The following is a 55,538-nucleotide window of genomic DNA, read 5'->3' as shown; positions in this document are numbered from 1 at the left end:
CCCACCACACCCAACACCCAACACATATATCCTCCATCATCGTTGTTTTTAATAGTAGTAGTAAAGAGAGGACGTCACCTTCAGTAAAGTCATTGTTGAGATGACATCACGTTGGGTGAAGTCATTGTTCAGAATGTCAAGTTTAGTTACGTCATTGATGAGAGGTCGCCCGTTTAGCGATGTCATTGTTGAGAGGATATCGCGTTTAGTGAAGTCATTGCTGAGAGGAAATCACGTTTAGAGAAGTCATTGTTGAGAGGACATCACGTTTAGAGAAGTTATTGTTGAGAGGATGACATGCTTAGTGAAGTTTCTCTATGTTTGTAAATGTATATGATTTATAAAATACAAACCCAGTCCTGTCTATCGTTTCAGACGCGGGTAGATAATAATCGAAATCATTTTAACTGAAAGCCACTATTCAGCATCAAATTCCACAGCTGAAAGCGCACGACATTATTAGCCCAGGCAAAGGATCAGTGTGCATTCCACAATGGCATTCTCAGTTCCCTGGGGGGTATAAAACCCAAGGATACTGTAAGGCGCTAGATATGCTTTGCATTCTCAATACCATCTCAAACGGATACCATTCGCTGACGGGTTAACAATGACAAACTGCGACCTAGAGGACACAAGTCTGTTTTTTATACATATAATGGCATTCCAAAAAAGAGAGCTTTATACATACGTTGATTTATTTATGGGCGAATATTATTTCAGATATAAACAAAGGTTAACTGTTCACTTGTTCATTGTTGTCATTTCAACAAAAATAAACTGAACCTTCGAAGGTGTGGTAACATGACTACAGGGCCTAGGAGTGCGGAGTTGCATTATTCATGTCATGATCAAACTTGAGGAAGTTTAAATTTGTGAGGCCTGATGGTTCATTTGAATCCCAGATTCCCTACGGTTGTGATTCTTGGTCTATGAGAAAGAGACATCCCGTGCATTCCGGGGTAGAATTGGTCTTCAGCAACTCATGCTTGTCATAAGAGGCGACTAACGGAATCCGGTGGTCAGTCTCGCTGACTTGGTTGATGCATATGATCGTACCCCAATCAGGTAGATTGATGCTCATGATGTCAATCACTGGATTGTCTGGACCAGACTCCATTAGTTACAGACCAACGTCATATTGTTGGAATATTGCTGAGTGTGGCGTTAAACAACAAACAAACTAATCAGAAACACTCAAAATCGCACCGGTGTGGATTCATTGTTTGAATTGGATCCCAATATCCTATAATTGTCGTTAAATCTGATGAAATAGATCGGGTGGTTAAATTTAGTGGTCAGTGACCTGTATTGTCGCATGTGACTGTACGCTGACCACGTGGAACAGTGCTCACACCAGTCACTTGTGTTTCTGGTCCAGAGTCGATCATGTACAGCTCGACGTCATTTAGCTGAAATACTTTTAAGTGCAGCGTTAATCACTAACTCTACCCAAAACGGCCAGTCAGAGGTTTCAATTCAGGTGGAGAAGCGACACCACGCGGAAGCGGTTTAACCTAAGCCTTGCTTATGATAATGTCGGAATCGTACGATGGACTCTGGTCTCTGGTTCAGGAGCGATGTTTTCGTTGCTTTTATTTACACTGATACTGTGCAAAAAGATGAAATGTTAACCAGCCGTATGTAATTTATGATTGTATATACTGTATATTGTGTTTTAGCAATATCACGATGGAGGACATCAGAAATGGGCTTCACACATTATACCCATTGGGGGAATCGAACCCGGGTCTTCGGCGTGACGAGCGAACACTTTAAACACAGGTCTACCCCATTGCCCCATATACTAAACTAAAGATCAAAAGAAAGTTTACGTTTTGAATAACCAAAACGCATGCGGTCAAATGTTGGTAACATGATGCATACAATTGTCTCAAACGCAGCACACTCGTTTCCAAAACACCAAGACCATGCCGCCGTACACATGCTGCGTGAGAAAATACCGTAAACATGTTTTTCGGTGCTGCATTGAGCATCCATGCAGGGACCTGTATATACTTTGACACACAGAATCACATGAACCAAAAACACACCGAACAAATGCCTCATTTAAATACGGAACAGAGAGAGGGCCATTGATATGGCCATGGTGGAGACTCAACGAGGTCAGATAAGCAGAACACTCAGTTGCTGAAGTTGATTGATATGGCCATGGTGGGGACTCAACAAGGTCAGATTACCAGAACACTCGGTTGCTCAAGTTGGTTGATATGGCCATGGTGGAGACTTAACAAGGTCAGATTACCAGAACACTCGGTTGCTCAAGTTGGTTGATATGGCCATGGTGGGGACTCAACAAGGTCAGATTACCAGAACACTCGGTTGCTCAAGTTAATTGATATGGCCATGGTGGGGACTCAACAAGGTCAGATTACCAGAACACTCGGTTGCTCAAGTTGGTTGATATGGCCATGGTGGAGACTTAACAAGGTCAGATTACCAGAACACTCGGTTGCTCAAGTTGGTTGATATGGCCATGGTGGGGACTCAACAAGGTCAGATTACCAGAACACTCGGTTGCTCAAGTTGGTTGATATGGCCATGGTGGGGACTCAACAAGGTCAGATTACCAGAACACTCGGTTGCTCAAGTTGATTGATATGGCCATGGTGGGGACTCAACAAGGTCAGATTACCAGAACACTCGGTTGCTCAAGTTGGTTGATATGGCCATGGTGGGGACTCAACAAGGTCAGATTACCAGAACACTCGGTTGCTCAAGTTGATTGATATGGCCATGGTGGGGACTCAACAAGGTCAGATTACCAGAACACTCGGTTGCTCAAGTTGGTTGATATGGCCATGGTGGGGACTCAACAAGGTCAGATTACCAGAACACTCGGTTGCTCAAGTTAATTGATATGGCCATGGTGGGGACTCAACAAGGTCAGATTACCAGAACACTCGGTTGCTCAAGTTGGTTGATATGGCCATGGTGGGGACTCAACAAGGTCAGATTACCAGAACACTCGGTTGCTCAAGTTGATTGATATGGCCATGGTGGGGACTCAACAAGGTCAGATTACCAGAACACTCGGTTGCTCAAGTTGGTTGATATGGCCATGGTGGGGACTCAACAAGGTCAGAGTCTTGCTTGACAACGGTATAAGGATCTATACCGAAACGTCGCCTTTTACAGTATTAAAGAAGTTGTTATCCATAAAAAATTGTGTCTATCTTTAAGTTTAAGGCTGGTCCTTATAGAAGCAATGTCCAGTTGGGATCGAGTTTCTTTACTCAGTTGTCCTATTAAATTGAACGACATGTCCAGAAGAGCAAGGCTTTTGTAAGATTTTCTCCAATGGATAGTGTCAATCGAGTTGTGAGATAAGTTTACATGAACAATTTTACCAGCATTGGGCAACACCGGAAAATATCTGAGATTATTTGAAGAAAGGTCCAAGTACTCCACAGCCCGTAGACCATTCAATATGTTAGAAGAACTGTTCCCAGATCTTTTAACAAATTGTAAGTTGCAGTTTCCTAATGATAGCTTCCGGGCGTTTAAGAAGGTGAGGTGAAATTGGGTTTAACGTCGCGTCCAAGATTATTGCACTTATATAGCGACGTGCATGCACGTGTATGTGTGTGGCTGCTTGTACTAGTCCGGACTGATGCCGATTTATAGTGCTAGCTCACTGAGATACCATGCCGCAGTTTAACATGAATACCCCACTCAGACACAGTATACTGACTCCGAGCCGACCAGTCCTTGTTTTAGCCCCTTAACGCCGAGCGCCAGACAGGGTAACAACAAGTACAATCTTTTAACGTCTTTTTGTATGACGCGGCCCGGGATCGAACCCTGGACCTTCCGCTCTCCGGGCGGACGCTCTACCACAAGACCACGGAGGCGGTCGTTTAAGAAGGAATGGAAAAAGGAGTCAGTGACTGTGCCAAATTCGCTTCCTGACAGATAGATATTTTTGACATTTTCCAACCCCCTAATATGGTTCAACCCGTTTAAGTTGTTATAACCTATTCGGAAGGTCTCCAAATTGTTTGTATTTAACAACGTGATAACAGGGGAAGATAAATGGGCATATGCTATCAATGTGGCGTCGAAACATGTGAAATTATGTGGAAAATTAATTGTCACATTATTTGGTCGACTTCAAAGTTGAGATTCCTGTAAGGCATATTCTTGGCGCTGGTAGCTGATATCCAGATATCTGAGCCTTTGAAATATCGGAAACATTAAAAACATACTACCGTCGCCAACTATATTGTTTTTGGACATGTCAAGAACTTCAATACAATCTCGTAAAGGTTGTTTATTAATGGAACCGGACTCTACCAAGACAATCTGATTGTACCTCAATGATAACTCCTCTACACATATTTTAGTCAAATATTCTGTGCTTTTAGCAGTAAGTATACGATCATCGATGTCTTGCTTATAGTGGATGTGGGAGGAAACTATCTGATTGAACCAAATTCGACTCATGTTTCTGCCGACAAGGGGATGGAGAAGTTGCAAACTATTTTGAAGACCTATCCTATTACTTGACATTTCCAAATGTTTCAGGAACATCAAAGGCTCGAGTACTCCCTTTTCACAGTCGTTTAAACCATAACAATAATTCAAAATTAAAACCTCCAGCTCGATCCCCTTTAAACTTTGAAATGTTTGATTTGTAAGCTTATTTATGGAACAATCACCCCCATAAAGAAAAGTTGAATCCATTTGCAGTACTCTCAGATTTGTTAGTGAGGAGAAGCCAGGACCAAACACAGGAACCGGAACTGAGTCCATGTACAAGCTGTGGAGCTTGGTCAAAGGAGGAAACGCCCAATCCGGATAGGACCTCATTTCATTTTGTTCAAGGTTTAATGTTTGCAAATTTCCGAGGTCACTGAAAATGCCTTTTGGGAAGGCATGTTTCAGCTTGTTCTTGGCAAGAAGCAGAGTGTTCAGATTATACAAACCTTTGAACACCCCAGATTCTAGGTTTGTTAGCAAGTTTGCATTCAGATTCACATACGTAAGATTTGGAAAATTGTTAAACGTTCTATTAATCAGACTCTCCAGTTTATTTTCACTAATGTCAAGGGCAGTTATGTTATATGGGAGGTCGTTTGGAAAATGGCGGAGTTGTCTCCCTTTGCAATCGGCAAACATGCCGTCATGTTGATGACTATTATCTTCATCACGATGTCTGAAAGGTATATCTGAAAGGAATAAGGTATATCTTGACAGCAAATACATTAGGTCGCGATGATCTAGGAGAACCACACACACACCTCACCCTATATTTCCTAAAATTGAAATAGGCCTTTTCAAATTTATTAAGAAACTGTTCTGACCTGGTAAGTATTTACCAGCCTCTATTGCCAGAGACGTAAGTTAAACCAATTCTAATTGGCTTGAGTCTATACATGTGAGGTAAGAAACATAGAGGCCCTGCTGCCCTCACACACTACTTTACATATGTTAACGTGGCCTAACAGTTATCAGTGGCTTATACAATCTACTGACCTGCTTCTCAAACAAGATATGGACTAAAACCTGTCTTCCTCCATTGACATCACTTGTAGGATCCATGTGAGAAATATTATTTCAAGGTCGTTAAATAAGGTCGTCGAATCAATAGAGATAATAATTTTGTTTGCTGTTCAAGTCAAAACATGTCTCCTAGAACAATCTCTTGTGAAGTGGTGGCACGTGGTCCTGTGCACAACGCAGGTCACAAACCAATTGAAGTTAAGCAACGTCGGTCTCGCAGACTAGTTGGATGGATGACCACGTTGAGCGAAGTCATGCCCCACACTGAAGCAGTGAGTGGGTACCCGGTAGGATGAGACGGCAATGATGCTGTCTAGCGCCCTACAGGCAGCTTTGGGATGTGTGCTCTCCAAGTGAGCTGTGAATGCAAAAGTCGAATGCTCACTGTGCCATTTACCGGGGTTTTAATGGTGTATCACTTTGAGCATGAACTGCTAGCGCCGTATAAGTGCACATTGATATTATTAAGTGGGGCGTTCCATTTGTTCACTGGGGGCTGTAAGGCTTGAAGACAATGTTATTTTCAGCTACATGTATGTGAGCGAGTGAGTGTCTATACTGTACCATAATTAGGTAAAGATGAGACAAGGTTTTATCTAAGGTAAAAGTTTATTTCAGTGAAAAGAATGCCACCATACATGGAGTTGTTGCAAAATGAATTGATTCTGATATCCATATGCCTTTTGATATAAAGACCTGATCTTTATCTTTAGTTATTTAGCTTATAAATCTTTCTAGCAAACTATTTCTCAAACACTTCCTCAAAGCCTCCATGATAAAATTAATAAACTTTCCATTGGTGGACATCGTTTTGTGAAACCTTCCATTGGTAGACATCGTTTTGTGAAACTTTCCATTGGTGGACATCGTTTTGTGAACCTTCCATTGACAGACATCGTTTTGTGAAACTTTCCACTGGTAAACATCATTTATGAAGATTTCTATTGGTAGACATCGTTTTGTGAAAATTTCTTTTTGGTATACATCGTTCTGTGAAACCTTTCATTGGTAGACATCGTTTTGTGAAACTTTCCATTGGTAGACATCGTTTTGTGAAACCTTCCATTGGTAGACATCGTTTTGTGAAACTTTCTATAGGTAGACATCGTTTTGTGAAACCTTTCATTGGTAGACATCGTTTAGTGAAACCTTTCATTTGGTAGACATCGTTTGTGAAGCTTTCCACTGGTAGATCTCGTTATGTGAACTCTTTCATTGGTAGACGCCGTTATATGAAACCTTACACCGGTAGGCCATGTTTAATGAAACCTTCCACAGGTAGTCCCCGTTTTGTGACACCTTCCAAGGGAAGATCCCGTTATGTGAAACCGTTCATGGTAGACTCTTTTATGTGCAACCTTCCAAAAGTAGACATCGTGAAAACGTCCATGGGCAGACATCATAACGTGAATATCGGGACGGCAAAGCAAGGTTATGTGATTGCTGAAACTGCTTCATCGTATTTCAGACCTGCAGTGACTAATGATCATTAACCCACCGTGACAATCGTCCTCTGAGCACACGTGGTGTACCTATATTGTGTGCGATGCAGGGAAATTCATTGTGATTTCTACAACAATGATCTGCCTCTCGTCGTTCACACAGGAATGATGTACTACACACAAGAAGTAAGAAATAGGCGACATGTATGAACATTGCGGTCATAAGTCATATCATGTTTTTTATTTGTCTTTCGTAAATTCCAAAAGACCAGACATAGTCTAGAGGGGAACGTCAGAGTAGCTCTCCATTCCTTACAAATAAGGGGGCACGGGTGGCCCAGTCGTCTTAGGCGCCGCGATTCTATGGGGAGAGTTACGTCCCTTGGGCACGCCAGAAACCTATGCTTGGTTCGAATGCTCGAATGCCGGTTCGCCCCAATTATGTTTCTAGGTTTGTCAGCACCATACCCGTGTTCGTGGGTTTCACCGAAGTGGTAAACGTCTGAGACCTGCATCACTTCGGGCTTTCCTCCCACATTAAGCTGACACGCCGTGATATAACTGGAATACTGTTAAAAGCGGCGTTAAACCCAACTCACTCACTCACTCACTATCACGTAGAATGTTGGTTGTTGCGTGTTTCTATTCAGTCTGTCATTTGTATATCGCATTGTTTCAAAGAATGTGTCTCCAAAGGAGTTCTAGTGTCATCTTACAAATAGACACACTTTGTTCAGCCACTTGGTTAATACACCATAGACCACACACTGATAAGGTCAAACACCACTAACGTGTGACGACCATTAATATAGCCTAGAACAACGCGTTTAATCTCATACTGTTCACTAACCCAATATAGGGCCGCAGTGAATGCATGGGTTAACGGTAGAGTGTCTAGTCAGTATTTCTGTACATTTTCTGAATGGACACAAATAAAGGCAACATGACCAGTCCATGTTAGAGACTCGGCGACACTCACATATAGACCTTCAGGGCCGCGGTATCTTTTGATCATGCGGTTAACATTCAAACGCTGCCATTCAGAGTTCTTCGTGAAATGATTTATCAGTGATCGATTATCGAAAATTACCCCCTGATCGCCACAGCGGGTTGTACATGCAGAATCAGAACACACAAGACCCTTCGTGGACGGAGGCGGAGGAAGGTAAGAAATAAATTAAATTTATATATATTTGTGTTAAACTGGCTCATAATACTTTATTCGGTGATCAAGAATTAGTTAATGTACCACCATTTATAATGTTTTCATAGTAATGACTGTATTTGTCTGAAAATATCAAAATCGATATCTCACTTCACCCCGAAGACCCGGGTTCGATTCCCGACATGCGTACAATATGTCAAGCCCATTTCTGGTGTCCCCCGCCGTGATATTGCTGGAATATTGCTAAAAGCGGCGTAAAACCATACTCACTCACTCACTCAACATCGGGGTAAGACAAGGGTGCATTTTGTCTCCCACATTATTTAATATATATATTCCTAAATGATCTTCCACATTATATTAAATCTGATAGCAATAATGTAACAGTTAATAGTTTAAACATTTGTCATTTATTGTTTGCCGATGACTTATTTCTATTTGTGTATTTTGTGCAACAAATAACCAAATATTGAGGGTGACAAAACAAATGTTGTAGAGTTTGAAAATCAAGTAAAATAGAAGAAATGTAAACTTGGGCTGTGTGTGATACAAAAATACTAGCTACGGATAGATATAATTACTTAGTATTTACATTTGAAGCAAATATTAAACTTAAAAATATTTCTAAACCTCTCCTGAAAAAGGCCCTAAGGCCTACAACAAGCTTCAGTCTCCATTCTTAACCAAGATATAATTGAGCCAGTAATCCTACATACTAGTGAAATCTGGGGTATAGAATCAATCCTCCTGAACTCTGATTCATTCATCCTCGAGAAACTGCAGCTCAGATTTTGTAAATCCAAGACTGAAGGATTAGCAAACGGGGCGTCGACAGATATTTTGCAAAAGTTTTCATGTTCTTAATCACTTATACGCCCCATATACCCGTACACGTAAAAAAACAGCATACATGGTGGGTAAATGACACTGCTCATAAACTGACATGCATGGCTTGCTCCCTCCTACGTCGGTGTGTCGCTGACAGTTCTCACGATCCTTTTTCAATGTTTCGTCGTGCATCCCGCATCTCCAATACAATACACCCCTCCTGCCTTTAGATTGTCGATTGTATACATGAAACAACCACCCGGGTGAGGGGAGAAGTCTCGGATGTGATGCAAACGTAAGCAAATCATATATCTAACTTAAGATGTAGCTGTAAGCAGCAAAGGTGGGTTCCAAGTGACGCGCGTACAAAAGTACGCAAAACTATTCGGACATATTCGAATCCTCAAATGGTTTGCTTGTACCTACGCCTTCAAAAGTAAAGCACTGCTATGAAATTGGAGTATGGGGGAGTGTCCTTGGGTGTTCTATATCCCTTTCCGATCTCTTCAATAATCGAATCCTCAAATGGTTTGCTTTTACCGACGCCGTCGCTTCGAAATTGGCGTGTTCTGGAGCATCCTTCTTTCAGACCTCGTCCATATTCAAGAAACTTCAAAATGCCACTGGCTAATTTGCATATCTTGTTTGTATACAAACGCGTTTTTTTCAGAAATCAGAATAGAACGGACTAATGCAAGTATTTGGGGGCGCTTTACATACTTAATATATACATAATTATATAGATACGCTACTACAACTGCTACAACCAAAGTAAACAGGATAACTAGCAAATGGAATTTTTTTTTTCACGATTTATGATATTTTCTCAACCATTTTATGACATATTTTTATCTAGATATGTAGACACTGCAATATCTTCAATGGACTGTGTATCGTCATCTGGCGCCAGCCAGTGGCAGAGGTACTATGCTGGTCGCATGGAACCCTGGGTAGGAGAGTGCAGATCGTCTTCACTTGGCGCCGCCACTTTGTTTGAAACAATTGCAAGTGATATGAGAGGTGGAACCTGATTGGTCAATAGGAGGGACATAGAAGAGACACAACTCGTAAGAGCCATTGGTGGCGCTACGATCTTGTCTGGAAATTCCAGCCTTGTTCGGCCATGGTGGAAACTGGACTTTTATAGTCAGTTTACGCCCTTGCCTCGGGAAAATGTCCAAAAATATAATACTTCAGAAAGATTTTGCTGAAATTACATCTTTGGTGAATAAACGAATGGGATGGGTATACCAACTCAATATATTCTCAGAAAAACTCAACATTATAAGTAATTCAGATTTCCTATCACCAACACTCAAAGAGACAATAAAGTCTATCTTCAAGGAAACTCTTCAGATGCTAATACAACAAAGGCACAGGAAACAACCTTAGGACATACAGGGTAGTTAAAAATGAAATAAAATTAGAACCTTATCTCAGTCACTGTAAAATAAGAAATATCGAGCGAACTTTTCTAAACTAAGATTATGTAACCATAAATCAACTACAGCACATGGATGACAAACAAAACCACCCACCCCACTTCATTAGAGACTGTGCTCTACATGTTCTACCAACGGACTGTGTGGGTCAAGCAACGGGGGAAACCTTGTTTGTTTATACCTGTAACCTGGTACATTCTGTGGCTGGTTCCATACTGACAGGAATGTCTGGAGGCTGGGAGGTGTCATACAAATTACTGGATAACACTTTTACTAAGACAAAAATGTTATGGATGAGCAACTTCTTTATTACAATTGGGCGACGTTTCGGTGTAGATATTAACACCGTTATCAAGCTAATTTGCTTGATCATCATTTGCTTGATAACGGTGTTAGAATCTACACCGAAACGTCGCCCAATTGTAATAAAGAAGTTGCTCATCATAACAATTTTGTCTTAGTTACCATTCCAACTTCTAAATGCCACTCAAAGAAGTAACACTTTTACTGCTTCTGTGAAATCACTGTTCTTGCATTTAGCCTAGGACTATGTATGAAGGCGGTCTGTAAATAATCGAGTCGGACCAGAAAATCTAGTGGTTGACAGCATGAGCATCGATCTACGCAACTGGGATACAATGACATGCATCAACCAAGTCAGCGAGCCTAACCACCGTTTCCCGTTAGTCGCCTCTTAGGACAAGCATCGTCGCCGCTCACGACAAACATGGGTTGCTGAAGACCTATTCTCTACCGGCGTATCTTCACGGGCTTGCTAGCCATTGCATTCTGGTGATGGAAGTCAGTTCCGATAGCGTTATCGTCTTGAATGACAAAACATAGACCAGCATGGCGCGCAAACGGCACAAACTATCGGCGACAGTATGTTGTCTCGGTAGCACGGTGCAGTGACCCTTCCATGGACAATATGCAGTTGTGTTCTCGCATCCATAGTGATCAGGCCCCATCATTTTATGGACCCACTTCCAAATCTGTCATGCTGCCGTACGTCGACGTCCGCGTGGCGTTCGTTTGAACGCCTCCAGAGTCCAGACACGTCCTAGCAAATCCAGGAAGTCCAGAGTTAAACGCGTCTCATCTTAGTAGGTATTAAATGTGAACATTATATAAGGTGGCTCCTGACTCTCCATGTGCGTCATCAACTTGCGATGTTGTGAAGAGACGGGACCCAGCTTATTGCCCTCACTCAGCATGTATGACGTCACAATAGTAACAATGCGCCACGTGACATAATGACGTCATAAACGTGCTCACAGACAAATACAATAAACTGCAGTGGACCGGAAGGTTGTGGCAGGCGACTGTATCGTGGTAAGCAAATATATTAGACGGTATTATTTGCCCTGCACTTTTTATGATTTCGTATTGTGATTGATATCACCAGTTGATGATTGGTGATGAGGAAACAAGGCTTAAATGTTGAAAGAAAAGTGATGATTATTGTTGTTGTTGTTGTTGTTGTTGTTGTTGTTGTTGTTGAAATGAGTGTAAATGTAACACAAAGAAATAATCGAAAGAAACTCGATAACGTTTTAGATTTATCTCCTTATAAAACGATAAAACATTTAAAACTTGTTTCCTAATCTCAAATTGACCCCCTTTGGGCGTGGGGATTTCGTGTTAGAACTGGTCCCCATCAACCTAAGAGGCGGTCAGCACTGATCGACCGGGCGTCAGGCTCGGTGATTTAGATGATAGCGTGTCAACGTACGTACTCGTACGTGCTTTTAATATCAATCACAGGAATTTCTGATGACTAGTCGATTGTTGTTGTTACATGAAATGAAAGTAAAAGTAAACCAAGAAAAAAAATGGAAAGAAACTCGAAAATATATTTAAAAAAGTGAACAATAAATATAAAAGACAAAACCTCAATAACAACTAAATGCGAATCGTGGTATGAATCTATCTGAAATTAGTTCAACCGCGGTGGCACTAGGATTACATGTACCACCGTGGACAATATGTTCAGTTGTTTTATTTTACTTTCCACGTTTTAAATTTTGTTTTCAATACAACTGTATTTCCACAGGGATGGAAAAATAGTTTTCGGGAGCTTTTCTTCACATTTATTTATAGATTTGAACTTACGTGGTTTTCATTAGACTAACATCTAGTCTCTGAAATGAATATATTTTACAGAAAAAAAACAGTTGTTGAATTATAGTTATGAACTATAATAAAAAGGAGCCCAAAGACTTTCTTTATTTTCAGATACTGCAGTAATCCTGACTTGCCAAACATTATAGACTTGCATGGGTTGTATTGAATATATTCGTTTCAGGGTCTGTATGATACTAGGTTCTTATGTGAGATTGTGTGCATGCGTGCGTGATTGTGTTTGCGAGCGTGTGTGTGTCCCAATAAGTTACTCTTTTCCCTCTTAAGGGGTTATTTTTATAATATTTAGGCATGTTTTTAAAGATAACATTGGATACTCGCAGTTATTGAAGGAAATTAAGTAATACCGGAATTCACATTCAGACACTGTACAGTAATTGTGGTCAAAGAAAGTTGTTTTTCTTCGAACGGGCACCCTACCACATGACACTGCCACAAACTTTGCTAAGGGGAGTAACTCTATTTTACCGGCAGTTCAAAATTATTCAAGATAGATCTATACTTTTTCCACTAGCATTTCATTTTTATTTTTTAAATTAGAAAAGTAATAACGTGCGCTCCAAATAGCACATATATAGTCATATATGTAAATACTCCAAGCCATATTGCCAGAGCAACCGCGTGATCACGTGACCATTATGGCGGCTCCCAGCTGACAAGTTGACGACTTGATGTAAACAAACCGGCTTCCGGGCTGAAACATTTAGTGTAACTGTGATATTCTCACACAGCTGCCACGATGTTGCATGTAACAACAGAAATTGGAATACCAGGAAAACAAGGTTGGTTAAACCCTGATTCCTCTCTAAATCCTCAACTCCCGATATCAACTTCTCAACAGCGGGCACCTGCTACAAATCTATAGGCCCCTGAATCACTGTCTAGATTTTGTGTTATTTTTCTAGGCATTTTGTTTTGCAAAAGTGATGATTGGAAAAGTATTTCACACAAGGCATGGTTTGCTTTATCGAGGAGGCTGTAGGAAACCAATTGTTTGGGTTTTTTCTAGTTGATAATTTTGCCTTTTTTAAAAAACATCGCTTGTAATGAGAATTTCCAATACTTTAGTTTCTTAAAAAATGAGTTTGTTCTTCACTTATTATCCACTCATAATGTTAACTATGGGCGGCCATTCTGTCAAAAATACAAAGTCAAAATAAAGGACAAAAGTACACAATAATAGTCAAATGTTACGAATAAAGAATGAATTTTACAAATATAGGTCATTACTTACATACAAATTATTAATTCAAAATACGGAACTATACCAATACCTTATTTTTTTTTACCTCAGATAAATGAAATTAAACTTACGTGGTAACTTGCAAACACCAATAATTGTGAAATGTTAAAGCAAGTTTACATTAGAAATTAGCCTTTACTCCAACTATATTCCAACTTAGCCTATATGCAACTCAACCTATTGTGAAAACTTTGAAGTAAAATAAATGACATTAAACTCACATCATCTCTTACAAACACTACAAACACAAATAATTGTGAAATGTTGAAACAAGTTTACCTTAGAAATTAGCCCCCTACTCCAATTTACTCGCCGACTCAGATTGGGAGGTGCAGCTGACTTATTGTGAAAACACTATACACTTTGAAGTTTAAGTATCTTTACTCAATTTAACTCAATGTCAACCTGAAACTGTATTTAAGAGGTCTAACATGGTGATATCAGACCACAATTATTCACAATGGACTTTCGATGTTTTGCATGCGAGAAGAATGTCAGAAAAAATCAACATGCTGTATCATACGACCAGTAGACCCATCGTGTATGTGGTACTTTCTGTGGCTCGTTATCAAGTCAGCTACTATCACAATGTTCAGTGGTACATGGGCTGATATTGTTGACAAGTGATGAAGATATATTACCACATAAATCGTTCATATCATTATTAGAAATAGAAGTGCCGTTTTCGCCCAACACATAGTAGCCGTTTTCACCAAATGCGGTGCCATTTTCGCCAGAGAAATCGGTGACATTTTGCTGAGGTGCCGTTTTAGCCTGCACCAATGTCATCGTATCCCAACTGCGTTGATCAATGCTCATGATGTCAATCACTAGATTGTCAGACTCAGTTTACAGACTGTCGTCATATAGCTGGAATATTGCTGAGTGCGGTGTTAAACAACAAACAAACAAACAAACAATCTTTTGCAGATTTGTATTGACAAGGATGGATACAATTGAAGGCTTTACAAGCTGCGAAGTGGATCTAAGGTTGTCATACCCCCATTTAATGCCTTTTCGGGGGGCGGTCAGGTAGCCTAGTGGTTAAAGCGTTCGCTCGTCACACCGAAGACCCGGGTTCGATTCCCAACAGGGGTACAATGTGTGAAGTCCATTTCTGGTGTCCCCGCCATGATATTGATGGAATATTGCTAAAAGTGGCATAAAACCGTACTCACTCACTATAATACCTTTTCAAGCACAGGACTTGTACTTGTACTTGTCAGGGTATTCTTGTTTATTTTATTTTCACATTTTCAATTGCATTTATTCTTCTCATAAAAACGTCACAATAACACTTTGTCAAAAGTCAACTTGACCCTCATGCCGTCAGTAGCCATGCCTGTGCCCTCCTTGTTCCTTACTGTGACCAATGTCATCCTTACTGTGTTCCCTCTCGCACTTTTCAGTAACAAAATCACCACACGAATTATTTAAACCCTGTTATTCAGGATCACTTAGAAGTGTCTGTAGACTAAAGTCACGAGACACCAGCCTACCTGTAATTTTCATAAGTGGCTGTAACCTATTGGATCTTTTCTGTTCAGTTATGTAATGTCTTAGGCGTGAATAGGTCAATTTGCACAAAGAGTATGGACTTGGGGCAGTCATTGTACCCATGTGGGGAATTGAACCCGGATTTTTGTCGTGATGAGCGAACGCATAACCACTGCACTACCCCACTGCCCCTTGTGTTTGACTACACATACACTTAACACTATGCAGCAGGTGATGGAGAAATGTAGTGTATGCGAACCCGTTAAGTATTGACAGTTTTGAAATGTTGGAATTCTTAGAGTTGAAGTTAAGCAAATATGTAGGGTTCTTCCATATGGATACAGTTTTGGAGCTTGCACCTGCTTTTGAAATTTCCATTGAAATGTGAAACATTCATTCAAATCTGTGGATTCCGGTGTCATTGACTCCTGAATGGTTTGAAGGATCTGCTAAAACGACTTTTCATCAGTGACAACTTGGATGAAAGTGAAAGAGCCAATGACATGGAATGCTCTTGTCAAGTGTGTCATGTGATACATGTTCTCATAGATGTGCTTATGACTGTTTAATATCGGAATGTTTCAGAGCGTGAAAGACGCCACTTCCCAGACATACACAATCGCCCTGGACACACAGCGTACACAGAAAGAGGCCGAAGATACATCCCACACAACTATGGCCGGTTTGAAGAATGGCGGCCTCATGGAACTTTTGTTGACGTAGAGTATACAAAGTAAGGACAACATGTTATGATACTCATTTCTGATTGGGTACAGAATGGGCACTTTTTTCCCCCTGTATCCCACTGACAGATAAGGTACAAATTTCATATACCTCTAGGGAACTGCCAAACTTCTTACTGGTGTCAATACAATGATATGATGATATGATTCTGTGGCCTGACACTGCAGCGCATTTTAGTGACCTTCACCAAGTTTGTCCGATTATAATGCAAGGGCAATAGTTCTGGATGTGTTTAGCAAATGTGTTTAGTAAAAGTGAATTAACTACCGGTATAGCAGATACTGAGAGCTTGTGATTGCCTAGTCAATATGTCACGTTTGAACATGAGAAGACGGAATGTCAATGTTCCTCTGTGTGCCGTTCTAATTAAGTCTTCTGTGTTAAAACAGATAGCTCCTTGACAACATGGACATGTATACGGTTTTTATCACATAATAACTTGTGGTATTTACAGACTTCTCCACTGTGGCCATATCATGTTGGGGCCCGACCATTTGATATTCTGGGCCGGGGGTTGAGGGATGGCTGGAATTTTATTGGAAAATGTATATTGTCCTCGAAAATTCTTGAAAAAAATAATTATGCTTCAGACTGTTGAAAAAAAAATTGCCTGCCATTAAAATTACATTGTTGCAAGGTGTTATTCCTTTTAAAAAATAAGGCTTATTGTTATAAATACAAAAACATGTGTTTTTAGCCGTAGGTGAAAAAATATCTTATCTCGATATGTGGTTGAGATGCAGCATGAATGCTTGGTACCACAACATACATGGTGTACTTGATGAAGTATTTTTCTTCAATTCAGCGCCGGTCCAGACTGGGAGTCAAGGTTACGGTACCTGCCCCACCCGAAGAACCCGCACTATCCTGCTGCTGAGATATGGCCCAACAACTGGTGGTCTATGAGACCTTACCCATGTAAGCAAAACATTGGTTACCATGGTTACTATTGTATTACAAATGAGGCCATACCAATTTAATGTTTGACTTTATCCAGTCTAAGTACATGTTACCTCTATAGCAGTCGATACATTTGACTCTAAATCTTTTACAGTAGATTTTTGTGTTAATTTATGCCTTATTATTACAAGTTTACAAGACCAAAAGAAATTTGATTTGACCCCAGTGTTTGAAATAATTTTAAAACCCAACAAGACATTCAGGCAGGTGACCCATAAATGTTGCCTGCCCATCTTCAAGTTACCTGCCTGCATTCAATCATTATTAATATTGAAAAATCCCGAGTAAGAAACGAATCTAATCATGATTCAGTTGAAATAATACTAACAATTACATGAGAATCTATGAGGAGGAATAAAACTGTATATGTAAGTTGAATTACAAATTATCAGCCAGACAGTCAGCCAGGTTGAGGAAAATTTGATGCAGCCCGACAGAAAAATTATATCAGCCGGGGGCAGGTGGGCAGACAGACAGGCTGACATTTTGGACACTCCTTTCCCAGGCTTCTGACAAGTGGCTGAAGTCACATCTGCTGAAGTCTATTGAATGTCATGTCAAGGATAAGTTCCGGCCATGTTAAGTATAAGTTTGGGATGTAAACTCAAAACGTTTATGAACAGACTGTTCATTTATTTTCTTGCAAAATATGTAGCAGGTGAAAAGAATAAACTATGAGAGTCATTGTTGACTTAAATCATGTGTCACCTGTACACTAGGATAGTGCCCCAGTTTGACATGAATTTATTCTGTTTTATCTGTACTGTAAGAAGACACATACAGATTAAATCATTTCAGTTTAGGTGGAAAACCTACTGAAATGTAATGATTTGTTGCCTTTCAGACACTTATATGAGAAGTAATACTGAGTGGCTTTTGGACCCCGACCACACAAAGATTGGAATGAGGTGTATCTTTAACGGACATCATTCAGCCAGCAAGACCTCCCATGATGAGATCACCCATAGCATGAGGTTTGGGAAAAGCAGGAATGGTAGGACTTTGTTTGTATAATTCATTTTGAATGCTATGCTCAGCAACATTCCATCTATTTGTAAATAATCAAGTCTGGACTAGACAGTCCTGTGATAGACATCGTGAGCATCAGTCTCACAATTGCGATACTTGATCCAAGTGGTCGCCTCTTTTGACAAGGATAATTTGCTAAGGACCTATGTTCTTAACCCAGAATCCCAATAATTACCAATCAGTGCTGCTCCTGTTGATCAATTTCTTCCAGGATTGATTTGTTTCAGTGTCTGAATGTTCTCCATGTGTCATATGTTTATTCTCATTCATGATTGGTGAATGAATGGTTCTGAAGTTGGTTTTCAAACAATGATCAATCTTTAAATTTGAACCAATTCTCAGTTCTTCTACCAGTGGCTCAATGTTCCTACGTGGGTCAATGGTTAAAGTGTTGGGTCATCATGCCAATCACCTGGGTTTAATTTCCTACAACAGTGCATGAAGTCCATTGCTGGCCTCCCCCACCGTGATATTGCTGGGGTATAACTAAAAGTGGCAAAAGACCCAACTCGCTCAGTGTCCAGATGCCACAATGAAATAATTATCCCAAGGAGGTGGCATGTGCATGCAAGCACAATGGTCACAATTTAACACACACATCAAGTTGACAAGTTCCTGGTCTGCCAGGTCTGCCAGGTCTGGCCCTATTGAAACTCTAGTTGCTACATATATTGTCCTGGGACACAGCAGCAGCAAATGGGTACCCAGTAGGATAAGATACTGAATGCAACTTTTCAAGCAGGCATCTCCAACTGATGACTTTATACATTTGGATACATCTGAAGATGGGTTTAGTATGCCATGTGCCTGAACAGGTGCCCTCTGTACATTATGTCAAGTGGACTGTTATTGTCATCATCTGATCATAAGGCCGGCCATAAAGACATGTTTAGATTATTGCCTGCTTAACTACCAAAGACCCCTCCTCACACCACATTCCTGTCCCCATCTAGTTACAGACAAAGAATGTCTCTATAAGTTCCCTTCTTTCTCTACTTTGGGAGAGCGGAAGGTCCGAGGTTCGATCCCCAGCTGTGTCTAACAAAAGACGTCAAAAGGTGGTAGTTGTTGTTTCCCTGCCCAGCACTCGGCATTAAGGGGCTAAAACAAGGACTGGTCAGCTCGGTGTCAGTATACTGTGTCTGAATGGGGTATTCATATTAAACTGTGGCATGGTATCTCAGTGGGCTAGCACAATAAATCGGCATCAGTCCGGACTGACATAAGGGGACAGACACACACACATGCATGCACATCGCTATATAAATCCAACAATCTTGAATGTGAGATTAAACCCCATTTCACCTCACCTCCTTAACTTTGACAATATGCAGTAAAAGAAATACATCAAAATTAAAACCTACCATTTATAAGAATGTGAATTGAAGAATTAAGTTATTGTGGCTTTATCGTGACATCACATAGCAGCCTTCCTAAGCTTCACCTGGTCCCAACTCCCGATCCTTGGTGTGTCGGCACCATGTCCCCACACATCTACCATCTCCGCCCTTTCCTCCCACCTCAAACTCAGTTTATCTGAAATACTATTCAAAGCATAGTTGTTGTTTTTGACAAAGCTGAATGAACCACATCTTCATGTTATTCCAGTGAACGATATTCAAATGCGTAACTGTATCCCGGAGGCATCGCCCGGTGACAAGTCCTACCAGGCACCTGAGTTCTCCAGCTCCTTCCACAAACTCGGCTCCACCAGACCCATCGTCAGCTTCAGGTGAGCTTCATTACCTCCCTGAGAGTGCCCGCCCCAACCTCTCCTGAATCCCATCTTATTTTTATGAGGCTCATTATTTATACAAATCTCAAAAGCAAAAGGGGTGCAATTTAAGTTAAATCACTTGCACTGGTTATATTATTCACTGTTGAGCAATGCTAGTAGAATGGTCAGGTACCTGTTGGAAGTATTCACAGGTGAACATCTTTCGATAATTGTAAAAATAATTCAGATAAATATCATTCAAAGCTGGGCATAGTAATGAAAAAAGCCAAATATAATTAATGTATATTGTAACATAAAGTTTAGCATTCCACATCGTCAATACACATCGTTCCTCCATCGCCTGTGAATACACAGGGCCAATGTGCGGTGTAGTGATGAATTGTATCTGATTTTAGGCAGCCAATGAAATAATGCCGTGTGTAACTCACAGAAGTCAAATCAGTGCTACTTCAGGCAATTATTTACTGCAAACCCTGCCATTGCCTGAAACTGAAGCAGTAATTAATGTACCACAGTGCTACACCACATGGTGTACACGATGTCGAACAAGAAAGTGTTTGTGAGATGTTAACCGGATGCTCATTGGTCGGAGTACTCATTTGATCCATTGTTTAAAAATGGCAACCACTCCGCAAAGCAGCGTTATTATATACATACCCAAGAAGTACTGACGATGACAGTACCTACCATAAGGACCCTGTTTCCCTAACTTAGGCAGATGAATGGCTGCTGGTTGGATGACCTTGACATTTCATTTTTGTTTGGTCGTGTTGCTAACATTTGTCACTGCACAACGGTGAACAAACAAATGGGATATGCACCGTGTATATGTTGTGTACTAACTATTTGTGTCTCACGCATGTCTTTTTTCAGTACACCTGTGTCTGTGATTCGTAAACCCGACACATTTGTTCCACTGCACACAATGCCTGCATTCTCCAGGTAGGTGAAGGTCATTAGAAGTCAGGTGTTCTTGTACAGACAAGAAGGTTATTGAAGGGTCACATCATTTGGTTTCCCAAAGCATGTGTTAGCAAGGAAAATCTGTTCTGAAAATGTGTTCTTTCTTTACTGATACAGATACACCCTCCACATTATTCACTGACAGCTAATGTACACAGGACCTGTGGAGATCCGGGGTATAATAGGTCTTCAGCAAACCATGCTTGCTGTGACAGGCGACAATGCTTGTCGTAAGAGGCGACTAACAGGATCAGATGGTCAGGCTCACTGACTTTTGTGGATCAATGCTCATGATGTCAGTCACTTGATTGTCTGGTCCAGACTCGATTATTTACAGACTGCCGTCATATAGCTGGAATATTGCTAAGTGTGGCGTTAAACAACAAACAAACAAATATTGAACACAGATGCCAAGAAATGAAATGCCTCCTGCCTCATATTTTTATTATGGTGATAAAATTTGGATGAAAATCTAATGATTAACATATTGGAACCACAAGGGCCCCTTTCCACAAAGCTATCCTAGAGGTATGACTATAGTAAGCCTGTTATAAGATTGGAGTCATGATTCTTTTAGAGGTAATATCACTGTGTGGGACAGGAACTCTGGCTCTACCGGTGGACACGGAAGTGGTTGACCAGCTGCATGTGCACTGCTGACCCACCAGATTCTGTGCACCTATCGCATGCCAAGTGGTTGACCAGCTGCATGTGCACTGCTGACCCACCAGATTCTGTGCACCTATCGCATGCCAAGTGGTTGACCAGCTGCATGTGCACTGCTGACCCACCAGATTCTGTGCACCTATCGCATGCCAAGTGGTTGACCAGCTGCATGTGCACTGCTGACCCACCAGATTCTGTGCACCTATCGCATGCCAAGTGGTTGACCAGCTGCATGTGCACTGCTGACCCACCAGATTCTGTGCACCTATCGCATGCCAAGTGGTTGACCAGCTGCATGTGCACTGCTGACCCACCAGATTCTGTGCACCTATCGCATGCCAAGTGGTTGACCAGCGGCATGTGCACTGCGGACCCACCAGATTCTGTGCACCTATCGCATGCCAAGTGGTTGACCAGCGGCATGTGCACTGCGGACCCACAAGATTCTGTGCACCTATCGCATGCCAAGTGGTTGACCAGCTGCATGTGCACTGCGGACCCACCAGATTCTGTGCACCTATCGCATGCCAAGTGGTTGACCAGCTGCATGTGCACTGCTGACCCACCAGATTCTGTGCACCTATCGCATGCCAAGTGGTTGACCAGCTGCATGTGCACTGCTGACCCACCAGATTCTGTGCACCTATCGCATGCCAAGTGGTTGACCAGCTGCATGTGCACTGCTGACCCACCAGATTCTGTGCACCTATCGCTTGCCAAGTGGTTGACCAGCTGCATGTGCACTGCTGACCCACCAGATTCTGTGCACCTATCGCATGCCAAGTGGTTGACCAGCTGCATGTGCACTGCTGACCCACCAGATTCTGTGCACCTATCGCATGCCAAGTGGTTGACCAGATTCTGTGCACCTATCGCATGCCAACCTCACCACCACTCCCATTCTGCTCTTTCCTCTTCATAATTGTGGGTTTTCTATTCTCTGTAGCCCTGAAGGGATGAAATGAGTTTTGAAATCCTAGTACAGCAAGTATCTTCAAGTAGCATGCATCGATTAGCGCAACAATGGTACCCCAGATGCACTGCACTCTTCATCCCCTGTTCCGGCACGGGGGGCCTAGTTGTTAAGGTGCTACAATTTACTGTGCGGTCGGTGGACAACTGGAAGCCTGCCACGCCCCTCCCTCTCACCCTCACCCAGATGCACTGCACTCTTCACCCCCTGTCCTGGCACGGGGGGCCTAGTTGTTAAGGTGCTACAATTCCCTGTGCGGTCGGTGGACGACTGGAAGCTGCCACGCCCCTCCCTCTCACTCTCCCCCAGATGCACTGCACTCTTCACCCCATGTCCCGGCACGGGTGGCCTAGTTGTTAAGGCGCTACAATTCCCTGTGCGGTCGGTGGACGACTGGAAGCCTGCCACGCCCCTCCCTCTCACCCTCCCCCAGATGCACTGCACTTTTCACCCCCTGTCCCGGCACGGGTGGCCTAGTTGTTAAGGCCCTACAATTCCCTGTGCGGTCGGTGGACGACTGGAAGCCTGCCACACACCTCCCTCTCACCCTCCCCCAGATGCACTGCACTCTTCACCCCATGTCCTGGCACAGGGGGCCTAGTTCTTAAGGCGCTACAATTCCCTGTCCCGGCACGGGTGGCCTAGTTGTTAAGGCGCTACAATTCCCTGTCCCGGCACGGGTGGCCTAGTTGTTAAGGCGCTACAATTCCCTGTCCTGGCACGGGTGGCCTAGTTGTTAAGGTGCTACAATTCCCTGTCCCGGCACAGGTGGCCTAGTTGTTAAGGCGCTACAATTCCCTGTCCCGGCACGGGTGGCCTAGTTGTTAAGGCGCTACAATTCCCTGTCCCGGCACAGGTGGCCTAGTTGTTAAGGCGCTACAATTCCCTGTCCCGGCACAGGTGGCCTAGTTGTTAAGGCGCTACAATTCCCTGTGCGGTTGGTGGACGACTGGAAGCCTGCCACGCCCCTCCCGCTCACCCTCCCCCAGATGCACTGCACTCTTCACCCCCTGTCCCGGCACGGGTGGCCTAGTTGTTAAGGTGCTACAATTCCCTGTGCGGTCGGTGGACGACTGGAAGCCTGCCACGCCCCTCCCTCTCACCCTCCCCCAGATGCACTGCACTCTTCACCCCCTGTCCCGGCACGGGTGGCCTAGTTGTTAAGGCACTACAATTCCCTGTGCAGAGTTGTGGCCCTGGACAAGCCAGATATCTATGATTGTGGGTTTGAATCCCGGTTCACCCCAATTACGTCTCTAGGTTTGTCAGCACAATGCCGTACACGTAGGTTTCACCAAAGTGATAAACATCTAAGACCTGCATTACTTCAGGCTTTCCTCCCGCATCAAGCGAACACGCCGTGATATAACTGGAATACTGTTCATAGAAGAGTTAACCCCAATTCACTCACTCACTCTCGACCCCAAGTCAGCACCATGCACCTGGTCATGTTGTTTGTTTTCATTGACTAGAAATATCAGGAGGATATCATGTTACTGTGTATGTGACAAATTATATACAGACTATTATATCAGCAGACTATTTCTTATACAATGTGAAACACTTGATTTTGAATGGTTTAATATAATTCAAAGACTGAACTGAAAATTTGAATGAATAATAAAACACTGAGAAGAACTTGGTTTTTTTAGTGAAACCTAGCACTGCAAAAATAACACTTTAAAATAGTTTGATTTTGAAATATACACTGCAACATTTTCTCAGGACCAAAATAGTCATATTTAGTGAAAGGTGTGATCTTAACATATGTTAAGCAGTATATATTACGAAAGTGTTCAACTCCTAACTAATGGCTAGACACGTTGGTCTATGTTCAGGGAGAGTTACAAGCAGAAGGAGCGGAAGCGGTCGGTGGACGAGGAGGTGATGCTGGTGCGGAAGCTGGACGACTGGAAGCCTGCCACGCCCCTCCCTCTCACCCTCCCCCAGGAGGAGAAGGACAACAAGAAGGAGCGATAAACAACAACAAACAACCACTTTAGTGAGGGTCTCACATCCTTGATTGCTGTCATTGCTGTTATCGTCTGAACAAAGGAGGATTCCCATTGTGCTATTCATCCTCATTACTTAAACACTGTGTCCATGAGCGAACAATTCCTTTTTCTGTGAATCTTCAATGAATTATTTACTAAGAGGTTTCGATATATACTTGGTATTTATCAGTTGTTTTATTATTTAATGTTGATAAACATTTATTTTTACAAAAGATCATGTTTATCTGAAATATGGCCAAGTCTGAATACTTCAAGTCAATGTCTCATCAGACACTAAGCCAGTACTTATGTTGTAGACTTCAAGTCCAGTTTTCATTAATTCTTTGTTTGGGTAATATAAAGTAAGAACAATCAGCTGTATAGCTGACAACACTTTTTGAGTGTTTGTTAAGGTTTATGCACCAAAAACACAAAACAGTGTCAGTAAACAAGGTGTCATTCCTTATCAAAATGTTCACTTTCATTGCAGTGATTATTTCCATCAACCACACTTTCTGTTTCTTGAGTGCCACAGTGTAAGTGTTAATGTAGCGGTGGTGTGTATTGTAGTAACTTGTCCAGTGAACAGACCTTATCTCACAAACACCCTGCCACTTTCAGTGTGATTACAAAATATTTATCTGTGTTTTCCTTTTTATTGTTCATCTGTTAGAAGACATTGTTACTGTTGTTAGTTTGTTGTATTTGTTGAACAATTCAATACATTTAAAGTCCCAAATTAATTGGTTACAAAATGTTATTTCATTTGAAAAATTATCATATATTAAGTTTTCAAATTTAAATGCCTTTTATTTAGTCATTACTTAAAATTGCCACGATGCAGTTTATTGACGTTTGAAAATGGTTTTAATAAGTCTATGACCCATTTCTTTGTAATACCCAGACTACTTAAAAAACAGACCTAAAATTCTCTGCCATAATTTGTACTGCTGCAAAATATTGGCTGTATGCAGTGTGCTCCCCCTGCACATGTGTAAGGGGGGGAACACCTCCAACATTTATAACACACTTTATACCAACTTCAGAAATCTGACTTGGATACAATTGATTCAAAGCAGCTCAATGTCTCCTTGCAATATTGTACTCTGTATAGAGGCAAATGTGGAATGAAAAAAGTTGGTTGACAAATTACACCAATAATGACTCATTTAAATATTTTCCTTGGATTTTGGGGAAAATATTCTTATTGCTCTTCAATTATATCATAATTACCAACTTGATTTACATACTTTTATATGTAATGACTGTTTCTTACTGTTTGTTTTAATGATTGTATACTAAACCACAATGTCACCACATACTATATGTAAATTTCATATACTTCAATATTTATTCTTCCACTCTATTGGGTTTGATTGCCAGTATAATAAATAATATATATGCTTGATTGCTCATAACTATTCTTCCATGACATTTTTAACGCTTTTAAGAAAAACATATTGAATAATTTTTGGGAAAGATATATTCTGATCTCAGCCTTGTTACACATCGCATAGGATGTACAGTATATATTTTATATGTTTGTACTATTCAATATTAATGTATGATTATTTAGATGTATTTTATGAATTGTGAAAAATGTACAAGACACCATTGTGCCTTCAACAACCGCCTCTGACTATTTGACCGTGATTATGATACATTACACAATAAGCCAAGTATTAGATTTCTGCATCACTTATATACATATAAAATATTTGATTTATTTTGTATATTACGTTACGAAGTCAGTATTAACCCCAGTTGTACATGTAAAAGTGTTTGTGATATTTATTTGCTCAAATTTCTCAGTATTATTGTACAACTTTCACTTAAGTACAGATCAAAAAGCTCGGTCCGAGTACTCCAGCTTTATGAAGAAGATATTACGACTACTTCTTATTTACTGGGAGTCTGGATTAATGAGGTTTTACTGTACATGGATCCTGTTCCACACAGATCACCTTGTGGAACAGGTTGTATGTTCAAACCAGATCAAATGTCTGCCTTGTCATAATGTAAATCATGTTAACTCTGCATGTATTTGTGAAAGAGTTCTTCGTGTTTTTGTGTGAAAATTGCTGAAGATGTATTTTATTGCTATACCTCACCTTCTTTAAATAACCTTAAATATTTTTCATATATACTCATTAGCTAAAATTATTGTTGAATATTTTGCATAAGCTAATTTCCTATGTGATATTCTCAAACTTCTTTCAGAATTTATAAAATGTTATAAAACAAAATGCCTTGTGTTTTATGTTTACACACTGAAATTGACCACCTGATCAACTATCTCCTCCTCAGACCAAATATGGATTTGACATGTTACAAAAAATGTTGTGTGTGGGAGCAAGTGTGATATTTGTACAAATCTCAAGATTGTTTCATGTCAAACTAATTTGTCATCCCTCTGAAATAGCATGTATGTAAAGAAAACACAGACAAGCCAAAATGCAATAATGTATTTTCTGGGTATAAATGGTATAATACACACAATAAAACATTCTCTTCACACAGCATTGTCAAATGTTCTCATTCCTGAAGACGAGATAACAAATGTTCTCATTCCTGAAGACGAGATAACAAATGTTCTCATTCCTGAAGACGAGATAACAAATGTTCACATATCAGCCCACAAAATAACAGCAAAGTTTCAGCAGTCTGGATATAGTTTGACCAGAATTTATCATGTGGAACCCATTCTGACTTTGATTCATGTATTAGTAAAGTTGCAGATGGCAAACCAGACAACTAAACAGTTATTTCTGAATTGAATCAGCACACAGGGAACAGACAAAACTGTTTTGAGAATGGAGATGGAATTAAGCACAAAAAGGAGCAGTTAGGCCAAAGAAATTAACTGTTGGTGACTTTGCATAAATATGAGATATATTAGGCATGAAATAGCGGAACAAGTCATATTTCTAAAGAATGCATTTGCCTGACAAAAGATTGGCAGAAATCCTGAGGAATTCGATCACCACTCCTAAAACCTGAACAGCAAGAACGTTTGAACTGGTGTTTGTAGCATACACATGTAAGTTAGGACAAAGTTATGTCCTTATGCATAACGCTAAATAAAATAACAGTCTTGGTTAAAAAGGAAAAGAAAAAATGTCTCCGAAATTATTGTGAACAGAATTTGCTTACATACTAGCTTACACTGATACACTGATATACTAAGTTTTGTGGTGACAGGTGGGTATTCTAAGGAGCAAAATGTTACACTCCTGGAATGGCCAAGCAACAGTCTAGACCTGAACCAAATATTAATCAAAACTACAGGTGATAGCAGAGGTCGTGAGATACTGGGACAGTATAACTCATGATTTTCTAACTTCCTTGAAAGGCAGTATGCCTCGCTGCATTGAAGCATTTACTGGTATAAGAAAGAGGCGGTCTAAAGAGGATGAAATATTGACGTCTGCTGTTTTGTAGCTGTAGGTAAGCACTGTTTATTGGACCAACTTATCTCTTGTTTTGTGACTTACCGGTAATAAATCTATTACAATGTTCTCATCAATGTTTCTGGTCAGACTTTACGTATGACTTAAGTCATTGTAACAAGCTACCCAAATCTTTTGGTTGCTTTCCTTTTGTACTCCTTGCTGTTTAAAAGCCAGACCCCAATTTGCAATAAGGCTTCAAAATGAATTAGCAATGAACAGCCAGGATGTCCCATCAAGCAGCTTGAAAGCTGCCATTAAACTTGTGTTCGGTGTTCCTGATGTGTTATCAAAGGATGCAGTTCAACTAACTCCCTGATTTCAGCATTCACCTAAAGATCCGGGCTACATGTAATCTTACATCCAAGAATGTGTAACACAAGGGACTCGCGTTTTACATGGAATGTCTTAAAACATGTGCAAAAAGTCTTTCATCATTGAGAACAATGGTTGATTTTTCATTATTACAATAGTCATCCTCCTTAAATATTTGTCTGTTGGTTTGTAGACCCTTACAGTAACACCCAAGCAGTCCGCTCTCATGAAAATCACGCAAATCACCGGTTAACGTTGTAAAAGTAGATCATTTTCTTTGATCACCCTCCACTGGAATGTGGCATGTGTTTCAGTGATTCTCTCTGCCCAACCACTCTCCTATAAACATGATAAAAAATGTCCCTCAACCACCCTCCAATAAATGACTGGTCCCTCAAACACCCGCCTATAAATGACTGGTCCCTATTTTTCAATATTCAGTAAACTCCAAGTGATACAGAGCTCTTTATCTGGAAGGTGCCATGGAGGACATTGGAGTCAGCAGACGTCGTCTGGTTGGGTTGTTGGCCACCGACATAGAGGTCCATTGTGCCTGAAGCCCAAGAGAAAAGAGTTGACAGTTTGAGCACAAGTGAACATCTATCTTAAACTTCACTTTTTACATGCCGCTGTGATAAAGTGGAAATATTGCTGAAGCCTCAATCACCTATCCCTGACTGCTGTCCACCGAACCCACAAGCCTCCACTTCCACCTGCCGTCCACCCAACTTACCAGTCTCCACCTACTGTCCACACAACTCACCACCCTCCACCTGTTGTCCACCTAATTCACCACCCTCCACCTGCTGTCCACCCAATTCACCACCCTCCACCAAGCTCCACCTGCTGTCCACCCGACTCACTGGCCTCATCACCCTCCACCTGTTGTCCACCTGACTCACCGGCCTCCACCACCCTCCACCTGTTGTCCAACCAACCCACCACCCTCCACCTGTTGTCCACCCGACTCACTGGCCTCATCACCCTCCACCTGTTGTCCACCCGACTCACTGGCCTCATCACCCTCCACCTGTTGTCCACCCGACTCACTGGCCTCCACCACCCTCCACCTGTTGTCCAACCAACCCACCACCCTCCACCTGTTGTCCACCCGACTCACTGGCCTCCACCACCCTCTACCTATTGTCCAACCAACCCACCGACCTCCACCTGTTGTCCACCCGACTCACCGGCCTCCACCACCCTCCACCTGTTGTCCACCCGACTCACTGGCCTCCACCACCCTCCACCTGTTGTCCACCCGACTCACCGGCCTCCACTACCCTCTACCTGTTGTCCACCCAACTCACTGGCCTCCAACACCCTCTACCTGTTGTCCACCTGACTCACTAGCCTCCACCACCCTCTACCTGTTGTCCACCCGACTCACTAGCCTCCACCACCCTCCACCTGTTGTCCACCCAACTCACTGGCCTCCACCACCCTCTACCTGTTGTCCACCTGACTCACTAGCCTCCACCACCCTCTACCTGTTGTCCACCCAACTCACTGGCCTCCACCACCCTCCACCTGTTGTCCACCCGACTCACTAGCCTCCACCACCCTCTACCTGTTGTCCACCCGACTCACCGGCCTCCACTACCCTCTACCTGTTGTCCACCCAACTCACTGGCCTCCAACACCCTCTACCTGTTGTCCACCTGACTCACCGGCCTCCACCACCCTCCACCTGTTGTCCACCCAACTCACTGGCCTCCACCACCCTCCACCTGTTGTCCACCCGACTCACTGGCCTCCACCACCCTCCACCTGTTGTCCACCTGACTCACTGGCCTCCACCACCCTCAACCTGTTGTCCACCCGACTCACCGGCCTCCACTACCCTCTACCTGTTGTCCACCCAACTCACTGGCCTCCAACACCCTCTACCTGTTGTCCACCTGACTCACCGGCCTCCACCACCCTCAACCTGTTGTCCACCCAACTCACTGGCCTCCACCACCCTCCACCTGTTGTCCACCCGACTCACCGGCCTCCAACACCCTCTACCTGTTGTCCACCCGACTCACCGGCCTCCACCACCCTCTACCTGTTGTCCACCCGACTCACCGGCCTCCACCACCCTCTACCTGTTGTCCACCCGACTCACTGGCCTCCACCACCCTCTACCTGTTGTCCACCCGACTCACTGGCCTCCACCAACCTCCACCTGTTGTCCACCCGACTCACCGGCCTCCACCACCCTCAACCTGTTGTCCACCGGACTCACTGGCCTCCACCACCCTCTACCTGTTGTCCACCCGACTCACTGGCCTCCACCACCCTCTACCTGTTGTCCACCGGACTCACTGGCCTCCACCACCCTCCACCTGTTGTCCACCCGACTCACTGGCCTCCACCACCCTCTACCTGTTGTCCACCCGACTCACTAGCCTCCACCACCCTCCACCTGTTGTCCACCCAACTCACTGGCCTCCACAACCCTCAACCTGTTGTCCACCCGACTCACCGGCCTCCACCACCCTCCACCTGTTGTCCAACCAACCCACCACCCTCCACCTGTTGTCCACCGGACTCACTGGCCTCCACCACCCTCTACCTGTTGTCCACCCGACTCACTAGCCTCCACCACCCTCCACCTGTTGTCCACCCAACTCACTGGCCTCCACCACCCTCTACCTGTTGTCCACCCGACTCACTAGCCTCCACCACCCTCCACCTGTTGTTCACCCAACTCACTGGCCTCCACAACCCTCAACCTGTTGTCCACCCGACTCACCGGCCTCCACCACCCTCCACCTGTTGTCCAACCAACCCACCACCCTCCACCTGTTGTCCACCCGACTCACCAGCCTCCACCATGCTCTACCTGTTGTCCACCCAACTCACCACCCTCCACCACCCTCTACCTGTTGTCCACCCAACTCACTGGCCTCCACCACCCTCCACCTGTTGTCCACCCAATTCACTACCCTCCACCCAACTCATCCAACTCACCAGCCTCCACCACCCTCCACCTGCTGTCCACCCAACTCACCAGGCTTGATCACCCATCCCTGACTGCTGTCCACACAACTCACCAGCCTCGATCACCCATCCCCGACTGCTGTCCACACAACTCACCGGGCTCAATCACCCATCCCCGACTGCTGTCCACACAACTTACCGGGCTCAATCACCCATCCCCGACTGCTGTCCACACAACTTACCGGGCTCAATCACCCATCCCCGACTGCTGTCCACACAACTTACCAGGCTCAATCACCCATCCCCGACTGCTGTCCACCCACACTGCCATGGCCTCCGCTGTCACTGTGAAGTTCACCTGCACCATCTTGGCACTGGGGATGAAGACTCGGTGGAAGTCCACCAGTTGTAGCCTCGGAGTGACGACCGTGGCATTCTCCCAGGAGATGTAGACTTGCACCACCTGGAGAGGAAAGTCAGGAGGCACACCAGTCAGTCAGTAGTGGATCTCGGTGAGGACTATTTAAGGGTCATACCCTTTTTTAAGATTATCTGCCAAAGCGTTTTGGCCCAAAACGCTTACACTTTCGTCCTCAGACCCTTAGAGGTTTCACAAACAAACCTTAGAGTTTAGCTAGACTGAGCTGTATAGCAAGTTTCAACAAAAAACATTTTTGTTTTGAAGTTCTGCTACAGAAACAGAAAACAACTTGTTTTAGACATGAAATATCATAAAAACAAAACAAACAAAAAAAAGAATAAAAATCCAAAATCATCAAAAGGCACCATTTCCCAAATAGACTGTTTCAATAAGAAACATTTAACAGTTTTGGAGTTCCGCTACAGAAATGAAAAACAGACAGCTGATGGATTGACATGGTGATTGCTGTATCACTGTTTTTTAAAACCGGGAGGATAAAAACAACATTGAAAAAAATATTTCTTTCAAGACTTGTAATAAGGCGAAATTCTATGGAGCCACAATTCTGTATCATTAACTTTTCGAAAACTAGGAGCAGCTTTCACTTTAATTTAGTTTTACACTATAGAATTTAATGTCTGAGACCATGTACCTTCCTGCACTGCAATATAACATAAAAGCTTTAATAGTTTCTGCATACATGATATATGCAGTATACTTGTATTATTACCATAGTAATAATAATATGTGACTATGTAAGAAGTACGTAATTTTAGTAAAAAGAAATCTACCACCTACCGCTGGTGAAATAATGTGTTCTTGTCACGGACTTTCTGCTACACAGGACAGAAGCCTGTTTTAAGTAACAGGTACTTTTTTTTTAAAAATGCAAGAAAATAGAAACATTCCTAAACCACAATTAGTTTTCAAATGCTTCTTCCTCCACTCAACCCATTGCCTTGACTTCCGTTTTCAAATGACAACTGGAACTGCAGGACTCCAATATACTAAACATGGAACTAAAGAAAAGCTATGTATCTGTCCACAAACCTAGAGCTGTCAGATATCATTAGGGTTTCTGGGACAGCACCACTGTCACGAGGCAGCATCTCACCTCATCAGCATCATACTGTCCTGTGTTGTGCACCACGACGCTGCCAGTGCGGTTGTGCCCGGCCTGTATGACTGCAGGGTAGGTCAGAGTGGTGTAGTTGAAGGTGGTGTAGGACAGGCCGTAGCCGAAGGGGAACAGGGGATCAGTCTGGGAGTAGCGGTACGTCTTGCCATGCATGGTGTAGTCCGTCATCTTGCCAACCTGCAGCCAAAGCCAATTGTCACCACATTGAGGTATTTGCGGGAACAAGTATTTTCATGTTGAGAATAACGAGCTCTATTTTGGGGGTAAACCTCTTTCTACTGACCAAAACCAAAGGAACTCTTAGCAATACTTCAAACAAAAAGCCAAAGTCATCGATATCCCAAGCTTCAAGCAAACACATAAAACAGTTGAGTAACAAACTCTACAATCATTTGAATTGTTGCCTTGAAACACACTCACTAAAAATGTCAAATTTATTATTTTAGTTTGTGCACAAACAACTACTACCTTAGCCGCAGCATCTTGTGCTTCATGTATCCTACAACGTCGTATATTTTATTATGAACTGTCATCACTTGTACATCGTACTCCGTTTTTCTGCTATGGATCAGGTTACACCTTACCTATGCCACAATCCAATACTTTGTCGGCAACGCATGCGCAAACCTATTCTTCTGACGTCACTCACTAAAGCCTATTTAACCCTTCACTCACCATCCGCTTGTTCTCGTTTCTCTCAATGCTATCTTGTTTATGCTTCTCCCACCATCCATCCCCTTCATACCACCTTGTGAGGCTGCCTTGGTTGGTCCATCAGGCGGGCGTGTGTAGCCCCCAACTCATACCATATACCTCTCCCTAACCTAACACCCGGGGGTTTCACGATCTCCAAGGATACACCTTTACTAATGCTGGGATCCTAGACCCGAGATTAATCCACAACAATACTCGGGTTGAAGACCCACTAACAAGCTATCAATCCTGGATCCACGATCCTCGGGGTACTCTTTCTCTATATCCTATCACTCAGGTTTACGACCCACTAGCACCAGCAACCGAGGTAGCCCCCCATTGTCTCCAATGTAAATAAATTATGTTATTATATTCCATTGTCTGTTGTTGTTTGCTGCACAAAAGAAGAATATTCTTAAATAGCAAAAGTCCCCAATACTGTCAGTCAATCTGTATGTAACTCTCACCTGTACTGTACCTAGGCCAGGTGTAGGGCAGTGTAACTATGGTAACTCTCACCTCTGTACTGTACCTAGGCCAGGTGTAGGGCAGTGTAACTATGGTAACTCTCACCTCTGTACTGTACCTAGGCCATGTGTAGGGCAGTGTAACTATGGTAACTCTCATCTCTGTACTGTACATAGGCCAGGTGTAGGCCAGTGTAACTATGGTAACTCTCACCTCTGTACTGTACCTAGGCCAGGTGTAGGCCAGTGTAACTATGGTAACTCTCATCTCTGTACTGTACCTAGGCCAGGTGTAGGGCAATGTAACTATGGTAACTCTCACCTCTGTACTGTACCTAAGCCAGGTGTAGGCCAGTGTAACTATGGTAACTCTCACCTCTGTACTGTACATAGGCCAGGTGTAGGGCAGTGTAACTATGGTAACTCTCATCTCTGTACTGTACCTAGGCCAGGTGTAGGGCAGTGTAACTATGGTAACTCTCACCTCTGTACTGTACCTAGGCCAGGTGTAGTGCAGTCTGTAACTATGGTAACTCTCACCTCTGTACTGTACCTAGGCCAGGTGTAGGGCAGTGTAACTATGGTAACTCTCACCTCTTTACTGTACCTAGGCCAGGTGTAGGCCAGTGTAACTATGGTTACTCCCACCTCTGTACTGTACCTAGGCCAGGTGTAGGGCAGTCTGTAACTATGGTAACTCTCACCTCTGTACTGTACCTAGGCCAGGTGTAGGGCAGTCTGTATCTATGGTAACTCTCACCTCTGTACTGTACCTAGGCCAGGTGTAGGGCAGTCTGTAACTATGGTAACTCTCACCTCTGTACTGTACCTAGGCCAGGTGTAGGGCAGTCTGGCAGCAGGGACAGAGTTGGCACTGTCTGCGGTCAACACCCTGATCAGTGCCTGACCCGTCTCCTGAGCAGGGAAGAAACATTGCAGGATGGCCAGAACCTTGTAGGACTCAATGGCCCATGTTATGTTGACCGGCCCAGCACTAAACACCAGCACAACCACCGGTGCATCACCTGTAACCATTAAAGATATTCTGTATCCTAACATCTGAGTGATATAGGTAGAGACTCACTGTAACAGTGATATAGACAGTAAAACTGTTACTCACTGTAATTGACTGCATCAGGTGATATAGACAGTTACTTACTGTATTTGACTGCATCAGGTGATATAGACAGTTACTCACTGTATTTGACTGCATCAGGTGATATAGACAGTAACTGTTACTCACTGTATTTGACTGCATCAGGTGATATAGACAGTTACTCACTGTATTTGACTGCATCAGGTGATATAGACAGTTACTCACTGTATTTCACTGCATCAGGTGATATAGACAGTTACACACTGTATTTGACTGCATCAGGTGATATAGACAGTTACACACTGTAATTGACTGTATCAGGTGATATAGACAGTTACTGTATTTGACTGCATCAGGTGATATAGACAGTTACACACTGTATTTGACTGCATCAGGTGATATAGACAGTTACTGTATTTGACTGCATCAGGTGATATAGACAGTTACTCACTGTATTTGACTGCATCAGGTTATATAGACAGTTACTCACTGTATTTGACTGCATCAGGTGATATAGACAGTTACTCACTGTATTTGACTGCATCAGGTGATATAGACAGTTACTGTATTTGACTGCATCAGGTGATATAGACAGTTTCTTTATTTGACTGCATCAGGTGATATAGACAGTTACTCAACAGTTACTCACTGTATTTGACTGCATCAGGTGATATAGACAGTTACTCACTGTATTTCACTGCATCCTACATCAGGTGATATAGACAGTTACTCTATTTGACTGCATCGGGCGATATAGACAGTTACTCACTGTATTGGACTGCATCCTGCACCAATTTCTGCTGTTGTCCTGGAAGCTGAATGTCCTGTCGGTCATTGCCTTCACTCTCCACAACTTGACCTGAAACAAGACACTTACTTCACAGTGTATCTATCAAGGCCATGACCACTATATGTTGGAAGATGCACACCTTGACATCACAACACACCTGTCCCGACACACACAAAGTGTGATTGTCACCTGTCACTGGAAGATGCACACCTTGACATCACAACACAACCCGTTCGACACACACAAAGTGTGATTGTCACCTGTCACTGGAAGATGCACACCTAGACATCACAACACAACCCTCCCGACACACACAAAGTGTGATTGTCACCTGTCACTGGAAGATGCACACCTTGACATCACAACACAACTGTCCCAACACAAAGTCACAACACACCTGTCCTGACACACACAAAGTGTGATTGTCACCTGTCACTGGAAGATTCACACCTTGACATCACAACACAACTGTCCCAACACAAAGTCACAACACACCTGTCCTGACACACACAAAGTGTGATTGTCAACTGTCACTGGACACCTCAACTCACCTGTCCCGACACACACAAACACCACCTGGCTGTTGCGGACTGCCTGCCTGACCTCCGCACTCGAGTACTTGGAGCACTTGTTGTCGTTACACCCAGGAGTGTAGGCAATGTTGGTGGCCAACTTCTGCAGGCCTGCCAGCGGGGACGTCACATACTGCGGCATCACAGTGGCAGAGTAGTCGCCAAACAGCTGCTTGATGTTGTCAGCCATTGGTCCTAACACCTGAAACAGAGCACCATACAACATTCAACGTAGCAACATTTTGCCACCTACAGGTACTGATAACCCTATTACCCTTTAAGCATTCAATTTCAATCATTAGAAACAGAAAAATGAGATTCAGTTTAAATATTATTTTTGAATCAACATTTCTAACTGTAAATCCTGACATTTTTTAATTGCCAGTATTAGTTACATGGATACAGATAAAAACAAGGCCTTTGTAGCTCACCTGGCTAATACTGTTTTTTTACACTGCAGAAAGAATAGAACTGTAACTGTTCACAGACATGCTTTTTATGTTGTAACACAAATAACAAGAGGCCCATAGGGCCTGTATCTCTCACCTGGATATTTACGCAATCATGACAAAATATACATTTGCATTGTACACATTTATAATACTGCAAATATTTCATTATTTTGACTCTGTCACCATTTATAATGGGTGGATGGCAAATCTGACAGCATGAACGTGTATTTCTCTACATACAAGTGTAGCATAAAGATCTGAACCGTTTCCATGTTATGATCCAGGATAAATCATATCAAATGTATTACTCTCTTCATAACAAACAAATGTATACAATATATCTGTTTATTATAGGATGGGGATAATATCGGTTTGCATGTTATGGTCAAGGTTCTAACTCCTTAGGGAGTGTCGGACAGATGAACAGAAGGGCCAGTCCTCGTAGCAAATGTGCTTTCCTCCCATTTTACTCTCAATTGTACATATGGTTATGGTTATAGACCTGTGAAGATCCGGGGTAGAGTAGGTCTTCAGCAACCCATGCTTGCCGTAAAAGGCGACTATGCTTGTCATAAGAGGCGACTACAGGATCGGGTGGTCAGACTCGCTGACTTGGTTGCTGCATGTCATCGATCCCAATTGAGTGGATCGATGCTCATGATATCAATCACTGGATTGTCTGGTCCAGACTTGATTATTTATAGACCGCCGTCATATAGCTAGAATATTGCTGAGTGCGGCATTCAACAACAAACCAACCAATCAACATATGGTTATACGGTGGGGATCTTAATTTTGTCCAAGTTATAAACTCTTTTTAGCCCTGCCCCTTAGTCCCCGCAGGTGGGGGAAGGGTTCAGCCCCTCCATTTCTCCAGTTGGAATCCCCACCATTTGAAAAATGCTTCCAACCAAATAAGGTTGATAGCTATCTCTAAGTTCCAGAGAGGAAGTCGTTAAAAGCAATAACGCCAATTTACCACTATTTCGTCCCGCCCCTCAGCCCTATGGGGGTTGAACAGCCTTTCCATTTGTACAATATTGAATTCTCAAAACCGGAGAATGCTTCCAACCAAATATGGTTGATATTTATCTCTTAGTTCCAGAGAAGAAGTCGTTTAAAGCAATATAGCCAAATTATCCCTATTTGGCTCCGGCCACGCCCCTCAGCCTCTTGGGGGGTCAGACCCTCCATTTGTACAATTTTGAATCCCCACCACCTAGGGATGGTTCCAACCAAATATGGTTGATATCTATCTCTTAGTTCCAGAGAAGAAGTCATTTAAAGCAATATAGCCAAATTACCCCTATTTGGCCCCGGCCCTTAGCCCCTTGGGGGGTCAGTTCCACCATTTGTACAATTTTGAACCCCACTCCCTAGGGATGCTTCCAACCAAATATGGTTGATATCTATCTATCTCTTAGTCCCAGAGAAGAAGTCGCTTAAAGCACTATAGCCAAATTACCCCTATTTGGCCCCGCCCCTATTACCTAGGGCTGCTTCCAGTCAAATTTCATTAATTTCCTATCAGTGGTTCCAAAGAAGAAGTCATTTAAATGAATTGTTGACGAATAGATAACGGACGGACAATGGACGGACAACGGATGCCACGGTATCCCTTAAGCTCACCTTGGTAGCTAACAAGCCATATTTCAGGATTTAAATACCTTAGTAGGGCACATTTGATTCTTAAAAGTGACTTGTAAGCAATTTGTCAGACTTAAGTCTCAAAGATCATAAGGTCATAGGAACTAGGAGTATCCACTGTAATCATTGTTTTGGCAGAATCTGTTAGTCATCTACAAATACATACGACTATTGACACAACAGAGAAGTCCAATTTGCATATCAATATGATTTCTCACAGCAATGTTGTCGAATCCGCTGGTCTTGAATGGAAGGAAGCCCCCTGTGTTTTTCAGCAAGACAAATGACTTCATGGCAGCATCTAGAGACAGCTGTCTGTGAGCTGCACCTTGGATAGACGTCATGTCGATACTTGCATACGGATTCATAGTCAGAGGGTCGAACTCGCCTAGCCTCATTCTGGTGTAGAACAGAGGCTTCACCCGTTCTCGGACCAAGCTTTCATCCAATTTGTGTTCCTTTATTGCTGTCACTGAAGAAAACATTTGAAACTTCAGCCCCATAGGTTCATTTTTTAGTGGGGGAGCCAAACCTAACATTTTAGGAGCCAACAGATTCACTAGTTATGTTTACTTTTAGGTAGCCAAATGACGAGCAGTGCGAGGTAGAGGTCGATAATATAAGTTAGCCAATCATAGCTTTCAGTCGCAACTGGTCACCAAAATGGTCACTTTTTTTAGGGTTGAACATGTTAGTTAGGTTAGGTAAGTATAAAAATTTGAAAAATTTGTTTGAACAGGCCAAATAATCTTTGTAATTTTTTTGTCTGAATTACAGCAACAGGCAAGGGCAGAAAACCCTAACCCTACTACAATTGCACAAACAAGTAATAAATATGTGATTCTTAATTCACTTGTTGAAAAAGAAGGAAAAAAATTAAGGCTAAACTCATTTTACAGATTAACTATATCAGCTAGAAAAAATGAAGAATTAAAATAAGAAGTTAAACTATAACAATTTCAGCCTTTAGATTTTGGGTGAGGTGAAATGGGCTTTAACATCGTGTACAAGATTATTGCACTCATAAGCGATGTGCATACATATGTGTGTGTGTGTTGCTGCTTGTACTAGTCAGGGCTAATGCCTATGTTATAGTGCTAGCCCACTGAGATATTATGCCACAGTTTAACAAGAATACCCCACTCGGACCAGTATACTGACTCCGAGCCGACCAGTTCTTGTTTTAGCCCCTTAATGCCAAGCGCCAGGCAGGGTAACAACTAGTACCATCTTGTAACGTCAATTGGTATGATGTAGCTGGGGATCAAACCCCGGACCTTCCACCCTCTGGGCAGAGACTCTACCACGAGACAATGGAGGCAGACCCTTTGGATTTGGAAGACAAGTATTAATGAACTGAACAGACAACTATTCACCGATAGAAGTGTAGACACTGTTCCTGTCATTCCCGGACAGCTCCAGGTTACAGCCGGCCTTGACACAGGCCGCGACAGCTTCCACATGGTTAGGCTTGTAGAAGTGTGTCCAGATGACATTTTCGATGGCACCTTCGTCACTCACCACGTACCCAGTGAAGTTCCACTGTTTCCGAAGTACCTCATTCAGAATGTATTCATTGGCACAAGCAGGCACACCATTCACACTGCAAGGAGGATAAACACGTCACATATTGGTGTATCTTTACACGTGTACCTATATACTCTCCATACCACCTCATTTACGCTGCAAGGATAAACACGTCACATATTGGTGCATCTTTACATGTGTTCCTATATACTCTCCATACCACCTCATTTACGCTGCAAGGATAAACACGTCACACATTAGTGCATCTTAACATGTGTTCCTATATACTCTCCATACCACATCATTCACACTGCAAGGAGGATAAACACGTCACATATTGGTGCATCTTAACATGTGTTCCTATATACTCTCCATACCACATCATTTACACTGCAAGGATAAACACGTCACACATTGGTGCATCTTAACATGTGTTCCTATATACTCTCCATACCACATCATTTACACTGCAAGGATAAACACGTCACATATTGGTGCATCTTAACATGTGTTCCTATATACTCTCCATACCACATCATTTACACTGCAAGGATAAACACGTCACACATTGGTGCATCTTAACATGTGTTCCTATATACTCTCCATACCACGCCATTTACACTGCAAGGATAAACACGTCACACATTGGTGCATCTTAACATGTGTTCCTATATACTCTCCATACCACGCCATTTACACTGCAAGGATAAACACGTCACATATTGGTGCATCTTAACATGTGTTCCTATATACTCTCCATACCACATCATTTACACTGCAAGGATAAACACGTCACACATTGGTGCATCTTAACATGTGTTCCTATATACTCTCCATACCACATCATTTACACTGCAAGGATAAACACGTCACATATTGGTGCATCTTAACATGTGTTCCTATATACTCTCCATACCACATCATTTACACTGCAAGGATAAACACGTCACACATTGGTGCATCTTAACATGTGTTCCTATATACTCTCCATACCACATCATTTACACTGCAAGGATAAACACGTCACATATTGGTGCATCTTAACATGTGTTCCTATGTCATGATTACTATAGACAGGACATACCTGTTGTAGCTGCACATAATACTACGAGAGCCGGCCTTCACACAGGCTCGGAACGCTGGCAGGTACGTTGTACGCAGATCTCTCTCTGCCACCTGCATAGAAACAAACAACCAGAGTCATCAGAACATGACCAATCCCCCGGCCCCAACAATAGTAAAGGGCACCACTTCAGCCCCTGGTTAATACATGAACCAATTTGGGATGAAAAATCTTTCTGGGTTTTCATGTTTTGTTCCAGAAACAAAATATGGATGAAGCATGGATGGACCCAGATGATGACCATGCCGGAGAGATAAAAGTCATTATAGTGGTACAGTGGAGCGGAGTGGGGTGGAATGGAGTGGAGCAGAGTGGGGCGGAGTGGAGAGATAAAAGTCTGTCCCTGATCATTATAGTGGTACAGTGGAATGAAGCGGAGTGGAGTGGAGTGGAGCGGAGTGGAGCACAACAGTTTCCACAATCCCACCAGGTCTTTCCAAGTGGAGAGGAGTGGAGAGATAAAAGTCTGTCCCTGATCATTATAGTGGTACAGTGGGGTGGAGCGGAGCGGAGCGGAGTGGAGCACAACAGTTTCCACAATCCCACCAGGTCTTTCCAAGTGGAGAGGAGTGGAGAGATAAAAGTCTGTCCCTGATCATTATAGTGGTACAGTGGGGTGGAGCGGAGCGGAGCGGAGTGGAGCACAACAGTTTCCACAATCCCACCAGGTCTTTCCAAGTGGAGAGGAGTGGAGAGATAAAAGTCTGTCCCTGATCATTATAGTGGTACAGTGGGGTGGAGCGGAGCAGAGCGGAGTGGAGCACAACAGTTTCCACAATCCCACCAGGTCTTTCCAAGTTGAGAGGAGTGGAGAGATAAAAGTCTGTCCCTGATCATTATAGTGGTACAGTGGGGAGGAGAGGAGCGGAGGGGAGTGGAGTGGAGTGTAATGTAGTGGAGCAGAGCGGAGTGGAGTGGAGCAGAGTGGAGTGGAGTGGAGTGGAGCGGTGCGGAGCGGAGTGGAGCGGAGTGGAGTGGAGCGGAGTGGAGTGGAGTGGAGTGGAGTGGAGCGGAGCGGAGCAGAGTGGAGTGGAGCGGTGCAGAGGGGAGCGGAGTGGAGCGGAGCGGAGTGGAGTGGAGTGGAGTGGAGCGGAGCGGAGTGTTCAACTGCGCAATGGAAATGAAGGGCACTCTGCAATATGTTTCATGCAATGCAAAACAATGATTTTTTTTAAAACTATACCACTTACTCAATAAGTTTCATGAATATTAATCCTTAGGAAAACATAAAAGTATAACAAAACCATGTTTTCTGTTTGAAACCTGTCGTTTGGTTGGTACAATTACATTCTCCATTGTCACACCTCTACATCTATATGAGTGTCAAGTGTCACACTTGAAACACACATTTCTAGCCCTGCAGGCAGAGTCTACGTACAATTGCATCAAATGACAGTCTGGATGATGGAATGTTCTCTGGACCGTCGTAGGCGGCGAAGTGTTTACATCCAGCACTGGCTCGGATGTAGCGGTAGTGGGGGCCCTGCAAGCCGGTCACGAAACTCGCAGCCATGACGCCTGACAAATACGGGTCTTCACCATATGTCTCCTGTCAAGACATCATATGTCAGATGAGACTACAAGTTCCATGTTTCACACTCGCTCACACTCACACTCACACTCACAATCACACCCACATGCACACGCACATGAACTTGCAGCACTAGATCTGCAGATTCATCAGGATAGTTCTCCAAAATTCCACAACCCATACTGGACAGGGATGAGTTTCAAATGACGCATCAGGTGTCCAGGACTTAAATTCATCACCCATTTCCATTTGTCTGCTGCCACATGACCATGAGCTTAATTCAAAACAGGAATAAATGAGTGGGCTCAACGCATCTTTAAACAGTCTTTCATTTACCGGTATATAAAAGCATTTCAGCTTCTCACAGGAAAATCTCAAGTGAGGCAAGTACATTTGTAGTAGCGGTTATGGGGTGGATGTTGGTGGGGCACACACAACACGACGCTACTCGTCAGTTCACATGACAACCATCTTTATTCAGAGAGTAGATAATAATCATAGTAAACCCTGAAAATATAAATCAAACATCATAAGTATTTTTGTAGAAGAACATAATAATATTGCCTTCATGGAGATTAAACACAATTACATGACTTCATCTTATCAGCTAGCACATTAGCACTAGCATGAATAAATCCTTAAATATAAATAGCAGGTTGTAAACTATTTCTGAATAACTATATAAAATTGCCATTTGTAAATACTTTGTGAATACATTACATTCACACAAAAACATTAATTTAGAAGGATAACAATATACTAGTTATTAGTTTGAACCATATATATAATTATGTTCCCCACTTACCACTGTGTGGCAATGAGCTTAATTCAGTGGTTCGAAGCAACGTTCAAGGTTGTTTACGGTCACATCATTCTGGATGATGTAATCCTCAACACACAAATATCGAGTTCCCTGAATGCACAATGTTCCACATCCACAATCAGCAAGGGGCTGATATTAAGGAAAACGATCAAATATAAATCCAAGTGACCTCCTCGAATAAATGTGTACAACTGCCAACAGGATATGCCGGACAGAAACCTTTAAATCTACATACACAATAGATAGTAAGCTGACCACAGAAACTAAAGCAGATAGACAAAAGAAACTTGTGCAGTGTGCATATGCATGGGTCAGAACCTGGCCTGACCCAGTAAGGTGGCTATTGTTAAATGCAGGGTGCAGGGATAGGCTTATTGTATTGAGGGCTTGTATAACTCTAAAGGTTTGTTTGTATGGTACTGTATGTAAAGTTTAAAGCCAAAATGAAACATCTAAAATATCTAACTTATATGTACAAATACTTACAACATGACTTGGCCAGACATTCACCATGAGTGAGTGAGTGAGTATGTTTTTTTACGCCGCTTTTAGCAATATTCCAGCAATATCACGGAGAGGGACACCAGAAATGGGCTTCACACATTGTATCCATGTCGGGAATCGTACCCGGGTCTTCGGCGTGACGAGCTAACGCTTTAACCACTAGGCTACCCGACCGCCCACATTCACCATGAGCATTGTATGAGTGTGGTGCTGAAAAGTTACAACTATTAATCAGGCACATCTTGTGAAATTGTAGAGGACTGGGCCCCTACTCTATTAGGACCTTTCCAAACAGTTTCCACAATCCAACCAGGTCTTTCCAAACATGACAGTTTCCACAATCCCACCAGGTCTTTCCAAACACAACAGTTTCCACAATCCCACCAGGTCTTTCCAAACACAACAGTTTCCACAATCCCACCAGGTCTTTCCAAGTGGGTTTAGAAACATGAACAACGTATATGAAACCTTTGGGGGGGAGGCCATGTTTTTTTGTTTTATTTTACAAACAACTGTTGTCCCAGGAACAAAACCAGAACCGTTTACAAACTGATGACTCATTAACTAATGTAGAGTCATCAGTAAAAAAAACAAATTGACACACCAGCTGAAGTTTGGGCAGAAGTATTGATGGTGTATACGAAGATGCTGAAGCCTGCTGAAGCTAGTATCAAACCATTGACTACCAGCACTAATCACAATATGCTGCCAAGGTAACATGTGTTTGTTTACATAAAGTTATTTCTTAAAATCCAATAGCTCAATAAAAGCTGAACAGATATGTAGGCATATGGTGTATCCTATCATTGTTTAAATTTGTAACACATCGACACATCAGCATAGCATGACATCCCCGGGCCAGTGATGAAGTAGCTGCTTAATGTTACTGTACTCAACAAGCCCTGATATAATAATATATATTCTACAGAATGACGTCCAAGTTACCCAAGCTAAATATATCATTTGAAACCTGACTCAGAGCATATGGTTCCAAATTCAATAAGCTCTGCTAAATTGACAGGTAACCTTGCTCTACACTGAAAACAGTTTGTGTATCTCTGTTATACACTGACAAAATTGATTGTGAACTTTTTTATGTTAGTGTAGATATTGAGTCAAGAAGCATGGTCCAGTGGTTTGAGAGGAATGTGGATCTGCTCTAAGAAAAAGTGGTGAGGTGATATGGAGGTTTGACCTTGCGTTAAAGATTATTGCACTTACATAGCAGTGTGTGGGTGTGTGTGTGTGTGTCTGTGTGCATGTGTTTTTTTTAATTAGTCCAGATGAACGCCAATTTTATAGTGCTATCCCATTGAGATACCATGCCACAGTTTAACATGAATACCCCACTCAGACACAGTACACAGACTCCGAGCCCACCAGTCCTTGTTTTACACTTTCAATGCCGAGCATCAGACAGGGTAACAACAAGCACCACCTCTTAACGTCTTTGAGTATGACATGGCCAGGGATCAAACCCCGACCTTCCGTTCTCCGGGCAGACGCTCTACCACTAGACTATGGATGCGGTCTGGATAAACTGGAGCTGTATTCGAACACTGGTCACAGACCTTCCGTTCTCCGGGCAGACGCTCTACCACTAGACTATGGATGCGGTCTGGATAAACTGGAGCTGTATTCGAACACTGGTCACAATACTTTCTACATGAAGGTGTGTAGCACAAGCCAACATGAAGTGGGCACCCCTAAAGTAAATAAACAAGCCTTGCAAGGAACAGTTCTATACCACACATCACTGTTATGACATAAAAGATATGACTCAGTCAGATATAGAAAAGTGACAAAATTCAAGCTCACTATATAAAGTCCCTAAATTTTAGAAATGTACTTTCTTAAACTATTTCTATTAAGTTTTAGAATCGCCAGTATTTTTTCAGTATTTTGAATACTCAAGTAACTCAAATATGCATTTTGTAACTTTTAACAGTATGTGTCATTATTTCAAAATTTTCTGTTAACAAAATGATGTGATGTGTCTGTTAAATTGGCTGATTCTATCAGAAGTGGTCACTGTCACCTCTTACTGACCAACCAGAGTTTAATATTTTCCTGGTGACAGAATAATCATCAAATATACTGTAATTGATCAGTTAGCAGAGGGATCTTGCACTGAGACTTCAGCTCAACATCCGGCTGTGATGTGTGTTGTGTACCTGGTTTCTTCCCCATCTTGGATCGCGGACGATGTTGATGACGGGGCTGAAGCAGCTGAGACCTCTGTGATCCCCGTACTGCTTGTTGACCGTGTAGTAACGGAACTTCCCTCGCACCTCCACACTTGTTGCCTCAGCGATGTCATACACCAGTTGACGACTTGATCAAATATACCAGTACATTTAACATATTAAAACTCCAAACTAAATGCCCTTGCAAGGCAAATTGTTCAATATTTTAAGTTCATATAATCCTCATTTCCAAAGTATTGTAACATTGTATTCAATGTGATAGCGTAAAACATTCAAGCCTCTTGCTCTTTATCAGTGAAATTCAGGTCACCTCTAATAATGGCTTAGCATTAGTAAACACTTTAATAACCTCCTTCTCTCACCTGAATGAAGCAGCCAGCCTACTCCCCCTCTCTCACCTGAATGAAGCAGCCAGCCAGCTCCCCTCTCTCACCTGAATGAGGCAGCCAGCCTACTCCCCCTCTCTCACCTGAATGAAGCAGCCAGCCTACTCCTCCTCTCTCACCTGAATGAGGCAGCCAGCCTACTCCCCCTCTCTCACCTGAATGAAGCAGCCAACCTACTCCCCCTCTCTCACCTGAATGAGGCAGCCAGCCACCTCCCCTCTCTCACCTAGATGAGGCAGCCAGCCTACTCCCTCTCTCTCACCTGAATGAAGCAGCCAGCCACCTCCCCTCTCTCACCTGAATGAAGCAGCCAACCTACTCTCCCTCTCTCACCTGAATGAGGCAGCCAGCCTACTCCCCCTCTCTCACCTGAATGAGGCAGCCAACCCACCCTCCCTCTCTCACCTGAATGAAGCAGCCAGCCCTCTCTCACCTGAATGAAGCAGTCAGCCTACTCCCCCTCTCTCACCTGAATGAAGCAGCCAACCTACTCCCCCTCTCTCACCTGAATAAAGCAGCCAGCCTACTCCCCCTGTCTCACCTGAATGAAGCAGCCAGCCTACTCCCCCTCTCTCACCTGAATGAAGCAGCCAACCCTCTCCCCCTCTCTCACCTGAATGAGGCAGCCAGCCTACTCTCCCTCTCTCACCTGAATGAAGCAGCCAGCCTACTCTCCCTCTCTCACCTGAATGAAGCAGCCAGCCTACCCCCCTCTCTCACCTGAATGAGGCAGCCAGCCCACTCCCCATCTCTCACCTGAATGAAGCAGCTAGCGCACTCCCCCTCTCTCACCTGAATAAAGCAGCCAGCCTACCCCCCTCTCTCACCTGAATGAGGCAGCCAGCCTACTCCCCCTCTCTCACCTGAATGAAGCAGCCAACCCACTCCCCCTCTCTCACCTGAATGAGGCAGCCAACCCACCCTCCCTCTCTCACCTGAATGAGGCAGCCAACCCACTCTCCCTCTCTCACCTGAATGAAGCAGCCAGCCTACTCCCCCTCTCTCACCTGAATGAAGCAGCCAGCCTACTCCCCCTCTCTCACCTGAATGAAGCAGCCAGCCTACTCCCCCTCTCTCACCTGAGTGAAGCAGCCAGCCTACTCCCCCTCTCTCACCTGAATGAAGCAGCCAACCCACTCCCCCTCTCTCACCTGAATGAAGCAGCCAGCCAGCTCCCCTCTCACCTGAATGAGGCAGCCAGCCCACTCTCCCTCTCTCACCTGAATGAAGCAGCCAGCCAGCTCCCCTCTCACCTGAATGAAGCAGCCAGCCTACTCCCCCTCTCTCACCTGAATGAAGCAGCCAGCCTACTCCCCCTCTCTCACCTGAATGAAGCAGCCAACCCACTCCCCCTCTCTCACCTGAATGAGGCAGCCAGCCTACTCCTCCTCTCTCACCTGAATGAGACAGCCAGCCCTCGCCCTCACTCACCTGAATGAAGCAGCCAGCCCACTCCCCCTCTCTCACCTGAATGAGACAGCCAGCCCTCGCCCTCACTCTCACCTGAATGAAGCTGCCCGCCTACTCCCCTTATCTCACCTGAATGAGGCAGCCAGCCCAATGGCCTGTGGGAAGCTGGTGGCGTTCCCCGCATCCACGTCGCCCCTCAGGCACTCAGTATTCCAGGAGTAGGGGCCGATACCAAGACGGGGGATGGCAGGGGCGGGGCCTCCAGAGGCACCTGCTTACATTAGGAAATCTTCAGGAACTTGTCGACACTGAAGTCTGAAGCAATCAACAAGTTTCTGATGCTAGGTCATAGATCAAAACCACAGATAATGCCGAATGTCTGCATGCAGCACTTTGAGATAAGTACCTAATTGGATGTTATTCTGATTATCAACCAGGTGATGTCTCCACAATATGACATCAGTCTGTTAATGATAGAGACTGTTCCAGTCATCGACATCATGAGCATCAATCTACGCAACTAGGATAAGATGACATGCATCAACCAAGTCAGTGAATCTGACCAACCGACTCTAACGACAAGCATGGGTTGCTGAAGACCAATTCTAACCCCGATCTTCACAGATAAAGGCATTTTTATAACGTTAGGAATACACAATAGCAATTTCAATCTTAGGAACCAGTTGTTACAGCAGATAGCACAAACAATATCTTGCACAAATGACCATATATTTAATATGTTGATGTTGTTAGTGTGTATCAACATAATAATATTTTCTTCTATAACCAATTGTGAAAGTATGAATATCATACATGACTTGTTTTGTTTAGATATTAATCAGTATAGATGTTGAAGCTCTACACGTGACAAGAGTCGTTTGTGCAACATGTGAAGGTTTCGATTGAACAAAATAGCAGTGTAGAAACAATGTGACAGCTGCTTTTCAAGACAGGAACAGTATGATATATAGCTTGTATTAACTTAGGGTATGGGGATGTGGGTTAAGAAAGGTATTGGGTATAGATAATGTTATCAGGGTAATGTTGACAGTGGTATGGATGTGTGGGTTGACAATGGTATGGAGGTGTGGGTTGACAATAGCATGTATGTGTGGATTGACAATAGCATGTATGTGTGGGTTGACAAAAGCATGTATGTGTAGGTTGACAATAGCATGTATGTGTGGGTTGACAATAGCATGTATGTGTGGGTTGACAATAGATGTATGTGTGGGTTGACAATAGCATGTATGTGTGGGTTGACAATAGCATGTATGTGTGGGTTGACAATAGCATGTATGTGTGGGTTGACAATAGCATGTATGTCTGGGTTGACAATAGCATGTATGTGTGGGTTGACAATAGCATGTATGTGTGGATTGACAATAGTATGTATGTGTGGATTGACAATAGCATGTATGTGTGGATTGACAATGGTATGGAGGTGTGGGTTGACAATGGTATAGATGTGTGGGTTGACAATAGTGTGTATTTGTGGATTGACCATAGTATGGAGGTGTGGGTTGACAATAGCATGTATGTGTGGACTGACAATGGTATGGAGGTGTGGGTTGACAATAGTATGTATGTGTGGATTGACAATGGTATAGAGGTGTGGGTTGACAGTGGTATTGATGTGGGTTGAAAATAGTATGTATGTGTGGGTTGACAATGGTATGGAGGTGTGGGTTGACAATAGTAAGTATTTGTGGATTGACAATAATATGTATGTGTGGGTTGACAATAGCATATATGTGTGGATTGACAATGGTATGGAGGTGTGGGTTGAAAATAGCATGTATATGTGGGTTGACAATAGCATGTATGTGTGGACTGACAATGGTATGGAGGTGTGGGTTGTCAATAGTATAGATGTGTGGGTTGACAATAGTGTGTATTTGTGGATTGACCATAGTATGGAGGTGTGGGTAGACAATAGCATGTATGTGTGGATTGACAATGGTATGGAGGTGTGGGTTGACAATAGTATGTATGTGTGGATTGACAATGGTATAGAGGTGTGGGTTGACAGTGGTATTGCTGTGGGTTGACAATAGTATGTATGTGTGGGTTGACAATGGTATGGAGGTGTGGGTTGACAATAGTGTGTATTTGTGGATTGACAATGGTATGGAGGTGTGGGTTGACAATAGTATGTATGTGTGGGTTGACAATAGTGTGTATTTGTGGATTGACAATGGTATGGAGGTGTTGGTTGACAATAGTAATGAGTATGGAGGTGTGGGTTGACAATAGTGTGTATTTGTAGATTGACAATAGTATGTATGTGTGGGTTGACAATGGTATGTATGTGTGTGTTGACAATGGTATGGAAGTTCTGGGTTGAAAATGGTATGGAGGTGTGGGTTTATAATGGTATGGAAGTTGTGGGTTGACAATGGTATGGAAGTTCTGTGTTGACAATGGTATGGAAGTTGTGTGTTGACAATGGTATGGAGGTGTGGGTTGACAATGGTATGGAGGTGTGGGTTGACAATGGTATGGAGGTGTGGGTTTATAATGGTATGGAGGTGTGGGTTGACAATGGTATGGAGGTGTGGGTTTATAATGGTATGGAAAATGTGGGTTGACAATGGAATGGAGGTTGTGGATTGACAATGGTATAAATGTGTTTTGACAATGGTATGGAGGTTGTGGGTTAAAAATGGTATGGAAAATGTGGGTTGACAATGGTATAGATGTGTTGGTTGACAGTAGTATTGAGTGAAGGGGTGTGGGTTGATAGTGGATAGTAGTGTGTTTGACAATTGTATTAGGAGTTGTCAACAGAACAGAACTGAACTTTTGGACACTTAGACCACAGTCAGCAGATAGATGTCATAAGTATGTACACATTATTCATTATTATAGATGTGTATGTACAGACTGTACACATATACATAAAATATGTTCAGAAGGATGCATACCAGTATATAAATAGAACACACTGGGTATGAGTGGGTTTGGCAGGATTTAAAATTTCTTAAAGTTCTGTCTTAACTGTTCATTGCTGAATTAACTGTTTGTGCTGAATAAGTTATACATTTTAAAAGAGCACTAATTTCTGGCTTCTTCCCAGCTGTCTAACACTGGCCGCTAGGCCTCACTAGCTGCTGTGAGGCGATTTGCTGGCTAATGCAACTGAGAGTGACAAGAGACTGGGTTACTGTCTGTTAGGACAGCGTAAACAAACTTTGAGTTATCTATATGCATTTATCAACACTGATTTGTTTAACACATGTGGTCTATGAAGATTTCAATATTACAAAGGGCGCATGTTAATTAATTTCTTCAACATTAACAAACAGACAAAAAAAACGGTGGAAGCTCATCAGATGTTGATTATTTGAAAAAAAACCTAATGGCTATAGTTTAATAAAATAAAAAAGTATCCCTGCAGTGAAAGCATCTTCGGATTCCAGATTGCATGGATATTCCAATGACTTAGTTTGACTTGGATCCCATTTCTGTGTTTCATAGCTTGATATTTCATCATGTCATGTCAAGAGACCTATAATTTTTAAATTAAACATTTGATTTATTTGAGGTCGTAAATGAAACCCAATTTGCCTTGCATATGGTTATTTTACACTATCAACATATCAGATGTAAGCTGAAAAAGGAGATATATTCATCAATATCCCCCACCCTTCTAAATATGTGCATATATCAAACAATGTATGACATCTAACTCATAATACCCCAAACTGGTTTGTGAATACAACTGACATCATTACAGATGATTAAACCGCAAATTGAAACTCTTATTTGAACTTTAGTTCAACTTGTAACCCCAAATCTAATGAAGTACATCAATAGCAAAACCCATCAGCTTATAAACAAAGAAATGAGAAATATTGTTTGAGTTATTCTCTTGAAACGACCCTATCCTAGTTTTAAGTCCAACTTGTTGCCATAGAAACACAAAACAAAAATCCTGAATAGCATAAGGTCCCAGTTCAGTGTGGGGCATGACCTGCATACAAAGTGTTATTAATATTAAATGTTTAATGACTTATACTCCAGAAATGAATCATGGCGGACAGATCACACGTTTCTACAGCCCGTGTGTAACTTAATTTGAGCGGGGCATAATAAAACAAACCATTGAAGAAAATGAGCATGTACAATTATTTACCTTAGTATAATGGAAATAAGTGACCCAAATGTTTTGCAACAATGAAGTTCAGTGCATTTACTCAAAACAGCAATGACCCTTATTTTTCAAGCAATTAAATTGCATATGACACAACAATTACTCCTCTTGTTTCCAACCTACACTGGTGTACTTTTCGTCATTCACTTGACGCTCAGTTAAATTAATTTAGTACAGGTATAATAAGTGGATTACCTGATAAAGGTTCCCATTTGGCATTTCTTGTGTCTGGGCTAATTATTCAATCCCAGATTGGCTCATATATCCTGGCTTGAAGTGGTGAATGTATTACATGTTTTGTAATAGCACATGACAGCGCAGCAAGAGACGAATGATCAGTTGAGTTGCAAAAATATATCAATCAAAGGATTAACCAATTCTTACACGGAATCTGAACACGAGATACCATTGATGTGGGACCTGGGTTGACAGCCCAGAGCGACGATGGAGGACCACATCGCGGCTCTCGGCTAGGGTTGACAACGGAGTCAGGGTGTTGGTTAACAGTGGTATGAATCACATTCAGTGGAAATATTGCACTGATTGATTTAAATGAGACAAAACAAGAGCTGAATAGGCGAAATGACGACAAAGTTATAGAACTTTAGTCTTTACCTACCTGCCCCTCCTCTAGCCATTTGTTCCTGGATCTCCTCGATAGTCAGACGACCCACTAAATCATCCACACGGACCTCCCAGGGCAGACTCGGGTCCTGGAACGGGTAATCATAGCCAAACACACGACAACCGACGACTGTCATCAACAGAACAATCACAGAAACTCGGCGGGTCTCCAGATCGCACCTCATTATTGTACCCTGTCTGACCAAACTCCCCGCCATGTTTAGGTCATGTGGTTGATCATGTGACTATCAGTCCACACGGTGTTCAAGAATATTTGACTCTGTGATAAGCAGCGCAAAATGTGCGGTATCGTTGAGCTTTGGGGTTTTCTGCAAAAATCACAAACGGCTGATATACGTTAATTCAGAATATTGGTATTCAGTGTATGTCGGCCTGAAACAATGTCAATAACAACATATGTAAATGTAAAACACAATCTAACCAGTAAGTACAAACTATACAATCACTCTTTGCATTTGTTGAAATAAATTTATCACTTACATTAATAAAAAAACACTTATATTACATCAATCCAGAAATAAATCTGAACAATAGATAAAAATACACATATAACTTATCGCATGTTTTGGTAAATATTTTAAACATCCAATACAATAGATTTGGGTAGAGAACTGGTCTTCCGCAACCCACGCTTGCCTGAAGAGGCGACTGACAGGATCGGGTGGTCAGGCCCGCTGATCTGCTCATGTCAACATTTGCTCATGATGTAAATAACTTGTTTGTCTGGTCCAGATTTGATTATTTCCAGACCGCCGTCGTATAGCTGGAATATTTGCTGAGTGTGGCGTTAAACAACAAACAAACAAATCCAATAATACAGCTTTATAGACCTCAAACGACGACATATGATACTATTCTTCTCCAATGGGGTTAAATTTCATAAATGGGGATGTTATAATATCCCTGGTATAGATAGATAGACAGACTTAATATAACATATAATATATTAATATATTTTATCAATATGATCGGATTATATATATACAAGCTTCACGCGTCAAAGGTGTTAACTGCCTTTATATATAAATACATAAGTCCAGTAAACTGGCAAAGGTGTTAACAGCCTTTATAATAAACAAAAAGGTCCAGTAGACTTTGTCGCGGGAAGATGATATACGCACGTTCCAGTGACATTGGAGCATGTGAATGTCCCTCGCTATAGATTATGTTGCATTTGAACACAAGGAAATATGTGCGGAATCATGTAAAATCGAGTGACAAATGAATTCTTCATATTTCAGTGGGACGAACTTGCAACCTTCGTATCTCGATGCTTAAGAATCTTTTTCAAGTACGTGTACCTCCTGCAAGAGGTTTTTTACGCCCGTTTCTAAAGGTTCACGGAAAGAATGGTTGAAACATAGACTTGATGATAAATGTTGTTTCGGGTTGTTCTTTTCGGGTTATAAGTTAGAAAAAACACTTCCCCGCGGGATTGTATGATATTTAAGACCGTCGGATTCGGGTTTTAAATCTCATAAAAACCCTCGGACGTGTTGACCTTCACGTGAAGCAAAACTATGTAGCTTTAGGAAAACGTGAATAATTACTAAAATTACATGGTACAAAGAAACTCTCACCCATTATATTTCGAATAAATTAGAAATGAACAACACAGTACAACCTAATTTAATCATAATAAACTAATAAACAATTTAATCATTGTTTGTCTTGTAAACAGTTGCATGTCAGTCAATAACTCTTTAAAGCACTTGACACCCTTATTTTCTCTCACCAGATCTTCCCCTTCAACCTTCTGTCTATCTTTAGACATTTTTCCACACCTGTAGGGTTTCCTTCAGTCTATTTATATCTTGCATTTAGCACTTCCTTTGATGCTTAATGCAATGCCTTCTAATTGGCCACCCTGGTCCTCTACAGGTAGGTAGCTTCCTTCCATACCTGACTTCCTCCTCACTTCATGTGCTGCTGTTGAGGAGGAAGGATATGTTCTTTTCTTCAGGTATGGAATGGCCACTTTTCAATGTTTTCATCTGCCTCTGTCAGAAATTAATATCTATATTAGGGCGCTGAATTAATTTGAATAACATATATAATATCATTTTAATTAATAGTACGTTAATAAATGAAATATTAATATTATAAAACTAATTTGTAAAATAATTAACCACATGGTCCATTTTGGCCCATGTGCCTTTTCAAGAATTATGTAACTTAAATGTTAAATTGCTAGTTTTATTTTGCTTACAAAATGGCTTTGTACTTATAAATACCTGCAAATTATTCTGCAAATACTTGACTTCATGTGCTGCTGTTGAGGAGGAAGGGTGTGTTCTTTTCTTCAGGTTATTTCTTCAACAGCAGTCACATCCATTCTTATAAAGCATAATCATCATCTGCCTATGTCTGTGTTCTCAAAGCGGCCTGAGCCGGATAAAATACACCACCCCGGCTACACTCCCAGATGTGCACACCAGCGTACGAGTTACAATAATAATTTTGTTCATAGTCATAGTAACTAACGTTTGGTTCAGTAATCTTCAAAGGTGTCGCGATGCACTTGCCGTGGGTTCTAATCTCATTTTTACCTAGATGATTACCCGTGGCCATTGTTAGCTCGTCATCATACATGAGGGTGGCCCAGTCCTCTAAGGTGCCACAATTCTCCGTGCAGAGTTGCTTCCCTTGGACACGCCAGAAACTATTATGGAATCCGGGTTCGACCCGATTATGTTTCTAAGTTCGTCAGCACCATACCCGTGCTCATGAGTTTCATCAAAGAGACCTGCATCTTCAGCTGACACGCCGTGAGATATAACAGGAATACTGTTCAAAGCGGTGTTAAAACCAACTCACCCACTCACATATCATACCACGAGTTGCAACAGTACAGTGTTATCTGTTAAGTGTATGCGACCTAGCTGCGCCATAATCGCCTTCCTCCCTGA

At 42.6% G+C, this 55,538-nt stretch overlaps 2 protein-coding genes and 1 pseudogene across 2 annotated transcripts; 1 reads left to right on the top strand and 2 right to left on the bottom strand.

Moving 5' to 3' along the window:
* Window positions 1–3,150: 3,150 nt before the first annotated feature.
* LOC139475357 (toll-like receptor 4) lies at window positions 3,151–6,780 on the bottom strand (annotated as a pseudogene).
* A 6,408-nt stretch (window positions 6,781–13,188) lies between these two features.
* Window positions 13,189–26,465, top strand: LOC139474420 (spermatogenesis-associated serine-rich protein 1-like). The gene is made up of 7 exons (XM_071257432.1): window positions 13,189–13,324; window positions 15,868–16,015; window positions 16,832–16,944; window positions 17,831–17,980; window positions 19,624–19,747; window positions 20,627–20,695; window positions 24,194–26,465. The coding sequence occupies exons 1-7, from the start codon at window positions 13,282–13,284 to the stop codon at window positions 24,333–24,335; spliced, it is 789 nt and encodes a 262-aa protein (XP_071113533.1). The 5' UTR covers window positions 13,189–13,281; the 3' UTR covers window positions 24,336–26,465.
* A 1,387-nt stretch (window positions 26,466–27,852) lies between these two features.
* On the bottom strand, window positions 27,853–52,826 carry LOC139474259 (uncharacterized). Its single transcript, XM_071257189.1, has 13 exons — window positions 52,604–52,826; window positions 47,958–48,099; window positions 46,000–46,159; window positions 42,346–42,516; window positions 40,929–41,020; window positions 39,694–39,920; window positions 38,536–38,789; window positions 36,198–36,420; window positions 35,626–35,715; window positions 34,577–34,785; window positions 32,577–32,777; window positions 31,327–31,504; window positions 27,853–28,666 (listed from the first exon to the last, which is right to left on the bottom strand). Exons 1-13 carry the CDS (start codon window positions 52,824–52,826, stop codon window positions 28,551–28,553), a joined length of 2,286 nt encoding a protein of 761 aa, XP_071113290.1. The 3' UTR covers window positions 27,853–28,550.
* Window positions 52,827–55,538: the final 2,712 nt, after the last annotated feature.

This window comes from Haliotis cracherodii, unplaced genomic scaffold (genome assembly GCF_022045235.1).
Source record: "Haliotis cracherodii isolate W230 unplaced genomic scaffold, xgHalCrac1.p SCAF_3, whole genome shotgun sequence".
Lineage (NCBI taxonomy): Eukaryota > Metazoa > Mollusca > Gastropoda > Lepetellida > Haliotidae > Haliotis > Haliotis cracherodii.
The sequence above is the reverse complement of the archived record's forward strand: the minus strand, read 5'-3'. Positions and strand labels throughout refer to the sequence as shown.

Coding starts and splice junctions, on each gene's coding strand:
- LOC139474420 (XM_071257432.1), top strand. CDS start 13,282: ATGTTGCATGTAACAACAGAAATTGGAATACCAGGAAAACAAG. Junction 13,325..15,867: donor TGGAATACCAGGAAAACAAG/GTTGGTTAAACC, acceptor GGAATGTTTCAG/AGCGTGAAAGACGCCACTTC. Junction 20,696..24,193: donor ACAATGCCTGCATTCTCCAG/GTAGGTGAAGGT, acceptor GTCTATGTTCAG/GGAGAGTTACAAGCAGAAGG.
- LOC139474259 (XM_071257189.1), bottom strand. CDS start 52,826: ATGGCGGGGAGTTTGGTCAGACAGGGTACAATAATGAGGTGCGATCTG. Junction 41,021..42,345: donor GACTGTCATTTGATGCAATT/GTACGTAGACTC, acceptor GTTTCTATGCAG/GTGGCAGAGAGAGATCTGCG. Junction 32,778..34,576: donor GGCCTAGGTACAGTACAGAG/GTGAGAGTTACC, acceptor CTTTGGCTGCAG/GTTGGCAAGATGACGGACTA.